Source organism: Saccostrea echinata, unplaced genomic scaffold, assembly GCF_033153115.1.
Source record: "Saccostrea echinata isolate AGI-Se365-2 ecotype Australia unplaced genomic scaffold, CSIRO_AGI_Sech_v1 ptg000033l, whole genome shotgun sequence".
Lineage (NCBI taxonomy): Eukaryota > Metazoa > Mollusca > Bivalvia > Ostreida > Ostreidae > Saccostrea > Saccostrea echinata.
Genome location: NW_026889782.1, coordinates 14,781,517 through 14,853,605, shown reverse-complemented (window position 1 = coordinate 14,853,605; position 72,089 = coordinate 14,781,517). Strand labels below are relative to the sequence as shown.

Sequence of the window (72,089 nt, the reverse complement as noted above, 5' to 3'; positions counted from 1 at the left end):
AAAATAGGAAATAACTAGTTCTTAACTAGTAATAAATGAATCTAGCACAACATTTTACATTCTTTAAAAGAATGGGCGATTCTTTTTAGGGCTTTACTATTATCGGACTAATGTAATGTGGTTGAAAACTACATGTTGGGGACGATTAAATTTCTTACCTAGACTTGTGTCATAATGTGGCAGTCACGTGATTTTAGCAAATATTAAATATTTTTATTATAGGTGTGTATATCATTGTATGCATAATTGATGGGGCAGCCGTTGCTTAAGAAATCTATGCAGGTGGCTTGCTTAGTGTTGTTTATGGACTGATTAACGGCAATGATTTTTATAAGAAAAAAAGGAAATAATAATCAGTGGATGTAAATATTATTTTGATTGCTCCACCAATTTTTTTTTATTTCCAAGAACTCAATTTCGTTATCAATGTAAAGTAAAGAATGTGTTATTTAGATTTGGTTATCTTTTTGGTGGAGGCAACAACCATGCAGTTTTGTTTAATTTTGCATGGATTTATTTCAAAAGATCCAGAGAGTATTTGTAAACAAATATTGCGATTTGCGACTGCATTGCTATTAGATTGAGATGTTTTTGGTGGGTCCACCAAACTTCTCCAGTTTACGTGTATGTAAATGTATATGAACACTATGAATTGTACATGTTTGCATTATGGTGAACCCACCAATCTACTCTCTCTTGTTCTCATATTGATGAATGGTTCGTTCAGTTTATAAAACTGGTGGAATCACCAACTATGAAACATTTTAGCATCAGGCTGTTAAAGCATTCCTCATTATTGAACATTTTTTTTAAAATTCTACCATTACTCTTTTGGTGATTTCACCAATTCTTAGAAGGATCTGTAGAATTATAAACAAACGGATTCATTTTTGTTTTATTGGTGGAACTAACAAGATCAATCTTTAATCGAATAAGAGAAATCAAATTGGAGGATTCACCAACCTTTGGACTGTTATTATGGAATACCATTAAAATGTTTGCAGTCTAAATATTTTGTGACATTGCTAGGTTTTGGGCCCACTTACAATGTAGGTGGATGATCTCCTCGATACGATAATAATTTATTGCGATTCACAACTTTCCGGAACCAAAGGGCACCCAGTTGTATCTCGATCACAAGTTCACTGTGAACCTTGACCACAACGCATGGTCCTATATAGACAGGTTGTAATATGGCACATTCACCAACTTATATGTTCTCGTTTAGTTTCCATACTATGTCACCAACTGAATAGCTATTTGTACATGTCTTAGAGTCATACAAGTTTTTCTGGCGTTCAGCTGCTCGCCCCAGATATGTGCGACACACTTCATGCGCTTTATTAAGTTGACTTCTTATTTACTCAACATAGGTACAATAGGATGAAGTTAATTCTTTTGTTGACGTTTCAGGCCTGTAAATGATCTCAGAGGGAAGGCGGACCTCCTGTCCAAAGATGAGCATGTTAGGTGTCAACCCATTAGATTCCTGAGGGCTAGAACGATAAGCAGCAGTAACACAACTAAGATAAATATCCCATTCATCATACATGATAATCTAGGCACGGATCAACTGGATAAGGGTGGATAAGGGTGCGATTGAATCTTTCAACAAGGCCATTTCCATAAGGATTTCTTGGTGTTTTGGCTTTCTTAATTTGAAGGATGTTTGTTTGTTATTGTTTAACGTCACTCTCGAGATTTTTTCAGTCACCTGGAGACGCCGCCACTTGCCGGTAGAGAGCTGCAAATTTTGACCTATACGCGGCACTCGGGGCCTTTGAGCAGTGAAGGATCTTTTTCGTGCCAGCACCTACTGCGACACGGTTAACCTCGGTTTACACGGTCTAATCCGACGGACCGGTCTCCACGTCCCGCAGTGGGATTCGAACCTGCGACATAAGGATCAACTCCTTACTCCGCGATTCTAGAGCTAACCACTGCGCCATGCGGGCGACTAATTTGAAGGAAACTACATGTACACAACTCAGATATTATATTTGATTCAAAATCTCTGTCTTGATCTGATTGATTGATTGTTGTTTTACGTCTCGTTTGAGAATGTATTTACTCATATAGAGACGTCACCATATACCGGAGAAGGGTTTCAAATTTAGACCTTTACTCGGTACTCAGGGCCATCGGTGAGGGTTCTTTATCATGCTAACGCCTGCTGTGACATGGGGTCTCGGTTTTTAAGGTCTCGTCCGAAGGACCCGCAACTTTCACTTCAAAGTGCTGAGCGCTTGGCGAAGAAACGCCTTGATCCGAGTGTAAGGCTGCTGGGCAACCAAAATAGGAAACTTTCTGTGGTAAAACATTAGCCGTAGTACGAATGGTCTGGTCAGGCACCGGAAAGCCTTCGAAGTAATCTTTGCAAACCAAAATGTAGCAGTTGCCTTGTTTTGTTACTGGTAAGGGGCCAAGAAAATCAACACCAAGTCGTTCCCATGGTGCGCCAACGGGACAGTTTCCTAACTTGGCTTTAGGAGTTTTGTTTGGTGTTTTGATGGTTGCACAGGAATCACAAGACTGGATGAAAGTTTTAACTGAGTCTCTCATTTCATACCAATATAACTTTTGTGATCCTATGTTTCGTTCTTTTAGTGCCTAAATGCCCTGATAATAAGGAACAATGACAGAGTTGTAGAATCTCTAGTTTCAGTTCTTCTGGAACCATGAACTGTGTCATTTTATGATCTATTGTGGTTGTACATTCCTTATTTAAGGCGCCATTTCTGAGACAAAGTTGCTCCCATAAACAAAAATAGTCTTGTTGCTGAAGAATATTCTACCACTTCCTCTTTAGTAGGTTTACTTCCTGCAAGTTTCCACTTAAGCACTGGACCAATATCAATATCTTCCATCTGGAGACATTTTAGACTTGATGGGTTTTATTTTGACATCCATATTGTTCCTTCAGGTAACTTTTTAGAGTTGTCACTCTTTCTCGTCGTCACCCGAATAGCACCCCCTTGATTAAGGTCTTCCTAAGTTTCCAAAGTCTCGGCTCTTTTTTTTTTTGGCATTTAATACAAGGTCCACATTTCAGGCTTTCTAAAGTGTCACCCTCTGAACATCTACAGTCAGCTGGGTTCGGACATCTTGACAGACCGTCAGAATAACCGTGTTGTGTCCCAGGTCTGTACTCTTTCAAAATTGTAAGCTGAGAGTATCTCGATCCAACGAGCCACTCTTCCTTTTGGTTCCCTCCATTTGTATTGCCAGACTAATGCTTGGTGATCAGTCCTAAGGACAAACCTTTGTCCAAACAGATACTGTTTAAAATATTCCAAAAAGTAGCTAGGAACTCCATATCAGGCATACAATAGTTCCATTCAGCACGGTTTAGAGTTCTACTCCTGTAGGTAAACACTCTCTCACGTCCATCCTGTATTTGGCTCAATACGGCTCCAATGCCTACATCACAGGCATCTGTATCGAGAACAAAATGCCTCGGTTTGGGTCAGAATATCCCATTATATCGGGCCCAGTGAATTAAAAAAAATACTTTCTCACGCAAGTCTGTCCAGCGAAAAGAATTGTCTTTCTGTGTCAGCTCAGTAAGGGGTTTAGCTATCACCGAAAACTCCATCTTTAATGACTCTATGCCCAAGGAATATAACTTCATCCTGAAAAAGGTTACATTTCTCAGGTTTCAATTTTAATCCTGCGGCTGTTATTCTCTGAACCACTTGGCTTAGGCTGGACATGTGTTCGTCAAAATTTCTTCTAAATATCACTATGTCGTCCAAATATACAAGGCAAATGTCCCATTGTAGGCCATTTAGTGCCATTTCCGCAAGTCTCCGGAATTAACCTGGTGCATTGGTCAATCTATAAGGTATTGTTTTATACTCGAAATGACCATATTTTGTTACAAAGGCGATTTTTGGTATGTCTTCAGCCTTAACTCTGACTTGGTGATATCCTTGGTTACATGTAAATCAGATGTTGAAAACATGTAACTCCAGCAACGGAGTCTAAGCAGTCTTGAATCTTAGGAAGTGGAAAAGCGTCTTTGACCGTCTAGTTGTTTACTTTACGATACACATACTCGTATCTTTCCATTTTTGTCCTGCTAAAACCAGTGGTGAAGCCCGCTGGGATGTAGAATGCTACATATAATGCCCCTCTCTTTTATGTTGATTATAGCGTCTCTTCCTTCATCAACTAATATAGAAACTTTACAAGGTGGCTGCTTTATGGCCTACTGTCTCCTATATCTTTAACATGTTCAAATAAATCTGTTTGAGCCAAATCCCATTTATCCCTAGAGAAAGTTTCTTGATATTGTCTCAAAAATGTTAGGAAGGTTTCCTTTTCGGTCTCACTTAGCAACTGCGAGGAAGCCTCGTAAAGTAGGTCTAAATGCTTCGGTATAACACAGGCCATGGAATTTTCATCACCAAGCGCGGCTTGCTGGAACACCTCCGTGGCTTTGTCAGATTGCCGACCTGCTGGACCCTTCCTACGACATCAAAGAACTCGCCCACAGTACCCATAACTGTATCTGGATAAATTATATTGGTCTCATTACATGGACTGAGGATGCGCAGGGAAACAATTGTCTTCCCTCTAATGTTCACTACAGATAGCGCCATCATCAAAGGATGCTTTCTCTATTAAATCTTCGCTAGGCTCAAATAGAAGGTTCGCCACATACATCCTCTTCGTGTGCCCTCTGTATAAAAATAGGTTTAACCTGATATCTCAGACTTGACCACACATGAAATATATGGAGATAACGAACAGTATTCAAGCTCAAAGTCCATTAGACAATACAAAATAGGAGCAGAGCAAACACGGACCTCCAAACATCAGAGGTGGGATCAGGTGCCATGGAGGAGTGAGCATCCCCTGCCGACCGGTCACACCCGCCGTGTGCTCCTTGTCATGATTGGGAAATAACGGAAAAATCCGTCGACAATTCAGTGTGTAAATAATGGCCTAACAATTAGTATGAAAAACGTCAGTCAGCATTTGACTCAATGATAAATTGTATTTGCTGACAAGGTCATTGTATCAACCATTGAACTTACGAAATGATGACTTTAAACGATACAGCTGATATTCTTGTTTCATCAACTTATTTGTCAGTAATTTACCTCGTTTTAGAAATTGTACATACGTAGAGCATGCTCTTGCGTATCGAATCAACTGAGAGATATATACCCCGTATGCAGGTGATGAAGGTATATTGCTGCATAAGTAAGGGAAGTTGACGATTGAAAAGTTAAAGTCATCACGTTTATCATAAAGCTTGGTTGTTAGATTACCATTAACGTCTTTTTCAAGTAAAATATCCAAATATGAAACAGATGTGTCAGACTCTGTGGTATCTTTTATCTCAAGTTCACCAGGATATATCGTATCGACATAAGAATGAAAATAGCCATTGTTAATTGACAATACGTCGTCGATATATCTAAATGTCGAGTTGAACGCCACAGCAAGTGTTTTCTTCTTTTCACGTACAAGATTTTGGACAAATTCTGCTTCATATGAATACAAAAAAAGGTCTGCTAATAACGGGGCGCAATTGGTACCCATAGAAATTCCAATAGATTGTTGGAAGACCTGGTCTCCAAAAATCACATAGATATTGTCAATCAGAAACTCAAGCATCTTTTTAATGTCAACTTCAGAGTACTTGTGTGTACAATCAGAATGTTTTTTAAGAAAATAATTTTGCAAATGACCAATGACAAGGTAAGTATATTTACGAATTCCATTTTTATTGAAAAAGCAGCTGTCAATGATATCAAAAAGCCTGGACTTTAATTTATCGTGGGGAATGGTTGTGTATAAAGTTGAAAAGTCGTAAGTTTTTAAGCTGTTGATTTTGGTAAAATCTTATGATTTCAAATTTTCCAAAAGTTCCTTGGAATTTTTAAGTATCCACATCTGATTTACACCACTTCTCGAATATATTGTTGCACAGTACTCTTGAAGTTTCTCCTTCACCACTGTTAATATCTTAGTGAGGAGTAAAGATAGAGGCTTGGTTGAACATTTACTGGAACCCGCTATGTATCTTTGTTTGTAAGGATTTTTATGAAGTTTCGGAATCCAATCTCACATCTGAGAGTAATACCGTCTTGTACCGTCTTGCATACCCTGCTGTATATATGGGATTTCATGACTTTGAAACAGTATCACCCTTTACTGAGCAATATATCTGCTTTTCCACTGGATAGGTTCTGTAAAATGTTAACACCAAGTAACATTTAATCTTGCATATCTGCTACCAAGAATTTTTTCTCCAACGACAGTGTTCCAAGTTGTAGGTCAAATATTCCCTTCCCGTAAACACGTATAGATGATCCTTCAGATCCTTGTAGACTTGATGTTCCTCTTAGTTTATGTCTGTTGGTCTTGGCAAGCTTAGCGAACACTCTGTATGATATAGTGTGAGACGCACCAGTATCTACCCCATTTATTTTCCCCCGAATATACACTCCATCAGCATGTGGTAAACGATTTGAAACAAAATAATAATCTTGTTGATTTGTAATTGGGTCAAAACTGTCCGTCTGTCGGTCAGTTTCCTGGGAAACCGGCTCTTGACCCTCAATGACGGCTAATCCTGGTTTAAAGGCTTAGTGGTAGGCTTCTGTAGCTCCTGAATCCTAAGAGGACACCCCTTATAAAATGGTCTCCACTTTTATAGTAGTAGCCTTTACACTGCATTTGTCCATTTCCAGCTGCTACGTGATTGCGAGTCACGCCTGTCTGGGATCTAGCATTGTTTGCAGCATAAGGCCGTAAACTTAAACGGATCCCACCGTGGATGCCAAAATTGTAACGCTCGAAACGCCTGCCTTGAGTTGAGAACAAAAACTCCGATATAAAGTTCATAATTTTATTCAGTAATACAACAGCGAAAATAAATAACAGTGTGTAAAATTGACAAGTCTTAACCCTTTGGACAAAAGACAAAAATCAGTACAACTACTGATACGAACAGATATAAACTGACACTATTTCCAGTAAATTATTAACACTGATGTATATATTCCCCCGACCAAACTAAAACAAAAACGCTCTCTTTAAATGACTTCATTTACAAATAAAGTATTCCCGGTACTAGTTCAACTACTAGCACGCAGCAGAAATATTCCCAAACTTTTAAAGAAAATAGAAATAACTAGTTCTTAACTAGTAATAATAAATAAAACTAGCACAACGACTAGTAATATTAAATTAGCCTAGCACTTTATATGTACTTCAGCCACTTAGATACTGAAATAGTACACACCTTAATCTGGACAAATACCGGCGACCGTTCTTCGGAACACAAAGGAAAGGAGAGAGCACCCGATATTCAGCGTCTGTGTATTTATAGAACTTCCAAAACCCGCAATAATTAATAACCAATCATAACTAATAATTCCATCCCGTAATTAATCATAGCCAATCATACATAATTATCATCCATTAACGAAATCTCACTCTCGTATATCATATGTAAAATTATTACAATACGTAAATAAATTTATAAAATATAAGTTTACACTTCAAAAGCAACATTCAATTAAAAAGAATTTACAATCAAATAGGGTTTATGGAAAATATGTAGGAAAGGCTCAGACAAGATTTCTTGGACTAAAAATTGCTGGACTAATCGGTGCTCATCACATAATAGGACAAATAAATACTTTGAAAGTAAATACATGTATGTTCCAGGTACTTTCATGGTACCAAATTCAAGAAATCTACTAGGAAATATAGGTGAGTGTATATACATGTATAGTATAAATGTTGATTGAACGTCGAAAAGGACGTCAGAATTTGGTATGTTTAGCATACTAGAAAGTCTTTTTCTCGAACGAGAACATCGGAATATATTATAAAGGGCTTCTTTGAGAGGACTTTTCAAAGAAAATTTGCACGTATGGCTAGATGAAGACTGAAGGAATGTTACAGTAAATCAGAAATTCCATATTTCATCCTGTGGTTTGTTAATACATGTAACCACGATTTATGAAAGATTACATGTAGTTAATCATTATTAAACGTCCATAGGGGATTGGCTGGACTTTCGGACTATTATATACATGTACATGTACTATATAGCTCTCCAGTCTCCACTGAATTACTTTATAAAACTGAAGTATGCAGTTCTCTTTACGGATCTTAAGTAACAGGACTTTGACCCGTTATAAATAAAACGTTCAAAAATGTTTCTGAAGTGTTAATCAGTAAAGGGGCTAACCTTATATTGTAGTCAAGGGCATCCTAGCTTATTATTTCTCTTTGATTAACATCAATAACCAGTAATATTGAGCAAACATTATATTTTCTCAAACAAATACGCCGTCGTAACGAAAGTCTTATTTGAAACGCGATGCAAGATGCGCATTTTTAAGCAATTGTGGTTCATAGCATGGAACAGCGCGCACAGATGTCACGATAAGACGATAGGAATGGAGATGTTAATTAAATAAAGACACCCTGTATTGATTTCTCGGCATGCACATGGATTGTCAAATTTATTTATTTGTATGTGCTTATAATATGTGAATTAGTTATTATTTCCTACAGAGCACATATTGATTTATAGCAGTTGGGACAACGTCCTCTGTATCCTATAATGACTAAATGTTAACTTGAAATGTTGCATAAATATTTCATATCTTTGCCGGTGTGTAGTATAATTTTTCATAGGCAATGTGTTCGTTTTTATATTAATTTTTATGAACATTATTTTTATGAAGTGCAGTGGCTTTCAATTTTAGATCAAAGATTTGGGGGAAAATCTTACTTCATGTTACATGCGAGATCAGAATGCAACGATTCAGCAATTTTATTATATATTTAGCTTTCTTAAGTGTTTTAATGCTCTCGTATATGTATTCTAAATTAGAGACACGAAACCAGATGTATTCCCAAATGTTGAACAAGGGAAAGAAATCTATGCTTAAGGATGTAAAAAGGATTTTCAAATTTAATACAAAATATCCCGTGACTTTACATGGAAGATATATTATTAACAATAAAAATATGTGCCGAAATCACAAGAGGATATCAGCACTTGTTATGGTACATACCGCCATCTGGCATTTTGGAACGAGAGAAGAAATGAGAGCTACCTGGCTTAATATTACCCAGTACCGACCAGAAGTTGTTCGTGTTATATTTCTAGTAGGGACAACAAAAAGAAAAAAAAGTCAAGAAAGGTTATTTGAAGAGAGTGAAAAATACAACGATATCATTCAGGGAGATTTCAAAGACACTTATAGGAACTTGACAAACAAAGGAGTCCTGGGATTGAAATGGGTTACTGAAAACTGTATGAACGCTGAAATAATCATGAAGATTGACGACGATTCATTTATTAACCTTTTCAAGTTCTTCCACAATTTTATATATTTGAGAAAACGAAAGAACTTTCTTTTCTGTAATGTTTGGCATAAAAATAGCGTGAAAATTGAACGCGATAGAAACAGCAAATGGTTTGTGAGCAATAGATTTTTCAGAGGATACAACGCCTACCCTTACACTTACTGCAGTGGATTTGCTGTTTTTATTTCTACAGATCTGATTCCAGCATTATTTAAGGCCGCAAGCACAGCTCCTTTTTTCTGGGTTGATGACGTGTATCTGTTTGGAATTCTGCCTTCCCGTGTGAACAAAGTGGTGTATAGACCAATGGCACAATATTTCACTTTTAATCACTCCAGAGCACTTGATTGTTATAGGGAGTTTAATGGAAAATGTAAATATCTTGTCATGCAGGCAAAGCGTGGTCAAATTCGCGACATGTGGAATGCTATTGTACACGACAGAATATGAATTCGATGATTTATAAAATACAATAAAAGTTGTATTATCTTGATGTTGAATATCCTAAAATCTTGTCTATCATGATGTTCACGAAAAGTCCCTTTCATTAAATCTCATTGTTTAAAATGTTCTTATCCATATTATTTTCTAATCCGGGGAATATCTGTTAAGATTAGACAAATTTCACTGTATAATCAAAATTGCATTGTTTCTGTGTTATGTTTCAATTGATGGTAAAAACAAACTATAATTACTGAAACAAAACACAAAACGAACAACACCTGCTTATATTTGAAAATTTTCTGAATCTTAAATTTTTTATTCTGTGAAAAGTATAATTTTTTTACCTATTGATTGATAAATTTAATTCAAGTCTTAATTTGATAATTCTAATTACTAACTCGGTGAATAATACATGCATATAATAAATAACTCTTCGTAGCTAAAGAAGCTTCTCCAACTCACCACAATGCATCATAACATATTATAGACATTGTCTCTATTTGATAGAAAAATCAACCCAATTCAAGCAAACATAATAGCGAAATAATACAGTCGTCATCGATTCACTATGGTTTAACGTTTGGATAATATAATACAGTTTTAAATCAGGCCCGTAGGAAGCAATTTCAGTTTGGGGGGGGGGGGGGGGCACAGCCATACATTTTCAGTTGAGGGGGCACTATCAACTACCAAAAAAAAAAATTCTTCACAAGCAAAAAAAAAGGTAATCAAACGTATTCATTGAGGGGGCACAAGCATATATTAGCTATATTTTCTATAGTAATCTTTATATATCGGCAAAATTAGGGGGGGGGGGGGCACGGCCCTCCGTACCCCCCGGTTCCTACGGCCATGCAAATGACAAAACTGTCTATACTTAATAAGGGTGTGGGAAAATCACATAACTAATTTGTACCCTCTGCCTCCTAGGACATCATCCCACTCCCGCCGAAATATGGCTGAAATATTGCCAACTCGGCGTAAAACAACAATAATCAATCAATCAACCTAGGACATCAACCATCTCTAATAGCAAACACACATATAGAGATAAAGACATACAAACTAATAACAAACACACATATAGAGATAAAGACATACAAACTCCAATTACAACAATATTGTAATCATTTTCTCTCAATTTTGTTTCGGTACAAATCACAGGACTTTGGATCGCTTAAATCCGACTTTAAAAAATTGGGTGTATAAAAAAGATAAAAGTATGGAACTCCTTACATAGGGTACCCACTTTCGCTAATAAAATACTTTTAAATCAAATGCTCTAAAGTTTTACTTTTTATTCATATCTATTTATATATAATCAATCTACATTAGAGTCCAAGTTCATTCCGAAATTCTATGCATTTCCCGAGATATGGTGAAATCAATTCCCAATCTGATTAAAATCAGCTGTTCTGATACGCTACCGCTTACGAACATCTGAATCAACTCGTTTGGAGGTCACGTCCGAACGACCTGAAAATCTAAATATTTAAAAACCAGGTCATGACCTTTTGGATCAATGAAAATGCACGTTTCTTAATCAGCGTCGGGAGAAGACAGAAAATGGCGGCGGATTCGATTAAAAAAGTGTTAAAGTTGTTTAACATCACAAACATAAAGGAAGAGCAGAAACAGATCTTAAATTTGCTTTTAAAAGGAGAGGACTGCATAGCAGTATTGCCCACAGGTTACGGTAAATCATTGCCGTACCAGATGTTGATCCCTAAAAGAAGAGAAATGAACACCGACGACAACAGTAAAGTCATCGTATGCTCTCCATTAATTGCCTTAATGCGTGAGCAGTGCGAAAGGTTAAACAGTATCCCAGGCATAACGGCTGTTTACAAAGGTTTGTTGACGGTTTTTAAACTTTAGTTAATGAGGGAACATTGAGTTATTTTCACATTACTCTTTAGTACAACAGGTCTGGTACAATCAGTACATTTAGCTACGTAGCTTGAATTACCTACATACCTGAAGTAGCTTTATTTAGCTACTAAATCAAACTTATTTCTTAAATTAGCATTTTTCCCAGAAAGTGCAGAAAATTTCACTTTGATGCAGTGATAATTTTCAACTTTGAACTCCTCTGAAAACTATTCATGAAAAAAATCACTCTTGGAGATGCGTCTTTTTCTGCGCAATTGCAATCAAAGTTCTAAAAGTTTTGGGGTTATATACAACAGTTAATTTGGGACCTAACAGTTACTTCTTCAGTGAAATAACAAAGAAAACCAGTTTTGGTTAACATGGGCACAATGTGAAGTAATCATACTTATCCACACCTCATTGCACACAAAGGTGGTGTACAGTTACTCAAACAATGGAAATATATATTTTCCTTAAAAGTGTTCAAATGCAGCAATGTTAAAACTATCTCTTCTTTAGATTGCTTTTTAAATAATACCTGGAATAAATATTAGTAGACATTTACTTGCGACTCTTTGTCTTTTTAAAATAAAAAGCAAAATTGTGAAAGGTTGCCTTAAAATAGCTAAATAAAGCTACCTGAGGTAGGTAAATAAAGCTACGGTAGGTAACTTTAGTTACGTAGCTAAATGTACTGATTGTACTGGACCTGTACATGTACATGTAGATCTATATGAGACCCCAATCCTCCCCCTAGCTCTAGGTCAAGTATGGTAATTTGTTCTGTCTGTGTTACAATCTCAAAACATAAATTATTTGATAAAACTTGCCCCCCCCCTCCCAGGTGCATAAATTTGATGAACCATACTCCTTGACTTATGACATATTTAAATGATATCTACTGGGCCATGTTTTAAAACATAAAAATTATTTAATATGAGCAAGAACACAATGAAGATCCATTTCAATTGCTCATGAAAACATAATTTTTACAAATAAAATGGAATTAAATTTTAATACAATTTAATAAATCATTTTTTTTGCTATAGGTGGCAGTCAGGATAATGACCTACAGAAATTTAATGTGTCCACTATAGTTGTGGATGAATTCCATACAATTTCAACCTGGTAAGCATAAACATTCTTATTAAGCATGTATTAAAGAAAACTGAAATTTAAATTAAAGAACACCTATTATTAGAATTTTTTAAAACCAGACAATTAATTTCAAATTCAGAGTAAGTGAACATTCTTTAGAAATTAAAAATGGTAAACAGATTAATCAGAGATCGCACAAAATACATGTAATATGTGTTTTAAATTTTAGGGGTGAAGAGGAAGGCAAACAAGCATTTCGAAAATGGTTTTCACATATTGGAGAACTGCGGTCGATTCATCCAAAGGCATCTATTCTTGCTCTAAGTGCTACATGTACGAAAAAAATTTCGAAAAGAGTGTCAAAAATCCTTGAACTGCAAGCAGACACCATTGAAATCAGAATTTCGCCAGATAAAGAAAATATCAAACTTGTAGTGAAAAAGATCCCGAACATAACTGAAATGGCTATGGTTTGGGTAATTGATGCATTGTGCGACAAAACTTTACCAAGGACCATTCTCTACTGCAGTTCCATTAAGGATGCTTCCAACCTGTATTCCTACATTATTACGAAACTTCCAAAGTGTGCCGAGGTGCAGATGTTTCATTCAGAGACACCTGAGGACATCAAAACAAAAATTTTGAATGAACTATCAGACGAAGAAAGCACAACAAAACTTGTGATAGCCACAAGTGCATTAGGCATGGGAGTAGACATACTTAAATATTCAAATGTCATCCTATATGGTGCCCCAAAAAGCATTGTTGACATTGTGCAGGAAATTGGGAGAGTGGGTCGTGATGGGATGGAAGCTGTAGCACTTTTGCTACACAATTCTTACCATCTGAGAACAGTTGATAGTGAGGTGAAGGACTTTTTCAAAACAACAGAATGTAGACGTTTATCAATGTTGGCACCATTTCTTTCAGAAGGTGAACTTTCAGAACAAAAGGAAAAGACAAGATCACATTCATGCTGTGACCTGTGTGCTGACAAATGTGACTGTGGATCTTGTGATCTGACCCCTTTGGAAAAACTTTTCAACGTTGATATTGAGGAATTAAGTGACTTTAGTGATCAGAATTCATCAGACACTGAATGCTATTATAGTTCTCGCGAGGAAGACAACCTTGACACTCATTTTTTCCGATTAAGTACAAAGAATTGCTAAGATATGTGTTATGTATTAAATCAGGCTTGTAGAAAGCAAAAGGGGGGGGGGGGGGTGTTACAATGAGTGTGAATGTACAAAGGAGAAGGCTCGGACACTTTCTTGAACTGTCTACAAGTTAAGGTGACAGTGAACACTGAACCAGAATAAAACAATAACTTTTCTACTGTTTCATTTTTGTTTTTACTTTAATATATTTTGTACACTTATGGACAAGAGAGTTACAGATAAACTTAAAAAATACATGTTTATATTAGTAAAAAAAGCTTTACCAAATAAAGGTTTATTTTTCCTTCAAAGTACCTCAATAATTTCCATTAGTGATTTTTAAAAAAGCACTGGTAAGGCCAAAAAAAATAATAGTCTTGTTTCCTGCTACCAGCCTGAAAAAAATAGGGTAGGTAGGTAGGAAAATTATTTTATTTTATATTTTTATTTTATATTTTTCCCAACAACATTTTTTGGATATGAACTAATAAAAGATAAAATTAAACATGTCACAGGTCAATATTGTCTTTCAAAATCAAATTTCATATCTTTCTATGCACAACTCAAGTGGTATTCTATGAAAGTCCATATTTAAAACAAGAATTTCATGAAATGCTTGTTTGTGTTAACACGGAAAACGATTGCGGTGACAGAACACTGAAATTTTGGAAATTCTCTATTTTTTTTTTCTTCCAAAACTTAAAAAAAAAACTTTAGGGTTGGGTGCAAAAAAAATAGGGTAGGTCGGGTAGCAGGAAACAAGACTATTATTTTTTTGGCCTAAAATAAAAAATTGGAACATTGTAAAAAACCTAAAAAAAATTGTACTATTTAGAGACAGATGATATGAACTTCATTCAAAACCAAAATTGATCTATGCATAAATTTTTTTGTGTGTAGCATATGTCCTTAATATTCACCATTTTTAATCATGCAGCTTTAGATACTAGTAATTGGAAAACCCTTTAGCTTTACAATATAGAAACAACAATCTGATAGATATCTCATCTTTATTTTACAATTTTGACTATTGTAACACAAAACTTATCCTAAACTTTTTTTTTTTAGTTATTAAGAATTGTTCAGTATAAATTCTATTTTTTAAACATTTCTAAAAGTGTTTAACATTTCTTGAATCTGTACTCGAGAACTTGCATACATAAATATTGCATACATTATGGCTTCATATGAGATTTTGTAATTGTACACATTTCTAAAATAGATCTGTACATAAAAAAAATTAATGGTTTATGGCCATAACGGATATATAAGGACCCTTTATACACCAATGAAACATATTTTTGGGACATTGAGAAATCTTTGTTGTATAAATAGTCATTTATACCAAGGAAAAAATTATCAAAAATGAAAGTATTGATTAATACAAATTTCTAATGCTTATGTAATACATGTAAAATATAATATACTTATAAAAATTACATATAAAACTTTAAAGAATTGCAATTAAGTCAGAATGAATGGATAACTCCCAAAATGTTTATGGATAACAAAATAAAGTACATAGAATATCATGTATCATTACACAAAAAACTGTTTCTCGTTTTATAGCATAGTGTGGTCACATAATCTACTGAAAGTACTGTATATAGGGAAATTTTCACCCCCGTTTTATTTTCGCCCCTTTCGCCCTAGACACAAGTGGGTAAATTTAAGAAGGGGCGAATTCAAAGAAAAAGTATAACTGTGAATGGGGAAAATTAAAATGGGGCAAAATTGTTCGCAAGTGTGAAAAGACGAAAATAACATGGGGTGAAAATATCCCAGTATACAGTAAGTTGTACCTAAACAGTTTTGTTTCTCAAACGATGGAATGCAACAACAGGTGTGTGTCTATGTACAAGAGTAGCAAACCCTTTAAAACAATCATCAAATATGTTTTTGTTTGTACACAAAGACTTGCATTTTAACTTCCTTCCATCTACAAATGAAAATGCATTAATGTCTTGTAATTCAATCAAAATTTTTTGCACATCTTGTTCGTAAGATGGAAGATTGTGAAATCCTTTTCTGGCCGCAACACTACAAAATGTATCAAAATGCTTTACAAAATTTATAATGTGAGGAAACTCTTTTGAGTGTCGCAGGATACTCTCTTTTGTTTGGTAACCAGAACAAACAATTTTACTGTCCCTGTTTAATAACTCGACATATTCATCTAGGGCAATGTTATTGTTTTTCCCGCCTTGTAAGTTTACACACCTATTGGCAATAAGCCTTTCCTTTTGTTCACCATCCAATATACCTTCTGTTAAAGAAACAAGATGGATTGATCCAAAAGCATACTTAGTTTTGTTTGTTTTAACATAGATTGGTAGCTCATATTTTGCTGACCTCACACTACGGTGTCCATCAGCCATGTCAACTGCTGAGTCTAAATTCTTGTGAAGCATAGCAAGTTTAAATAGCAGTTGACAATAACTTCTCACTTCATCTTTCACTTTTTCACTTGATTTTTTTGTCTCAGGTGTTTTTGCTCCATGAATTTTTTCTTCATGCACTTTCAGAGAACCAACATATGTGTATGATTTTGGACAGAAATGGCAATGTACTCTTCCATTTTCAAGATTGGAAAGATAATAATTTTCAGGATGAGCAATGTCTGTTATGATATCTCGAAGGTCTCTCATAATGTCTGTTTGTGACCCAAAGAAGTATTCTTGCAAAATCTCCTGACATATTCCATTAAGCCAACCAACCTTTTCATCAGATGAGAAGTTTTGAAAGTTATCTGGCATTGGAATTTCTTCATCAGCAGTCTTGTCAAACTTTTGGAAAAACAAGAGACAGCACATTGCATCCAAAATGGTATAGTAGAGAAATTTGTATGGCCGATAAGCATTTCTAACTTCTCCCTTTACATTTGTGGAATTTAATAAATTTCTAAAGTAGTAAGCAGTCCCCCTATCACCTCCTGACCCTGTGCTATAGGTGAGTTTGCAGATTGCCTGAATGAAAATGAAAACTGATTAAGTAACTTTAAAAACAACATAGAACTTTACTTGTTTCAGTGATGCAGATCTCCCAAAAATTGATTGGGACAGTCTCTGTTCATATATTTGATACTAAAAAATTGAAGGCCTACATTAAAGCAGATAGATTGTACATTTACACTTTCAATATTCAATTCTGAATGGTAGGCAATCATAAAACATAAAAGTAAGTTTTTGTAACACCTTTAAAAATTGTCCATAGATAGAAATCTACAATTTAAAAAAGTTCACTATTATTTAGTCTCAAATCTGTAAAAGGTCAGACCCACATTACCATGCTTCAATTAATGCTTGAGTCAATAAATGATCTTGTAATGTACAGTAGCAAGTACATGTACCTCCAAGAAATTCATGAGACGGTGAAAATCTTCTATTTTAGAGATAAATCCTTCAAGTCTTGATTCAGCTGTCTCCCCATTCAGAACGGATTGTTGCACACCTTGTACACGTTCATCTGTTAGTCTATCACCTTAAGAAGAAAATAGTTCATCAAATTTCCCTTAACATCACAATCTTGGTCTAGTAAAACTTTCAAATTATGCAAGTGGTTTAACAATTCAATAAAACAAAACTTCATTAATAAGATTACAGTGTTTTCCAAAAATTTTATAGGAAATATGAAAACATATGTCTTACCACCAAAAAAAACCAGATTCTAATATTTCACCATTTTGGAATGGAACATATTTAGATTGCATATCCCTAAGTAGCTGTATCATATCAGCTGTTTTTGTTTCATTGGTGTCAAATAATCCTAATGGATACTGAAAATAGAAGTTAGAACAATATACAAATTATCCATGATGATGTACATTCTTTTATAAAAAGTATCATCAAAAATAGTACCTGTTTTGTTTTTTCTCCTGCTTGTGCACTATACTGATGGGTGAGATGTACAGGATAAATTTTTTCAAATTCTACTTTCATCTGAGGAACATTCTGGATCACTGAGCTCGCAAAGAGGAAAATCAGTTCATCCATTAACATACCCTGCTCCTCGATCGACGGAATAAATTTCTCTTTATCTATTGATGTGTCTGTTTCCTGGTCTTCTCCATTTCCCATGGGTGCACAAGTAGGGATTATCCTATCTACCACCACAACTATATTGAACAGGTGAAGAGATAAAGTTTTCTGTTGCGATGTCCTGAAAATAAGACATTTTATTAAAAAAATACTGATTTAGTCTGAAAAAGCTTCACCCAATGCCTGTATTCTTTCCAGGTGTCACCTATAGTGACAAAAACTACTCAAAGGAACACCTGTTGTGGCTTTTCTGTGTAAATTTAACAAAAGTATTAATTAAAGGATACTTAAAGTTAAGAACATCTAATACCTAAAGGCTGAGATAATGTTCTTGTCCCAGTTGTCTCCAACCAACTGGTACTTCACATGCCCTCCCTCAGCCCATTCCTTCCTTAACTGAATAATTTCTTCATCCAGTTTATCAATCCAGGATGCTAATTTGTTGTGTACAGATCCAGGGCTGACACAAAGACCAATTTTGGCTAGCCTTTGGATATCCTAGAAGGAAATGACAAATATTGGTGGCATTGCATAAAAGAAATAATTTAATAGTTCATGCTTGATTCAGTTAATATCATTATTGTTACAGTAAAACATGATTATAGCAAACAACCTTATAATGAATTCAAAGCCCAGTGATTTCCATTGTTTTTAAACTTTTTGTGAACTAACCGATATAATAATTTATGTTTATAGCAAATCAAAATTGTTTGTCTCTGGTGCTTTGCTGTATTATCAAATATATTACCCTTTGGGTACATCCACCATGGACAAGCATAAATGCAATGCAGTAATGCAGCCCAGACATTTCCTGACTACGACCATGCCATCCAGTTGCAACTGTGTGTAAAATGTGCATGAATTTCTTTCCTGTTGGTGCTACTGGTACATCACATACAACTGCACTGATCACTTTCAAAACATTGGGGGCTCTAAGTTCCAATTCCTTATGAAATTTATCCCATGTGAAAGACATCAAGCTGTCATGGTCCTTTTTGTGTAAGATTGACCCTGAATTCCTTCTGCAAATTTCTTTGGACTCTGTCTGTACAACCTTAGCTGCTGCAGTCACAACATCATCTGGGTTGGAGAGGGTCAGCACTTCCAGCACAGTTTTTTCAACATTAAGTGATTTAAAAATAGCTTTGCATAATTTCTGATGAATCTCATTCACAATTAGGGCTGTCCTCTTTCCACTTGGATAGGATATTGTCATCTAATTTATCCAAGAAAAGCAGTTTACATTAAATGTGTACACAACATATATGCATGCAAAAATCAATGCATTAACAGTTGTGATTACTTACAAAATCAATCATTACTTTACTGAACATTATAATAGATCATGATAAATATTTTTATAAGTAAAATTATATTTGAAAAATAAACAAGAAATATTTGAAGCTAATGTGGCCATTCTTAATGATAAATGTCAGAAACACAAAAGGTTTTAAACAAAATTTTGAATTAAATAAGTACATGTAACTGTCAGAATATATATATCTGGTTGGGCAGTTGGCCAGTTTCCCTTATGAAACATGCCAAATATGCCTTGCATGAAGTATATGAATGTACCAACCTTGTGAGAATTATTTTACAAGATTATCCAAACTTGAATTTATAACATAATTTTTGTTGGTAATTCATTAGAACTGCTTAACTTTAGGAGAGAATGGTAGATTTTCATATATAGGACAAGCATGCTCCCAAGATCTTCAATTTGAAATGCTTTAACAACATGTAATCAGGTAAATAAATATGTATAATTATATATTAATGTAATTACCTGATCCTCTTCCAGTGTGGTCATCTGAACCAAATATTAAAAAATAAATGAACCTGAAATTTTAAAGATAACTAGTATAGCATGCAAAACAATAAATGTTACCATGATTTAACAACAGAAATTAGTAACAAAAAATATATGAAATAGTAAAAAAAATCAAGTGAAGTGTAACAGGGATGAAACTATGTCTGTCAGACTGTAACTGGGACCTTATTTTAACAAGTGAATTATCACTGATAGTTTTTATAGTATTTGTCAATTCATACTATTGCCTGTTACACTTGCACATCTTTTAAACTACTTGGAAACAGTAATAGAAAACAATTCATATAAATTGAGGAACACTGTAGAACAATACGATCAGATGTGTGACATCAATTGATATATAGGTCTAAATTTTTCACTCTGTTCATTGGACAAAACAAAATGTTACTGAAGTCCCACATCTAATGTCGCCCATCTAATGTGAATTTTAATAATCATGATCAAGATGTAACCGTATGATCATATTGTTACCTAAATTGTAAAGAAAATGATTGAATACCAAAAAAGTGTGTAACGTAAAGGATAAAAATTCAATGTACAGCATACCTCTACTTCTCCTTGTAAGGTTGTATGAGTTTCACTAGGCCTATTGGAGAAGGAAGTTCCGAGTGATCTCCGGACTGGTGGCTTTACCCCCGGTACTTGCTTGGCGACAGGTAGTCCTCTATTTGTAAGGTCAGAAAAGGGTAGAATACTAATAGGCTGAACACAAGTAATTGGTAGGAGGGAGGCCACTTTCTTGGTCGGTTGCCGAATAATAGGGCTACGTAACATTCTTTTAGTTATCACCGAACGTTTCGGTGACGGAAGAGAAAGTAAAAAATTCTCTTTTACGTTCTCTGCTGAGTATTTTAATTTACATTTCACTTCGGATACTTCTTTTTCCATTTTACTGAGCCTCTCAACGGTCCGGAAACACTTCTGACATACACCTGTTTCACCAGCAGGATCACAGACCTCAACCCCAAGCGAACTACTGATAATTTTTTTTCGTTCTTCTGTTAATTTCAGCTTTTTATCGAAAAACTTCTGTGTAATCTCTTTTCCATTTGAGTCTATAAACGTGTGAATAAAAGAAAATCCGCATATAATGCATATATTCCCCAGACTTAACGTTTTTCTGGGAGTAGCCATGCCACTCGACTGAGCAGCCATCTTTGTTATCGTAAACATTAACGCAAAGAATCATGGGAAATCTTCCATTAGACGAATCTCGCCAGCGGCAATTTGATTGGCTTGTGGAAAGGTCGTTCGGACGTGACCTCCAAACGAGTTGATTCAGATGTTCGTAAGCGGTAGCGTATCAGAACAGCTGATTTTAATCAGATTGAATCAATTCCAAAATTGACCAACTTTGTTTTACTTGACATTAGCTTGGGCCCTGGTTATTCACATGTATACAGACGGTGTTTGAACTGCAGGGAACAGCTTCATAGTATTTGCACAATCTTTCAACATCTTAAAGATAATTTTTTACTCCAGATAGCAAGATTAAGACAGTAATGATTCCTTTCGCGAAATACAATTTAGAAAACGTTTGCTTCAACAATTCCACAGCCATGTTGTTTATTAATGTAAAAAGAACTAACGAACGAAATTTTCCCGGAATGTATAATATACCTTTTGATTTTTATGCCCCGGGATCGAAAGATCCCGGGGGTATATTGTTTTTGTCCTGTCTGACTGTCTGTTGTCAACTTTAACCTAGCCAATAACTATTGCGCTGTCAAGGGTAAGGCTTTAATATTTGACATGAGTGTTTATTTTGACAAGACCTTTCCTTGGATACCACCATATATGAGCTTTTGACCTTGGAGTTTGACCCAGTTTTGCAAAATTTTACCAACCTTTAACCTTGGCCATAACTTTTGAACGGTTGGTGCTAGGGCTTTCATACATCACATGTGTAATCCTTGTGACAAGACCTTACTTTGGATACCAACAACTTTAACCCTTTGACCTTGGAGTTTGACCTACTTTTGGAAAACTTTAACCTTTGTGATAACCCTTGAATAGTTGGTGCTAGGGCTTTCATATTTCACATGTGTAATCCTTGTGACAAGACCTTCCTTTGGATACCAACAACTTTGATCCTTGGACCTTGGAGTTTGACCTACTTTTGGAAAACTTAAACCTTGGCCATAACTTTTGAACGGTTGGTGCTAGGGCTTTCGTACTTCACAAATGTAATCCGTGTGACAAGACCTTTCTTTGGATACCAACAGCTTTGACCCTTTAACCTTGGAGTTTGACCTACTTTTGGAAAACTTTAACCTTGGCCATAACTTTTGAACGAATGGTGTATCGGCTTTCATATTTCACCTGTGTATTTCTTGGGAGAAGGCCTTTCCTTTGGCACCATTAATTTTGACCATTTGACCTTGATGTTTGACATACTTTTGTAAAAAAAAAAAAAAAAAAAAAAAAACTTTAACCTTTTCCATATCTATTCAATGGTTGCTGCTAGGCTTTTCATATTTCACAGGTTTATTCCTCGAGACAAGACCTTACTTTGGGTATCAACATATTTGATTTGCATTTCAGAAAGTTTAACATTTGCTATAAGTTGCCATACGGGGGCATCAGTGTTTCACAAACACATCTTGATTAAAAATTATACCGTTAAAATGTTGTTGGTAACTTAGTTAGACCATATGATAAAATCAGATTAAAGTTTGTGGAGACTGAGTGCTAAAAAACAAATATTCAGAGAGTATAGAATAAATTCCAGGAAGGATTCGTCCCGTCGTTCCAATTAGTGCAACTATTCAGAGGCCCAAGCTAATGTCGAGTAGAAAAATAAGATCAATTTTGGAATATTTCAGCATATCTCGGGAAGTATACGGAATTTTGGAGAGAACTTTGGTAGTAACGTAGATTGTTTGTATGTAAATAGTTATGAATAGAAAGTAAAGTTTTAGATCATTTGATTCAAAAGTATTGTATTGGCGAATGTGGGTACCCTATGAAAGGAGTTCCATACTTTTATTTTTTTTAACACCTTAATTTTTTTAAAGCGATCTAAGGGCCTGTGGTACAAATTAAGTAAAGCTGTATACATTCATCAAAGTTCACACATGAAATAAATTTAAAGATTTAAAATAAGGCTAATATAACAATATTGTTGATACATTCTCATACATCACAAAATAATAATCAGTAAAGACATTTAATGGCGACATCTTTATCGAGTCATGCCAACTAGAAATATACAAATTACATCTGTATCCATAGCAACAAAAGCAACATCTATATCTATAATTTTACCTACTTACGTTTAACCACAGCGGATTTCTTAGTAGGGGGCGATGGTGACCAGGACATGGTGTACAGTATCTTGTTTCTCTTTCCCCCTATTGTTCGTGGTTGGCAGTGGTTTGCGGGACTGCAAAACAACACTAAGGCGGAGCCATTCCTCGGCAAACGGTCCGTGTCTTCTAAAAGATCGAACCTTTTTGAAGGGAATTCACGGTCGGTCCTGTGGCTGAGATGACGGGTCAAGTTTTTGTTCATTGCTATAAAAATAATCACTTAATGTTTTGTCAGATCTCGACTATCTTTGGTCTGCTATCAGATGTCCTCTGTCTGGTTTTCTCCTTGACGACTGATCTCCTTTATGTCTTTTACTACCCAAGTAAATACACTTTTATCCAGTCCTCTCGCCTCTCCACAAACTGTTTCATACTCGTTTCATAGAAACTGGCGAAGAATACCTTCCTCCATTGAGGACGGAACTTTCTCCTCTCTTACAAGTTTTGCTGCCTGCTCCACCAACTAAGCCACATTATCGACTGACACTATGTTGCTAAATTGAACACGGACAGATCAGGGTTGAGGGTATCTGCTCCCACTTCTTGGTTATTAGGTCTTCCTGCCAGTGGAAAAATTTCACAGCCATAACTGTTTAAGAATCCCATCCTTATGGGGGCCGTACTACTTAACGACTCTGTATTTCAGATTAAAGGGACATGGACACAGATTTGAAGTTAATATTTTCTCAATTTTTCTGTATTATATCATGGCTTATTTGTTGCTATAGCATTTCTCACGGAAATATAATAAAATCTTATTTTATCCATTATTTATTACAGGTGAAAAAAATCTAAAATTAGAAATTGTACGATTCCTTTTCAAACACGTTTTTCTATCTTTACCAGAGTGAGTAGGAATACCTGTGTTACTGGTTTTGTAATGATAACAAAGGTAAGGTGTTCTTTGTTGTTTATTTTTTTTTATTTATTTATTTTTTTGTCTTTTGAGCTCAAGACTGCGTAAATTTCAGCCCCCCCCCCCCCCTTGTAATCTTAAATTTTGTGTTGTTGTAATATTAATTTTTGTAAATGTTACAAAAGCACTTTATTAAATGTTGAGCAATGTCGTCAATTAAATACACATTCAAATTTTCTGGTAATGAGGTCGTAATGAGGTTTGACATTCTGACAGTCGCCCCGGCCTGATATATCTATATAAATAAAATATAGAGCTCAAAATAGCTATTTATCGACATTTTCAAGAATTTGTAACAAATGTCCGTATTCTTGTGTTTAAATAAATAAGAACTAGTGTTTTCTCTTGTTTAGAACATCATGTCATAGAAATAATTCGCTTTTTATTGTGTCGTTTGATTGCACTCGGTTTCAGCCAAGCGCTTGGACTCCGTGACACTGAATGTTGTTTACTTAAAAGACGTGGCGACAGCAGCTGAGATCTGCGGTGGAAAATATACAGCAAACAGGTGATCTTTTAAAGAGAACAGTAATAAAATTAGAAATTCATTGCGAGCAATGAGAGGTCTTCCGTCCGATTATAAAAATAAAAACAAAAATTCAAGCTGAAAAGTGATAAAAGAAATTCAAACACTCTGGAGATTTAACCCTGGTCGTCAGTGTAAAAATCCAACGTGCTAACCATTAACTTTTTTGCATCACTTCCTGTCACGACCGGAAGTAACGGCGATACAAGATTTTCTCACCATTCAAATAAACTGATGACTGACTATCAGTCCTGAAAGTTTTAGACTTCAGTCGTTTGCTGTTTTCAGGACAGGTTTTGTTTGTTTATTGTTTAACGTCCCTCTCGAGAATTTTTCACTCATGGAGCCGCGATCACTTGCCGATGGAGAGCTACAAATTTTGACCTATACTCGGCACTCAGGGCCATTGAGCATTGAGGGATCTTTTTCGTGCCAGCACCTACTGCGACACGGGACCTCGCTATATACGGTCTCATCCGAAGGACCGATCTCCACGTCCCACAGTGGGATTCGAGCCCGCGACGTAAGGATCAACTCCTTACTCCACGACTTTAGAGCGAACGCTCTAACCACTGCGCCACGAGGGCGATTTGAGGACAGGTAAACACGCGACCGGAAGTGAATTTAAAAAAAATCTCTTAACTTTTCTCTAGACATTTGCAGTATCTACAACATACATAAAATTATTTCAAGTACTATCGATAAGCAATCTTAATGAGAAAGTTAAATATAAAAATAACGTAGTTTATCTCCTAAAACCGGAAGTTGACGTTTTTGTTTCCGGTGGAATCAAATATATCTCAAAACAGCGAAAGAGATGCAATAAAGTGATGCAAGTTTTAATTTAGGAAACGTTAAAATTTCTGATGTCTTTGATCACTTCCTGTGACAAGCGAGAGTGAAGACTGACGCGTTTAACCCAAATGGTTTTTATTATTCCTCTAGGTCTACATATGTATTACTCATAAAAGTTTGGTGTTTTAATCTTTTACCTGTTTTTGAGATCTCGCTCAGACTTTTCCATTTTGAGGACAGGAAAACACGCGACCGAAGAGAATTTTTGAAAGATATTTAAAGTTACATTAGACATTTGTACTCTGAATAACATCTTTAAAATTCATTTCAAATACTTTATCTATAAAGAATATTTTGGAAAGTAAAATACTCAAATAATTAAGTACCTCTCTTATAACCGGAAGTTGTCGTTTTTGATTTCGGTGGGACTAACATCTTTTGAATCTGCAGAAAAGATGCAATAAAGTGATGCAATTTTTAATTATAAAAAGAAAAGTTGAAATTTCGGTTTCTTTGATCACTTCCTGTGACGACCGGAAGTGACGGCTGACGCTGTAAACCTAAATAGTTTTGCCTTCATCTTAAGGTCTGTTGCTCATATAAGATTGATGTATTAATCTTCTACCGTTTCCAAGATCTTGCTCAGACTTCTCATTTTTAGGACAGAAAAAACACGCGACCGGAAGTGTATTTTACAAAGATTTTTGACTTACTTTAGACATTTGCAGTCTGAATATATATTTAAAATTCATTTAAAATACTTTATCTACAAAAGATATTAATGGGAAAGAAAAATACTCAAATTATGTAGTTTTTCTATTATAACCGGAATTTGACGTTTTTGTTTCCGGTGGGACCAACAAATTTCGAAACTACAAAGAAGATGCAATAATGTGATGTAAGAATCGATTTCAAAAGGAAAATTGAAATTTTACGATTTCTTTGATCACTTCCGTAAGCGACCGGAAGTGCCGACGACGAACGAAAAGTAGCGACTTTAAACTAAAAGAAATTTGATATAATGATCATTGAAAATATATGTGTTTAATAAATGTTGTCATATCGGACGATATTTAGTAACCGGTTACTCGTGTACTTACAAAAACATAAGTTTACTTTTTTTCAATTTGTATTTATTTAATATAAAGCTTGTTTAGATGCCGTTGTTTCACTGTTTTCAACATTTTTTTTACACTTCCTATTATTGTAATTCAATAGTTTAACAATTAAATGAACAATTTTCGGAATTTAAAGTTATGTACCAAAAACCGGTATTTTAGTCTCACGATACATGTACGTATTACGTATCACGCAATAAAAAAAAATCGTTATATACCGGTATACCGATAAAATCGGGCATCCCTAGGAACAAACGAGCGATCAGATCATAGGGGAAAAACGTTTAAAATTCTAACTTGCTTCTTCCTGGCAAGTGTGCTCAGGTAAGCGATGTGTCCCATGGGCCTGTTGGTGCTATTTGCTAGACAATAATAGATTGGAAAAAAAAAAACACAAGGAGGAATATTATTTATCCAGGTCCAAAGATTGATGAAAAATCTGAAACAATTTGAAAAAAAAAATTTTTTTCTGCAATTTGTGCTTGTTTCAAGACTTTTAAACACACCTACATTTCATCCAATTATTTATTACTTTGTTTGAATTAAAACTACTTATAAAATATCAAAATCCTGACTTTTATTTTGCTCTTAAATATTAAGCATCTTTCGAGACGACCCCGTACTGAATGCGTTTAAATTATATAGGTTATGCTGAATATAGAAATACGAATATCGGAAACCTCAATTTTCTTTTGTACACGGAAAAAAATTCATTTGAATGAAATAATAAAAAAAGATTAACAGTGATAAAGTGTTTTTGTGAAGAAAATAGCCGACCTCTTTGAATTTTTGTTAGGTGTTTTTTAAAAGTTAAATTAAACAGAACAACAATAGAAGTGAAAAAAAGATCCCATATTTAAAGAATAGATAAAGCATGCAAGGCGATTTAGAACAGTGTCGCATTACCCATTTTAAGTTGACCTAGTCAGGTACGGGTCACCGCCCCTTGAGATGCACGACACCAGTAAGATTAGTTGAGATCATATTTTCAGATCTCTGCTATGCATGCATGCATGCAAAATGGTTTACATTTCGCAATGTCTTGAACGTTTTGACACAGATAATCAGTAGTCTCTACATTTATATAAACAAGAGGCCCAAGGGCCTTAACGGTCACCTGAGTATAATACAACAATTTAGAAGTTAAATACACTGATAGTTGAAGCTTTGTTGCCCTAAAGCAAGAGAAGTAGGAAGATCAGGATCAACAAAATAATTTGTCTAGTATTCAGTATCAACTCATAAACTAAGTTCTAATCTGTCCCCCACTTAACACTATGCAGACTATTAACAAAGTATTAGTGCTTCTGTAATATTTATAAACCCATATTAAGACCTCTAGCATTGACCTCTCTTATGGTCTTTGAAGAACGTTTAATAAGATAAGTTATTTTTGTCTCATTTTTATTTATCTATTACTTACAGGTCTACCTGTTTATTAAAACTAAGAAAGTACTTTTTTAATTATACGATAAACATTCTTGCATAATTATCTTATTCTATTAACCTTTCAAATACATTATTTACAGTGATTAATTATCAAAGGTGAATGGAAAAGGGGAATAACTTCTCTCAGTAGAATACAAATTAATAGAGCCCTGCCCAGGACCAGAATGCTTAGACCAATGGTCCAGATGTTTAAAAATCTGGTAGAAATACGCTTCCTCATATCATTTAAACTTTTACACAGTTTGCTTCCAATATGCCCAGAAGCAGAGAAGAATTTCACAGGTACAATGCATTTTCACTACAGATTCAACAATGCCTTACCCTAACACCAGAACCCAAGACCAAGGGTCAAGAAATTTACAAATTTGGAAGAGTTACCCTCATCATCATAACTATGGACTTCAAAGAATTAACACTTTTCCACTATATTATCAAAAGCCCCCCCCCCCCCCTCGTTATGCCAGAACCCCTGACCCTAGGACCACAAGATTTAAAAATTCTGTTCGAAGCTCCCATTTTCATCTTAGCTAAGCAATTTATTTATCAGCTCAACACTAAGGAGCAGACAGGTTTAATTAATGATTAATAGAATTAATGCTTTTTCACTATATAATCAATAGAGCCCCACCCCCTCCTCAAGAACCCCAAAAACTGGGGCCATATATTTAAAAATTTTGGAAGAGGCATCTTTGTCTATCATAATCATGCACTTTTGTTTATATAATCTCCAGTAGCAGAGAAGAAGATTTTCAAAGAATCAATGCATTTTCACTATATAATCTATAGAGCCCCGCCCTAACACCAGAACCCCTGACCCTGGGGCCATGAAATTCACAATTTTTGAAAAGGCATCCTTATGCCTCATAACCATGCACTGAGTTTGTTTAAATAATCTCCAGTGGCAGAGAAGAAGATTTTCAAAGAATCAATGCATTTTCACTATATAATCAATAGAGCCCCGCCCTAACACCAGAACCCCTGACCCTGGGGCCAAGAAATTCACATTTTTTTTAAAAAGCATCCTTATGCATCATAACCATGTACTTAGTTTGTTTAAATAATACCCAGGAGCAGAGAAGAAGATTTTCAAAGAATTAAAGCATTTCACTATATAATCAATAGAGCCCCGCCCTAACACCAGAACCCCTGTCCCAGGGGCCATGGTTTTCACAATCCTGGAAGAGGCCCACCTCCTCATCATAACTATGTAGTTAGTTTATCACCTTAATGCCCAGGAGCAGAGGAGAAGATTTTCAAAGAATTAATGCATTTTCACCATATAGTCGACTGAGCCCCGCCCTAACACCAGAACCCCTGACCCTGGGGCCATGAAATTCACATTTCTGAAAGAGGTACACTTGCTCATCATAACTATGTACTTAGTTACTTTATTTAATATCCAGAAGCAGAGAAGAAGATTTTCAAAGAATTAATGCATTTTCACTATATAATCTATGGAGCCCCGCCCTAACACCAGAACCCCTGACCCTGGGGTCATGAAATTCTCCATGCTTATTACAATGATGCCAACAGTTTGACTGCTTGATGTCCAAGAGTAAAGAAGAAGATTTTTAAAGATTGCATTATTTTTGGTGGTTTTAGCCCCACCCCTCAGGCCCCAGGGGGGGCAGGGACCATGAAATTCACAATTTTTGTTTCCCTTTACCCATAGATGCTATGTACCAAATTTGGCTGAAATTGGTTGAGCGGTTCCAGAGAAGAAGCTAAAAATGTTCAAAAGTTTACGACCGACGAACGACGTACAACGACGGACAAAAAAGGATAGCAATAGGTCACCTGAGTTTACTTAGGTGACCTAATAAGGGCATCCGACTGACTGACTGACTGACTGGATATTTCCTTCTCGTGCCCTTTAAATAAATCAGACACATAAGAATAAACACTGTTGTTGATTTTTTATAATTTTGATGAATATTTAAAGATCAAAAAATTCTCCCTTGAACTTTTTGCTACGAATATTGTTCTTTCCCTTCGTTATGACTTTTCACTTATTTTACGGCTTATTCGGACAATTTCAAGCCTATTTTCCCCAAATGACTTATGTCGATTTCGAGAAATAACTGTTCCTCTACAGCCACATTTTCTGTCTTTTTACCATTAAAAACACCCTCGAGTCTTCTGTTATTCAAAATGTACACAGACTAATAACTAGAAACTCATTGCGAGCAATGAGAGGTCTTCCGTCCGATTTTTAAAATAAAACGTAAATTCAAGCTGAAAAAATGAAAAAAAAAAAAAAAAAAATCAGACACTCTGGAGATTTAACCCTGGTCGTCGGTGTAAAATCCAACGCGCTAACCATTACGCCATTTCAACTCCCTCTTCAAAATGAAAATGACGAATATCAAGAGTTTGGATTTATCAATTCGAAAAAAAATTATATATGTAGTATTTTGAAAAGAGGCTCTCTTACCCCTACAAATATTACAGAAAAATATTGAAGTTGAAACAATAGATTTTTTAAATTTGCTTCCGGTAGCGACCGGAACTAACGACGACGCTTGAAAAGGTCACTTAGCCAATCTAGAAATTATGTTCTATCATCTCTAAACAAAAAAAAAACAAAAAAAAAACACTCACCATCATTTATAAAGATGAAAACGTAAATTTAAGCAAACAAATTCGGGATTAAACCCCGATCGCCTTCGTGAAAATTCCATATGGAAACCACTACACCAGCGCATTTTACCAGCCATCATCGATGTTTACTTTCTATCATTGCCTGAAGTAACGAGCGTCAGGGAGGTTAAAAGTTTTTTTTAATATAGTGCGGAATTATATAGAGCTAGCTAGACAAATTTTGTGCAAGCAGATTCACATCGGAATTCGTTACTTGAGTTTAAACAATAACAAATAATCTATTACTGATGAACTGGTGATACTGTTTACTTCCTTTATTCTTTGTGTATTCAACTTTTTATTCCATGCAATTCCATATACCTGTATTTCATACAAACGTGTCCGTGTAATCTTTTTCTGCACTTCTGCATCAGACCATGTTTCTACTATGAAAGAAGAGTCACGATACATTATTTTGCACCAAAAGTCACGAGTAAATCTTCGCGCCTTTTCTTTGAAATGCATGTTCTATTGAATGTATGGTCTCCATTCTCATATATATTATTGTATGTGCCGTACAAATTACTCATTTTATTGCATTTGGAGGTCAGAGTATTTATGTTTTCAAAGACAGATTATCCATTTCATAATCTGCCAGATCCAAAAATTCCTTCATATTTCATTGATCTTTATGGTAGTTTCCTTCAACAAGACACTCGGCTGTCTCCGTAAACTCCGACCTGCCAATCGGTTTTTCAAAGATTTTTCCAAAAATCTCTCGGATAAAATAATTTCAGATTACAGCAGGACCACAGATTACAGCACATTGGTCCTGCAAATCTCATTAAAATCCATCCAGTAGTCTTTGAGAAATCGCGTGCACAAAATCAGATGGTCAGAAAAATAATAATTATAATAAGAAACAGTAGAATCACTATAAGGTCTTCCGTGAAGACGGACCTTAATGATTATAATATTTTAACTTGATGATAAAAATGATAGCCAAGTCATGAAGTACATTAGTTTAATATTAAAATGTTGAACTACATTTGTATATAGCTAAAAAACATTTCATTTTATTGCTTACTCATTAAAAATATATAAGTATACGGACCAATGTTTGTTATTAGGACGTCCATAATTATTGCAATCTAAATCTCAACTTTGAAGGTTTATCAAAACAGAGCAACCAGCCGAGGTGAAATAAATCCCCTTAAAGTTAAACTTCGAAGCCAAGACAAATAGAAGTCATTATTTCTGTAAGAAAATAATTAACTTTTGAAAAGATGTCCCAATAAATCATTTTTAACACCTAAATATATATTTATGAAATAATGAATAAATAAATAAAAATAATAAATTTTAAATTGCTAGTATTTTTATGGTGTAAAAATTGTTGAGGTTCGGATTTGAGGTGTTCTTAGTACCTACAAAACAAATTATTTTAGGGCTTTTGGTTTTATTTTCTTTTTCAGCTACTTCTCAAATTTAATGTTATATACATATACGTTCCGTGTGGAGAAAATGCACTCATTTTCAAAGTCGCCGCCCGTGTGGAGTAGTGGATAGAACATCTGCTGTAGAGTCGCGGAGTAAAGAGCTGATCTTATGTCGTGGTTTCCACTGCGGGACCATACATGGAGACCGGTCCTTCGGATAAAACGAGGTCCAGTGTCGCATTAGGTGCTAGGACGAAAAAGATCTCTCATTGCTCAATTGCCTTGAGAGCCAAGTATAGGTATAAATTTGCAGCCCTCCACCGGTAATTAGTGGTGTCTCCATATGAGTGAAAAATTCTTGAGAGGGACGTTAAACAACAAATAAACAAAGAAAACATATTCAAAGCCCGGTAATTCATTTTAGGGTTTTTATGTGGTGGTTTTTTTTAATACCGCGTTAACTACTAATAAGATACACAGTACCTAAATTATTGCTACGCTTAATTATGATATTGTCTAGAAGCTGAGCATACACCTGAATAGTGTTCTGTATTCATACACTTGTAAGAATTGCAGAGATCTGTAAAAATTAATGTGTATGAAAATATAATGAAATTTTTTTTTTCAGATAACCAGTGCTATATTAATCATATCGATATTAAGAATTCCTCTAAAGTTTGGATTCTTGATTGGTCATGACCATATGGAGTAACGAAGATACAAACAGTATGAGGTCAAAATTTTCATCGAAAAATAGAAGGAAAATATCATAAAGAAATCTTGTGAAGAACAGCATGGTCATGATGACTCGGATAATTGTTATGACCCTTGTAAATCTTTGGGGTTTTTTTTTGTTAAAATTGTTAAAGTTGGGATAAATGAAGCTTGAAGCGGTACGTCAAAAGGCCAGCCCCCTATAAACCAGTTACCTGCAGTCCGACTTTCCATAACCCCTTTGTCTGCTGTAAAGATGAAGTTGTTATTCGTGTCTTTGATCTGTATGAGTTTTATACAATTCTCCGTAGGAGTAAAGGTCTAAATTAAAAGCCCTTCACCGGTATATGGTTATGTCACAATATGAGTGAAATATTCTCGGGTAAAACAATATTCAATCAATAATTCAACATTACAAATGCGTTTTCTTTCCAACAAGAATTGTTTTTTTTTTAATTGTGACATTTTAAAGTTACGTAATTTTATCGTAAAATTTAGCCTAAAAAATGTACGTTACCTTATTCATTACTTTCAGCTGCTTTAAACAAAATATAAGATTATTAATATCAAAGTATATAAAGGTATAATAAGAACACAGGGTGTATGCATCTAACAACTATGGAATAATTTGATGAGATTTATTATCCTCCGCTTCGAAGAAGGGAGGGAATATTGCTTTGCTGCTGTCTGTCAGTTTTCCGTTCATTTTCTTCGCAGAGGTTGCACGCACTGAAATGAAACTTAGTATACAGGTTTTTAATAAGAATATCTAGGTCAAGTTAAGTTTTGGGTACGATCGAGCAATTTTTGACAGAGTTATGCCCCTTGGACCTAGAAAAATTCCAGTTATTTGCAGTTTCCGTTCATTTTCATCGCAGGGGTTGCACATACTGAAATGAAATTTGGTATACTGATTTATCATAAAAAATATCTAGGCCAAGTTCTGTTTTGGGTACGATTGAGTAAACCATAATAATGTATGTTCAAGGGAGGGGGATAAGTGTTTACAAACATCTTTTTTTTGCTAATGATTTACACTATAAGTAAGTTTTAGTATTTTGACTTCTTCCCTTTTTTAGTCATGCAAATTTCTACATGCTTAACACTCTATAAGTAATATGTATATGTTAAACTAAAAGAAATTTGATATAATAATCATTGAAAATATATGTGTTTAATAAATGTTGTCATATCGGACGATTTTTAGTAACCGGTTACTCGTGTACTTATAAAAACATAACTTTACTTTTTTTAAAGTTTGTGTTTGTTTAATATAAAGCATGTTTAGATGCCGTTGTTTCACTGTTTTCAACATTTTTTTTTACACTTCCTGTAATTGTCATTCAATAGTTTAAAGAATTAAATGAACAATTTTCGGAATTTAAAGTTATGTACCAAAAACCGGTATTTTAGTCTCACGATACATGTACGTATTACGTATCACGCAATAAAAAAAAAACGTTATGTACCGGTATACCGATAAAATCAGGCATCCGTAGGAACAAACGAGCGATCAGATCATAGGGGAAAAATGTTTAACATTGATCCAATTATTTATTACTTTGTTTAAATTAAAACAACATGTAGAATATCAAAATCCTGATTTTATTGTGCTCTTAAATATTAAACATCTTTCGACCCCGTACTGAATGCGTTTTAAATAATGTAGGGTATGCTGAATATAGAAATACGAATATCGGAAACCTCAATTTTCTTCTGTACACGAAAAAAAAAATTCATTTGGATGAAATAATAAAAAAGATAACAAACAGTGATAAAGTGTTTTTGTGAAGAAAATAGCCGACCTCCTTTTGAATTTTTGTGTAGGTGTTTTGTAAAAGTTAAATTAAACAGAACAAAAATAGAAGTGAAAAAAAGATCCCATATTTAAAGAATAAATAAAGCCTGCAAGGCGATTTAGATCAGTGTTGCATTACCCATTTTAAGTTGACCTAGTCAAGCACGGGTCACCGCCCCTTGAGAACTACGACACCAGTAAGATTAGTTCAGATAATATTTTTAGATCTCGGCTATGCATGCATGCATGCAAAATAGTTTACATTTCGCAATGTCTTGAACGTTTTGACACAGATAATCAGTAGTCTCTACATTTATATAACTAAGGGCATCCGACTGACTGACTGGATATTTCCTTCTCGTGCCCTTTAAATAAATCAGACACATAAGAATTAACACTGTTGTTGTTTATTTTTTCATTTTAATCAATATTTGAAGATCAAAAAATTCTCCCTTGAACTTTTTTCTACGAATATTGTTCTTTCCCTTCGTTATGAATTTTCACTTATTTACGGCTTATTCGGACAATTTCAAGCCTATTTTCCCCAAATGACTTATGTCGATTTCGAGAAAGAACTGTTCCTCTTTAGTCACATTTTCTGTCTTTTTACCATTAAAAACACCCTCAAGTCTTCTGTTATTCAAAGTGTTCACAGACTAATAAATGATTATAATATTTTAACTTGATGATAAAAATGATAGCCAAGTCATGAAGTACAATTAGAATTTTATTTTAGTTTAATATTAAAATGTTGAACTACATTTGTATATAGCTAAAAAACATTTCATTTTTATTGCTTACTCATTAAAAATATATAAGTATACGCACCAATGTTTGTTATTAGGACTTCCATAATCATTGCCCTCCAAATCTCAACTTTGAAGGTTTATCAAAACAGAGCAACCAGCCGAGGTGAAATAAATCCCCTTAATGTTAAACTTCGAAGACAAGACAAATAGAAGTCATTATTTCTGTAAGAAAATACTAGTTTACTTTTGAAAAGATGTCCCAATAAATAATTTTTAACACCTAAATATATATTTATGAAACAATGAATAAATAAAAAAAAAAAAACTTTAAATTGCTAGTATTTTTATGGTTTAAAAATTGTTGAGTTCGGATTTGAGGTGTTCTTACCTACAAATCAAATAATTTTAGGGCTTTTAGTTTTTTTCCTTTTCAGCTACTTCTCAAATTTAATGTTGTGTATATACGTTCCGTGTGGAGAAAATGCACTCATATTCAAAGTCTCCGCCCTTGTGGAGTACTGGTTAGAGCATCTGCTGTAGAGTCGCGGAGTAAAGAGCTGATCTTATTTCGTGGTTTCCACTGCGGAACCATACGTGGAGACCGGTCCTTCGGATAAAACGAGGACGAAAAAGATCCCTCAATGTTCAATGGCCTTGAGAGCCAAGTATAGCCTTCCACCGGTAATTAGTGGTGTCTCCATATGAGTGAAAAATTCTTGAGAGGGACGTTAAACAACAAATAAAGAAAACATTTCAAAGCCCGGTAATTCATTTTAGGGTTTTTTTGGTGGTGTTTTTTTAAATACCGCGTTAAACTACTAAAAAGATACACAGTACCTAAATTATTGCTTAATTATGATATTGTCTAGAAGCTGAGCATACACCTGAATAGTGTTCTGTATTCATACACTTGTAAGAATTGTAGAGATCTGTAAAAATTAATGTGTATGAAAATATAATGAAATAAAAAAACTTTTTCAGATAACCAGTGCTATATTAATCATATCGATATTAAGAATTCCTCTAAAGTTTGGATTCTTGATTGGTCATGACCATATGGAGTAACGAAGATACAAACAGTATGAGATCAAAAATTTTCATCGAAAAATAGAAGGAAAATATCATAAAGGAATCTTCTGAAGAACAGCATGGTCATGATGACTCGGATAATTGTTATGACCCTTGTAAATCTTTGAGGTTTTTTTTGTTAAAATTGTTAAAGTTGGGATAAATGAAGCTTGAAGCGGTACGTCAAAAGGCCAGCCCCCTATAAACCAGTTACCTGCAGTCCGACTTTCCATAACCCCTTTGTCTGCTGTAAAGATGAAGTTGTTAATCGTGTCTTTGATCTGTGTGAGTTTTATACAATTCTCCGTAGGACGAGCTTTCTCGAAGAACCGTAAGTACAATTTTATATAACAAAATGTTTATAGCCTAGCTGAGAATTTATATTATTAATATTGAGCTATGGTATGAGAGGTTATTTTTTTTTTGAAGGGAATCGATTTTGCTCTTGCTAAGTTTCACTTAAAATTTTTTTTTTCTTCTGATTGATTAACCTTTTAAAAAATTGAGAAATATACATAAATAAATATATCATAACCTAAAATAGGATAAAAAGTATCCGAAATATATGTTAAGATTTAATGTAATCATGATCAAAAGAATAACTCTCTTCTTATTATTTTCCCTCCATTTTCTCTTAATTGAAGACACTCATACAATGACTGGCGCAGTAACAACAATTAGTTTGTATTTGTTAAGTAGGAAAACAATTTGTTCACCTATCGTGTTGTAAATTTTGAGTTTACTAGGTGGAGGATAATGCAAAATTGTAAATTTTGCATTTACCTCCCCCTAGTAAATTCCAAAAGTTACATATGATACACCAACGGAAAAAGGATGTATATCTACCCTGCTCTATACTTCGTCATTGTCGTTCTATATTCAGTTTGGCTAAATATTTGCCCCTTTTTTTCTACGGCCATGGCATTTACTTCAATTAAATAATTTCCTTTTAAAATCTAGGAATTAGGAATTTAAACAAATGCAACCGCTAGGGGGATTTAAATGGGTTTTTTTTTTAATTTAATGCAATTAAGCTATAAATATATGTATATATTAGCATGTCCTTGACACCGTGTCAGGGTACCTTCGGGTTTATATTTCCAAATTATTAGGAAGAGACGGTTAATGTACGGGGATTTATTAACCATGCATTATACTTTTTATTTTTAATGTTCAGTGTAATGGGTCAGTATAACTTTGTCACGTGTTACCTCGAATAAATGATTTTGTTTTTCGTACTAAACATATGTGGACGAGCCCTCCTTAAAATATTCATTAAATATGCACCCGACGTGTTTTCCTCATTTGACCTTGAGAATCTACAGCAAAGGAGAGTTCAAATTTCTCAAAGCTATATAAACTGTACGAGTTATATCTGCATTGCATATAAGTACTCTTGACTAATTCACACGTGTATCATTTAAATGATTTTATAAGCTGTGTATTTGAGATTTGATTTAGCTTGATGCAATAAAACCTCGTAAAAATACTGGAGAATGCAAATAATATACATGTACATATATTCCTTCTGCAAACATGCCGGTTTTTGAGTTCACCGCATGACAAGCAGTATCAATGAATCGCAGAAAAAAACAAATAAAACGTTTTCTGAAAGGAAGGAAATATATTCTTATTGCATATTTTGTTTTCAATAAAACGCATACGTTCAAGTTCGTCTTGAAAATAACAAATACCAGACAAGAAAAATAACTCAACATGTTAACTAGTTATATTCTGGGTTTCAATTAATAAGCGATGAATTCAAGAAATGGGGAACATTTAATAGGCGAAAATCATAGATTTTTATTGAAGATTTCTTTCATACATGTATATGAATATATTCCATTTGATATGGTTAGAAAAACAAGCTAATTTATAAGAATTTTATAAGGTACATGTACGTGTACACAATAGTGAAATTAATAGAGACGAATGTGATTTTCTTTCTTTCTTATACTAAATATAAACAGGTAATTGTATTTTACTGAACTACCTCAAAATCTTTTCCCATGATTACTTATACATGTAGTACCAAAAATCGGCTTTTTTGCCTGAATTAAGAATTTAGAAAATACAAGCACAAACTTTTTAAATACAACAAAAAGTCCCCTTGCTTTCAAATAAAAGTCATGAAGGTATAAAACAACCTCTCACTTCGCAAATTTAACAACTGTACAAAGGTGTTGGACAGGTCTGACGGGTTTCAGTGTATAATGGAGATAAGGTTAGGTGTAGGGCGTATATAGAGCATGAATTCATTTCCAATTTAAAGTAGTATAGTAATCCTGTGAAATAATTTAAACTCGTTTAAAAAAAGTTAAGCATCAAAGTTTTAAAACGATGAATTTTGGGAAATTTTGATCTATACCTGTGGTGTACTGTCTTAAATGGTCAGTACTCATAGTTAAAACCACCTGTCAACCTGTGTAAATGAAAGATCCCTATTTAAGAGAATAGGAGACCTGCTTTTCAAATTCACATGTAAAATGCTATTTTTTCTCTCTCTTAATTCCATTTTCGATTGGACCCTGAAAATCAACAGAGGAAGGAAATTCCTTCCCGTTGTCTGAAACGGTATTCTATTATTGATTGTTGAATTTTTAGAAAATCACGAATCCATCATAAATAAATGTCATATTATGTTATAAATCTTTTTAGATTTGGTTAGATTAGATTACATGAGGTTTATCTATTTGGTTTTCATGTGTTTTTTGTTAACGAGGCATAGTTAAAATTGTTTATAATTAATTGATATACTTTATATTCCTTTACAGAGCTACGAAATGCGCTTAAAGAGTTTTTCAAAGACTACAGAGAGAGGAACGCAAAGGTTATTCGTTAATTAGTTAATTAGTAAAGGAGGAGAGGGGTTGCGTTCGAGACGGTAACATCATGCACCGATCCAGGATTTTTTTCCAGGGAGGGGATTTCCACTCCATCTCAGAATATATCAGGGCGTTGAATTTTTTCAAAAAGCAGAAGAAAAAAAAAACCCTGAACAACTTTTCCAATCCTTGGTGGGGAGAAGAGGGGGGGGGGGGTAGCTTTCCTTAGACGATTTCTAGTATGGCTATCCCCATCATTCTTGGTCATGATTGGTCCTGGTTTTGCTAGTGGGAGGGCGTATCTTCAGGGTCATGTTTTGGTTTCTTTACTATAACTTAAGTTTTAAGCTTCCAAGGATGGGGGTAGGCTGATCCTGACCCTCATGACACAATCTCTATGTATCCATGCATGAACAAGAAAATTTAACGGACTGATTATACTGTGTGGGATTTGTTTCACCAGATGCGTGTTTTTAATAAGTGTATCATGTGTATGGTACAGGATGAAATACGACAATGTGCATATATTGTAAATAATCATTTACTGCCATTGATGCGAGGATAAAGACGCATATATTGTAAATAATCATTTACTGCCATTGATGCGAGGATAAAGACAAAGTACTGTCAAACCTGGTTATCTCGAACTCGACGGGACCGATTGTTGATTGATTGTATGTTGTTTTACGTCCCATTCGAGAATTTTTCACTCATATAGAGAGGTCACCATACACCTGTGAAGGGCTTCAAATTTTGACCTTTACTCGGCACCCAAAGCCATTGAGCAGAGAGGGATCTCTATCGTATCGTATCGTTGTGTGACGGGACCGAAATTAAGCATCGAGATATCCGAGAGTTCGAAGTAACAGGGTTAAAATCATAAAAAAGTCGTTAGGACTGCCAATTAACTTTGACATATTTATCATATATATAGTTCTTATTATGTGATAATAGCATTAATTTTATGCAAAACTATATATTACAGGATGATGAAGACATCACACCATTTGTCCGTGGTAAGTGGATGATATGCATACTGTATATCGGAGTTATGTCCAAGAGACGATGCAGTTACGATATCGACAGATTACCTTTCTATAGTTTGCTACGTCATTTCTTTATACATATATATTAAAATGCTTTCTATTTACGAAGTTTTCCTTTCTGTCACGATATCGTATCATGATTTGTCACCCCCCCCCAAAAAAAATTACTCTGGCCTTTGAACATGTGAGTTACTTGTATACTATCACTTTATGAAATTGTAATTATCGTGTCGATATCGAGCTCTATCTTTTCAGATTCTGAAGACATTTTTTTCCAGATGACCTTAAATGTAATTTACTACCTTGGATAAAATTTATTTTTCGTTGTAGAGGAAACTGAAGATGACTCTTTGAACGTATCGGTGAGATGTTATAAAAGTTTATTAACACTTATCAGGATAAGTAGTCTTTTAAGTAACACCAACCTTACTGTACAAATAAATTAGACAAATATTGAGTGGGAATCTGCCCTAACCCCTTTCCTTTGCACTAAATTACTGATTTGGAATTAAGGTAATTTTTTTTTTGTCAGATATAATATTTGTTTAACAGCCATCAACATTAACTTGTGATTTAGTCTTTTTTTTTCTTATTCAGTCAGATGACAAAATGAATTTATGGTCACACATATTTTTGGATTCTCTAAAAAAAAAACAAAACCTTTTGACATGTAAATAAGCGTACACTACTTGCATAAGAGATATCTCCTGTTTTAAATTTATCTGTAAAAATAAAATAGCAGAAAAGCCTGCTTTAAGGTATATATTTGAAAATAAACTAAAAGTTTCGGATGTAAAAGGTGAAGATAACGAACTTTTATCAATCTCATGAGACGAATAAACAAAACAAATCGTGAACAGAGGAAACACACGGACCCCTGGAAACATGAAAGGTGGGATCAGGTACCTAAGACAAGCAAGCAACACCCACCGTCAGCCCCATGTATTGATGAGGCAGACAAGTAATCCATAGTCCTATTTAGTACAGAAGCAATGACTTAATAATTGATTAACGAGGAAAATTACAAGTTTTCAACAAAAATTCTCTTTTCTCCCTTCAGGAACTTAATTCTGATGACGAAGACGAAGCCGAAAGTCAAAAAGTAGATCTACCAGGTGGAGTAAAGAAGGTAAGGAAGTACCTCGATTTGATTACTACGGGAGATAACAGCATTTCCCCCACATCACGAATTCAAAAAAAGTTGGAAAAATTATGTTATAGCAAACTTTAACGCCCGCAGTTATGAATCAATCATTATTATTATTAGATTTTTAGGTCACCTGAGTCACTCAGGTGACCTATTGCTATCTCTTTTTGCCCGGCGTCGTCCGTCGTTCGTAAACTTTTGAACATTTTCAGTTTCTTCTCTGGAACCAGCAAACCAATTTCAACCAATTTTGGCATATAGCATTTATGGGTGAAGGGGAACACAAGTTGTGAAATTCGTGGCCCCTGCGCCCCCCCCCCCCCCGGGCCTGAGGGGTGGGGACAAAACCATCAAAATTAATGCAATCTTTAAAAATCTTCTTCTTTACTCCTGGACATCAAGCAGTCAAACTGTTGGCATCATTGTAATAAGCATGGAGCCCTCTACCAAAATTGTGAAATTCATGACCCCAGGGTCAGGGGTTCTGGTGCTAGGGTGGGACTATATAGATCATATAGTGAAAGTGCATTATTTCTTAAAAAATCTTTTTCTCTACTCCTGGGTATTACTGAAACAAATTGAATACATAGTTATGATAAGCAAGGGTGACTCTACCAAAATTATGAAATTCATGACCCCAGGGTCAGGGGTTCTGGTGCTAGGGTGGGACTATATAGATCATATAGTGAAAGTGCATTATTTCTTAAAAAATCTTTTTCTCTTCTCCTGGGTATTACTGAAACAAATTGAATACATAGTTATGATAAGCAAGAGTGACTCTACCGAAATTGTGAAATTCATAGCCCCAGGGTCAGGGGTTCTGATGCTAGGGCGGGGCTATATAGATCATATAGTGAAAGTGTATTATTTCTTTGAAAATCTTCTTCTCTACTCCTGGGTATCATTTAAACAAATTAAATACATAGTTATGATAAGCAAGGGTGACTCTACCAAAATTGTGAAATTCATAGCCCCAGGGTCAGGGGTTCTGGTGCTAGGGCGGGGCAATATAGATCATATAGTGAAAGTGCATTATTTCTTTGAAAATCTTTTTCTCTTCTCCTGGGTATTATTTAAACAAATACATGGTTATGATAAGCAAGGATGCCTCTTCCAAAATTGTGAATTTCATGACCCCTGGATCAGAGGTTCTGATATTAGGGTGGGGCTCTATTTATTATACAGTGAAAATGCATTAATGCTTTAAAAATATTCTCTGCACCTGGGCATATCAGAGGCAAAAAGAGTAAAAGTTTTAATAACTAAAGGAAGGGTATTTTTACCAGATTTTTGAACATTAGAACCTTTTGATCAAGTGTTCTGGTCCAGGCCAGAGCTCTATTAATTTGTACTCTACTGAAAGGAGTTATTTCCCTTTGCCATTTACTGGTGATAATAAATCACTGTAAATAATGTACTTGAAATGTTAATAGAATAAGAGAATTATGCAAGAATTTTTATTGTATAATACAAAAAGTTTTTTCATAGTTTTAATGATCAGGTAGACTTGTAAGTAACAGATAAATAAAAAATGAGACACAAATAACTTGTCTTATTAAATGTTCATCAAAGACCAAGAGAGGCCAAGAGATTTCAACAAGGAATTAAAAAGTACAGAAGCACTGATTATAAGTTTGTTTATATACTGTCTGGTGAGAGTGATAAATGGGGAACAGATTAGAACCTAATTTATGTACTGTTAATGAACACTAGACTAATTATTTTGTTGATCCTGATCATCCTATTTTATCTTGCTTTTGGGCAACAAAGCTTCACCTTATACTCTATGGATCCTCTAAATTGTTGTGTTATACTCAGGTGACCGTTAAGGCCCTTGGGCCTCTTGTTTACATTATCTTTGGACAGCATTCAAAAGAATCATTGAAAAACGATTGAAGAACCACGCACGCTAACTCTCGATTCCCGCATACATTTTACACCAATTTAATTTTCTATAAATGGCAGTTTGGACATTAAAACTTGATTGAATGCAAAGATGAGTTCATTATTAATTGATTAATAATTTTAAAACCAGTGTAAAAAACTTGATTGCTTTTATTTACTACTCTTTTCAAAAAGAGGGGTTGAAAATTTTATTCATTGATTGATTAATTGTATTTTGTTTAACGTCCCTCTCGAGAATTTTTCACTCATATGGAGACGCCACCACTTGCCGGTGGAGAGCTGCAAATTTTGTCCTATACTCGGCACTTACGGCCATTGAGCAGTGAGGGATCTTTTTCGTGCCAGCACCTACTGCGACACGGGACCTCGGTTTATACGGTCTCATCCGAAGGACCGGTCTCCACGTCCCACAGTGGGATTCGTACCCGCGACGTAAGGATCAACTCCTTACTTCGCGACTCTAGAGCAGACGCTCTAACCACTGCGCCACGCGGGCGACTTTATTCATTGAAATCAAGCTTTAAAAATCGCTATATTTTCAAAAACGTACGGATATGGATAAATGACCCTTAAAACTTTCCATATGTTTAAATTATGTAAAATTCAACATAAAAGATTGATAAAAGACCATATTTTATTTGTAGTCTCATTTTAAATCGGTAATAAAATGATCATTTTTGCAGTTTTTTGTCTGTTAACATATGTCCCTCCCCCGTGAAACAACAAAAGCTTTGGTATGAATTTGTGAAAAAAAAAAAACGATACATAAAACCCATAAAAAGGAAATTTTGTTTCACGGGGGGGGGGGGGATGTTTCAAAAATATTTTCCCGTTTTCCGTTGATTTCTATAGGAAAAACGCAATTTTTACCAAAATTTAAGAGTTATCTCTCTTTGTTTTCTTAGATAAGTTATGTTTTATGAAAATGCACATAAATATCTATATAAATTTGAATAATCATTCAAATATGTTAAGTTTTGAAATTTTCTCGGAGGTAGGCGGCAGAACAATACTATCGTTCGCAGTTCTGAACAAATTTCATAGTAAATGAAATAAAATTGAAAACTGTCAAACTGTATAGAAAATTTATTATTATTATTGTTTTTATTTATTTATATTTTACTGCAAGACAAATATGTATGAAAAGACGAGGCATATACTTTTTTAAATGAGTCATGAAGTTCCTAATGAAAACTCTATTAAGCAATACTTCTCAAAATCAGCTGAAGTAACCTAGAGCTCAGAGAGTATGAGATAGACAGTTGTTTATTGTCTTTCTAATTGTTAGTTTGAAGTTGTTAATGCTTCCTATTTTAAATAATTATAATTTTTAAATCAAATGTGCATTTTAATTGGGCCATTTCACAATATAATAAACCATTCGTTTTTTATGGTAAGTATTTTTTTAAGATGAAGATGAATAAATAACGGAAATGAAAGTGTATCTATAAAAATTAAAAACTGTATGGTTCGATCTTTTTCTCTCAGATTTTTTTTTTCATTTATCATCCTTATTCATTTATAATGTAAAAGTTTCTCACTTTCAGTTTAAAACCTACGACTTTTCAACTTTATACACAACCATTCCCCACGATAAGTTAAAGTCCAGGCTTTTCTATATCATTGACAGCTGCTTTTTTAATAAAAATGGAACTCGTAAATTTACTTACCTTGTCATTGGTAATTTGCAAAATTATTTTGTTAAAAAACATTCTGATTGTAAACACAAGTACTCTGAAGTTGACATTAAAAATATGCTTGAGTTTCTGATTGACAATATCTATGTGGTTTTTGGAGACCAGGTCTTCCAACAATCTGTTGGAATTCCCATGGGTACCAATTGCGCCCCCGTTATTAACAGATATTTTTTTGTATTCTTATGAAGTAGAATTTGTCCAAAATCTTGTACGTGAAAAGAAAAAACACTTGCTGTGGCCTTCAACTCGACATTTAGATATATCGACGACATATTGTCAATTAACAATGGCTATTTCCATTCTTATGTCGATACGATATATCCTGGTGAGTTTGAGATAAAAGATACACTGCAGAGTCTGACACATCTGTTTCATATTTGGATATTTTATTTGAAAAAGACCTTAATGTATTCTTACAACCAAGTTTTATGATAAACTTGATAACTTTAACTTTTCAATCTTCAACTTCCCTTACTTATGCAGCAATATACATTCATCACCTGAATACGGGGTATATATCTCTCAGTTGATTCGATACGCAAGAGCATGCTCTACGTATGTACAATTTTAAAACGAGGTAAATTATTGACAAACAAGTTGATGTAACAAGAATATCAGCTGTCTTGTTTAAAGTCATCATTTCGTAAGTTCTATGGTCGATACAATGACCTTGTCAGCAATTACAATTTATTATTGAGTCAAATGCTGATTGACGTTTTTCATACTAATTGTTAGGCCATTATTTACACACTGAACGTCGACAGATTTTTCCGTTATTTCCCGATCATGACAAGGAGCACACGGCGGGTGTGACCGGTCGGCAGGGGATGCTCACTCCTCCATGGCACCTGATCCCACCTCTGATGTTTGGAGGTCCGTGTTTGCTCTCCTCCTATTTTGTATTGTTTAATAGGCTTTTGAGCTTGAATACTCTTCGTTATCTCCATATATTTCATTCAAAAGATTGTACTCTCAAGTCTGCATGTGTTGAAGAAGAAAAAAAAAACAATCATTGGGGTCTCACAGTGCACATGCTCACTAAGTAACTTCGCTTCAATTATAAACATGAGATTTTGTAGTTCACAGTCACTCACTAAGATACTCATTAAGTAACTTCGCTTCAATTATAAACATGAGATTTTGCAGTTGTATATTAAGAGTTGTTGAAAACCAGTTAAAACACAAGACGAGGAATGCAGCGGACCTTACAGCTTTAAGGATTATCAATCATTAATAAATTAGTTATTCCTTTACCATTTACGTTTAGCCAACTAACACCCATGCTCACAACAAGGAGGAACAGAAGGAAGACAATCTAGATAGACACCCTCCCAATCAAAAGACAAAAGGAGGATTATTTCAGGTATGTCCTAGTATGAGCAATCCCAATCCAAAAACAAAAGAATGATTATTTAAGGCATGTCTAAACAGACTCCCTCCCAACCAAAGCCAAAAAGAGGATTGTTTAAGGTATGTCCTAGACTGAGTAGATTCTACATGGACTCCCTCCCAACCAAAAGAACAAAAGTTAAAGATTGTCGTAAAATGAGTGGATTCTAGAAAGACTCCCGTCCAACCCAAAAACTAATGGAATTACGGAATTATGGTGCCATGAACACGGATAATGTTTTGCTCCCTCCTTCAAAAAAATTGTTTTATAATTACAAAAAATTTACTTCTTCGGCTCACGTGAAAATACTTATTTCCATACGTGTTAAAGAAAGAAAAGTACAATTAATTTTTTACAGCTAATATATTTTTAGATTTAATATATTTGCATATTGATAACAAAAGCCCACCAACTATCGAAGAATTTATTGTCCAGATAAAAAAAGGAAGAAAGCTAGGGGAAAGTGAACTATTTTAAATCGATCCACTTCTGTCGTCGAAATTTGAAAATTAATACGATTTAATAGGATTCTCATAAATAGGGGTGTCTGTTCCAGACCTGGGGTATTAGTAATGTGTAATGGTAATGCATTGTAATCATTACATTTTTCAAAGTAATTTGGTGTAATGTGTAATGGATCCATTTTCAATTACAAGTAATCATAATGTGATGCATTACTTTCAAATTAATGTCTGTAATGACCATTACTTATTAACTACATTTCAATCATATTTGGTATTTTAATCTGTTTTTCTTAATGTATCTGAAACAAGTCAAGGTCACTGAAAGGTTATTCTTTTTATTTTTAATGTTACATGTACAGTCTTAAAATTAAAATTTTATATCTTACCATTTTTTAAAAAAAAAATGTTTATTTAATGATGAGAAATAGACATATTAAATAATTGTTTTAATAGGAAACTTCTTGACAAGACAGTTATAAATTTGATTGAAAAGAGCAGAAAAAAATATTAAAAGCAATCATAAGGTTTCAATGAAAGCCACATAAAAAGTGACAATACATGTATACTGTGACTACCAATTATGATACAAATTATATTTTTCAACTTAATTCTTTTTTTTCACAAAGTTCATTCAGGTGAAATGGACTTGGTAAGCAAGATACAAGATCAGTATGATCTACTTCAAAACTCAAAAGGAAACAAAGGCCAAATGTAAATACCGATATTGTCCATCATTCATTTTTGGTAGCTTGAGAGTCACTTCTAACTTCAAACCGTGTATCTTTGATTGTGTTTAATTTATATCTTAATTGATTAATTATGCCTGCCCAGCTAATTACAGGTGCTAATTCATTGAATTTTTAATACATACTCATTTTACATTTAAAGCATTATCAGTTAATTAAATATCACTCGATATTAAGACATATAGTATGAAATGATTATCATTTATTTAAAAAAAACAACAACAGAAGAACTAGCATGAGAGACTGAACAAAACTACAACATTGAAAGTGTTCCTATCCACCTTTGTTAACTGTAGATAAATGGTAAACTACACGAACATGATAAATGAATCCCAAAATACCAATCCTATGAGGGAAAGCATATTGACCGAACACAGAGTGTTGTTAATTTATAGATAAATTGTGTGGACATAAAATTTGTGTTTTTCTCTTATAAAATGTAATGTGTAATATAATTCATTACTTTAACAAAGTAATTGTAATTTAATTAAATAATTACTTTTCTGAATGAAAGTAATAGTAATGGTAATTGTAATGGTAAAAATTCCAAAGTAATTGTAATTCAATGCATTACATTTCGAAGTAATTGACCCCAGGTCTGGTCTCTTCCGATACACTTGAAGGTAAGAATGTGGTTAATTAACTGAAAAAAAAAACGAATGTTTTGAGACCTGTCAAAGTATATTTTTATTAAAAAAAAAAGGCGTTGTATCTTTTTCGGGTAGAAGTAAAATTAAATATAAAGGTGTACAAATTTCTGTTCTGTTTCATCTTGAATTATTCAAAAACAAATCAGAGTAAGGATTTCTTCAACGGCAGTAATCAAAGCATAGGGAAAGCATATTTTAATGGGTGTTATGCTTTTAATCTTTATTTTATTACATCACTTAATAGTTCTTGCATTTTCATGATTTTCGCAAAAATTTGGCTATGTAATATAATTAAGCTAAATTTAGGAAATAATATTGATAATATGCATACATATAAAACAAGAAGACATATATCCTCAATTAGTTAGTGATAATTAAAATTTATTACTTTTACCAAATAAATACTAACCATCATCTTCATCATATTATAATAATATTATTATTATCACCATCATCAATATGTGTTGTATGCTATTTTTAGAAAGCCAAAAGAACGTCAAAAAGAATATTTGAGGACACATCCACCGTCTGGGCAAACGGCAAAGTCCCTTATGTCATTGACGAATCTACTTTTGCCGGAAGTTAGTGTTGCATAATGTATTCATTTTGTTTAGTATAGTGGCAACTCCATCTTAAACATAACTGTAAATATGTATTTACTTTTTTAGATGAATTCATTTGAACTAACAACTCATTGTATACTTAAATAAATATTTTTATGTTCATGGTTAATTTTGTACTTTTCTAAATTAAGGGTAGTTAAAAAAGATCGTTGGTCATTAAAAATATCTAGAATGTTTACATTTTCAAAGTAACAATCTTCTTTAGGATATTAATATCGGAAATAGTTTATTTTGGGGGGTAAAATGCAGCTTTATAGGAGAATATTTTCATTATTTTTAAGGCGAAAATTATCTCAGCTTACTGAAAGACATACTTAGAGAGGCTATACGGCAGCTCAAAGAGAACACGTGTGTAGAATGGGTGCCAAGGACATCAGAAGACGATTACGTCAAGATTATAAATGACAAAGGGTGTGTTCTAGGGAATCGCCACTGTTGGGGGGGGGATGTTCGTGGGTCACCATTTTGTGGGTCACCATCGCCCACGAATTTATATGTCAGAAAACCGTAACTTTGTCAACGTATATGTTTATTGAATCTTCTGTAAATACGGGTTGTCCACGAAATATTATATCCGCAAGCCAGTAAAATTTTTATTGCCCACGAACACCGAACCCCCTACCCCACCCCGAATTAAATTGATTTTAAAGTATTTATTTTGTAATCCTCTCTTTCCACATTTTAAGCTTGAATATATTCTTTCTATACCACTTAATTCATAAATTCATAAAAAAAACGTGTTTTGTAGTAGTAGTAGTATGTATTATTAAATCTCCTACATATTCCTTTTCTCTATAATTAACTATTAATGAAAAGAAAATTACTTTTCTAATGAAATATTTACATTCTTCATCATTGTGTATGAGAAAGCTTCGGATAATGTTTGAAAATATAAGTAAATATAAGTAATATAAGATTTTAAAACATATATTTCTACAGCTGTTACTCCTATGTTGGAAAGATTGGAGGTGCCCAACCATTATCCATCCAGGCTGACGGTTGCACCACGGTATGTCCACCTTCTGAAAACACTGCATTTGTATTATAACTGTGCATTATACAAATCTTCTTGTAAATACCTAAGGGAACTCTTAATACTACACTTATACACCGAAGAGTTCAAGTTCCATGGTAGTCTTATCAAATTTAGATAAGCTTCATTTTTTTTTTTCAAGTTATGGTTTTAATTTTATTGATAAAGAAATAATTATCTCTTTTGATATTACAGATTCACACGGTTTTACATGAAATGTTGCATGCAATGGGAGCGGCTCATCAACAGTCCCGCAGCGACAGAGCAGGAATGACGTCAATGAAATGGAAAATGATCGAGTCTGGATATTTGAATAATTTTGAGATGGAAAATACAAAAAATGCGCAACCGTACGACTACAAATCACTGATGCAGTATGAACTTGATGTACGTATACTGTGATAGATATTGCACAAACACTTTTTCCTATATAATAATTTATTGTAATGGTAGTTCAATTACTTATAATATATAAAATTGATCTCAATACGAAGTTTATTTCATCTCTCATAGAAACACGCATACATTAAATATATGATTCTTTATCTATTAAATGCAAGATTGATGCAAATGTTATTTACGAATAAAGTGGTAGGTTACTGAAACCAATGTATAATTTTGAAGGGGAATATGATAGAAAATATCAACAAATGTTTTACACGTTTTTATTTTTTTAATTCTAAAGGAACCAAATTGAAGTTACCTGATTTGTGTCAAAAGATATAAAGATATTTTCTCTTAGGCAGATTACTATTATTATTTACTGGGGCTACAGTAGGTGATCCGCTTTATATGTGAATATATAAAGGGGGGGGGGATCTTTTCAAGAACAGCTAAGCCGTAAGTACATGATTGTATTGAATTTCATAATTATATGGATTCATTCTCAGTTAATGTAGATTCAAGTCTGTTCTATTCACGATCCCTTAGGGTAGAGTGTGGCTAAGATTGGATATAAAATTATTACATAAAAATACATAGAAAAAATCTGAAATATCTCCACAAGAACAGTAAAGCCATGATTGGTCATATTTATGTGGAAGCATCCTCAGGTAGTGTAAATTCAGGTTTGCTAAAATCATGACCCCTTGGGATAGGTGTGGGCCATAATAGACAAAAATTGTTACAAAGAAAATATCTTCGGAAATGTAAAGAACAACAAGGCCATTCTTGTCATATTTATATGGAAGCATTCTCAGGTAGTGTAAATTCTAGTTTGTGTACAATACCTCCAGGGGTAAGGTCGGGCTACAGTATGAGATCCAAATATGAATAAAGTATACAGGAAAAATCTTTAAAATATTTCTTCTCTAATGAACAGTAAAGCCATGATAAGGCAGACGAATATGCAAGCATCCTCAAGTAGTTTAGATTTAAGTTATTTCAGATGAAGGTTTTGGAGATTAGGTGGGACCAGAGGGCGTACATAGTACAAAATTTAAAAAAAAAGAGTTGCAAGATCACACTTTAACTTTTTAATAAGCAAATTAAACATAACTAACATGTGTAGAGTAGATTGTTTTTATATTTTTTATGCCCCCGGATCGAAAAATCCCGGGGGTATATTGTTTTTGTACTGTCTGTCTGTTTGTCTGTTGTCAACTTTAACCTTGCCCATAACTTTTGATTGGTTGGAGATGTGACTTTCATATTTCACATGTGTATTCCTTGTGACAAGACCTTTTTTTGGGTACTATCATATTTGACCTTTTGACCTTGAAGTTTGACCCAATTTTGCAAAATCTTATGAGACTTACCTTGGCCATAACTTCTGAACAGTTGGTGCTTGGGGTTTCAAACTTCACGTGTATTCTTTGTGACAGGGCCTTTTTTGGATACCAACAACTTTGACCTTGACCTTGGAGTTTGACCTACATTTGAAAAACTTTAACCTTGGCCATAACTTTTGAACAGTAGGAGCTTGGGGTTTCAGACTTCACATGTATATTCCTTGTGACAAGACCTTCCTCTGGATATCAACCTCTTTTACCCTTTGACCTTTACCGAGGAGTTTGACCTACTTTTGAAAAACTTAATCCTTGGCCATAACTTTTGAACAGGTGGAGCTAAGGCTTTCATACTTCACATATGTAATCCTTTTGACAAGACCTTCCTTTGGATACCAACCACGTTGACCTTTTAACCTTGACCTAGGAGTTTGGCCTACTTTTGAAAAACTTTAACCTTTGCCATAACTTTTGAATGGTTGGCGCTAGGACTCTCAAACTTAACATATGTAATCCTTGTGACAAGACATTACTTCGGATACCTACCACTTTGACCTTGACATAGGAGTTTGACCTACTTTCGAAAAACTTTAACCTTGGCCATAACTTTTGAATGGTTGGTGCTAGGGCTTTCATACTTCACATATGTAATCCCTGTGACAAGACCTTCCTTTGGATACCAAAATTTTTGACCTTGACATTTTACTTACTTTTGAAAAACTTTAACCTTCGCCATAACTTTTGAACAGTTGCAGCTAGGGCCTTCAAATTTCACAGGTATATTCCTCAAGACAAGATCTTTCTTTGGGTACCAACATTTTTTTTATCTTTTGGCCTGGATTTTGACTTGCATTCGAGAAATTTTAACCTTCGCCATAAGCTGCCATATGGGGGCATCAGTGTTTCACAAACACATCTTGTTTATTATATTTTTGAGCCCTGGAGGGTAGAGTTCAACCAAAATCAGAGATCCAAATTTCTATATGCATGTGTACAGCATCTTTTTTTCTCCAAAACAGCAGTAAAGTTATCAAAAAATTCCATCGACCGACTCATTCAAAATTCTGATACAGACTGACGACATGACGTGTCAAATAAATGTAAAATGAACACCCAGTCTTTTCAGTAGAATTAATCAATGTTTAACAATAAAATTAACAGTCATTTGGAAAGAATGGAGCGAATTCGATGTCCATCCCAGATATGAGTTTGGAGTACCTTATCACCAATACGAAAAGTTCTCTAACAATATACGACATTGGGGAAATCAATAGTGCCTATCAATGCACTGGTAAGCCAGGTCACATGACAGCTATTATACTTTTTTCAATATGAGGAATGTGCTTATACATGTATCATTGAAAAGCTGAAATTTGTCACATGACCATAAATTAATTCAAAGTCGTATAGTGAACTGGTTTAAGAGTACGATAATTATATTGAAAATACTGTATCCAAAAAATACAATTGCAGTACATAATACATGTAAGTTCTTCTGTATCGAATTGGTTTATTTTTTTTTTATAAAGCAAGCTGTACCAACAAATGTGAAAATGGAGGTGTTGTGATAAAAGGAGACGGAAATTGTGGGTGTAAATGTCCGCCTGGTCTGAAAGGCGCTGATTGTTCCGAATTGGACACCACTGACGGTATACAATTATCACTAGAATGCAAAATGTGAAGATGACGAACAGCGATCAATATTATAAATCCAGCAAGAAAAAAAATATCATGAACAGGACAAAAACAGAGATTTTTTGAAACACCAGAGATAGGGTTCTTAGGTGGATTAAGCATCCCCTGTCGACCGGTCACACCTGTTGTGTGCCCTATGCATTTATAAGGTATTCTGAGTACTTCTTAGTCAATTTTAGTAGAAAAACGATGACCTAACAAATGGTATGAAACATGTCAGACAAAATACGACCCACAAGTAAGCTGTATTTGCAAATAAGGTCATTATGACTATCGTTTGTTCTTTGTTTAAGGTCTCTCTCGAAAATTCTTCACTGGAGATGCCACCACTTGCCGGTGGAGGGTTGCAAATTAATACCTTTAAACGGCACTAAGGGCTATTGATCAGTGAGTGATCTTTTTCGTGGCAGTACCTACTGCGACCTCGGTTTATACGGTCTCATTCGAAGGACCGGTCTCCACGTGGGATTCGAACCAGCGACGTAAGGATCAACTCCTTACCCCTTGAGTCTAGAGCCAAAGCTCTAACCAATGCGCCATTCAGGCGACTCTAAATATCGTAGAATCTGCGAAAAGCTGAATTTAAGCGGGGGTGTTGAAATTCTTTTAATATCACCTTATTTGTCAGTAGCTTGCCTCGGTTTAAAAATTATGGTATTTAACTATGCTCTTGTGTACCGAGTCAGTCTGAAGACGTAAACACCATATGCAAGTAAGGCTGGAATATTACTATATAAATAATGGAAGTTGACGATAGAAAAGGATAAAGTCACCTTGTGTATCATACAGTTTAGTTATAAGTAGACCTTCATTGTCTTCAGTCATTAGAAATATTCGAATATTTAACAGATATGGCAGACTCTGTTGTGTCATTAATTTCGAGTGCATTGCGATATATCAAGTCGACTCATGAATGGAAGTAACTACGAGTACATGTTATTTATCTAACATCGTCCATACATCTTAACGTCGAACTTAAAGGTCACAGCAAACGTTTTATTATACTCATATAGATTTGTTTGTTTGTTGTTTAACCTCTCGAGAATTTTTCACTCATATGAAGACGCCACAAATTGCCGATGGGGAGCTGCAAATTTTGACCTATACTCGGCGCTCAGGGCCATTGAGCACTGAGGGATCTTTTTCGTTCCAGCGCCTACTGCGACACGGGACTTCGGCTTATACGGTCTCATCTGAAGTCCCGCAGTGGGATTCGAAGCCACGACGTTAGGATCAACTCCTTACTCCGCGACTCTAGAGAAGACACTCTAACCACTACGCCACGCGGTCGACTACTCATGTAGAAGTTTTTGAATAAATTTTGCTTCATAGGAATATAAAAACAGTACGGCTAATAAAGAATACTCGGAATTCAAACAGATCGTTTGAAGACCTGATCTCCAACGACTACATAGATATTGTCAATGGGGAAATTCAACATCTTTTTATTATCAATTTAGAGTACTTCTTTGTATGATCAGACCGATTTTTAACAAAGTGATTTTGTATATGACCAGTTACAAGATATGAAAATTTGCGAGTTCCTTATTGTTTTATGAACAGTTTCTATGATTTTAAAAAATCTGCTCTTAAGTTTATCGTTGCATAGAACCTAGAAAAGTCATTTGTTTTGATACTTGAAAAGTTTGAGATTTTACATTTCCAAGAAGTCTTTTTTAGAAAACCACTTATTGAATATGTAGTTGCGCAATACGTCTGAGGTTTCTCCTCATATCAGTTAATACGAGTAGTTTGGTGAGGATAAGGATAGGGGCTTGGTTGAACATTTAATGGATCATGAAACAAATCTGCTGCAAGGATTTTTATGAAGTTTTTAAATCCAGTGTAGGCACGGTTAACCAAACTCACTTCTATTGACTGGAATGTTTAAAATATTTAAAACTGAAAGGTTTTTTTTTTCCGAAAAATTCAGCTTTTGAAAGGGAACTCTGAATATAGGTGTGGAATGAAAACTGAGCTCTTCTAAAATGCTGTTGAAATAATGAGCCTTACAAACACAGACTATATTTTAAAAGCTTTGTTCGCAGAAACCAAAATATATTTTCAATTAAATTCTCTTTCTTATTTTTTCTTCATCATTAACAGTCAGAAAACGGAAGTAAAGATAGTTCGCATTTGCCCTCAAAATTATCTATTGCGATTCTTTTATGTATATCGATTCCGACAGTATCAAGGTGTTCTAATATTTTGCACATTGTCTAGCATACTCCTTGACAGAATTCATAAGAGAAAAACTTCTGTCACCAATTTAGGCTATTGTTGTTTTCAAACATTATGTAGATATTTGGAAATATGATTGAAAATGAAATTTTGTGATTGATAGGATGTGGGGGTTTCCTAACACTCAGTAGTGATGCAGAAAAGAAAACAATCGCTATGGACTCTTACAAGACTGATCAATTGTGCACTTGGATTGTCAAGGTAAATTTTATAAGATTGTAAGTTGATCATGGCTTTCGTTATGCGGGTGTTGAAATATATAATTTTTGCATTGAGTGTAATATAAGAAATTCTCTAGCTCCTCACAAAGATAATATTGAGCACGATGGTTAAAATTAAATTTTGTGTCATCCTAGCACAATTTTAAGGAAGTTTACTGTTGCTTACCTATGAAATATGGTACACTATTATATACAGATGAACTTTCAATTCTACAATACTTTTTCGTTGACCGTGACAATTTTATTTACAAAGAATTTTTTATAAAAATATATTTAGTTTTCATAGACAAATTATTTTCCAATTTCTTATTGTCAGGGACCATCTGGCACGCGTATAAAGGCCACAATAGAGTCAATGAATATCCCATATAGCGAATATAACGATTGCTATCATTGGCTAGAGTTTAGGGACTACCTAATTGGCGATAGAGGCAAAGAGTAAGGAATACATTTTACATACAGTATCTAAAAATAAACTGAAATTTATTAGTAATTTAATATATTGTCGTAAGGTAGGTTTTGCTATGTGGCTTAACAGATTTAAATCCTTTTTTGCTTAGATATGGAATGGTATGTTTTTCTATGCAGCTTAACAATATTCAATTTTATGCAGGAGATGCGGGACCACGGGAGGAGAAATCTTTACAAAGATGATAATTGGTGATCCAACAAGAATGATGATCCGCTTCAATAGCAAGAAACACAAGGACCATGCACCAGGGAAGGGGTTTTCCGTCTCAGTTCAAGCTGTCAAGTCGGGTAATACAAAAATGTCAGAGATATATTAATCAAAGAGAAGGTTATATATTTACCTTGTTTGTATCCTCGATTACTTCACAACCACGTAATAAAATAATAAGGGAAATATTGCTTGTTATTTAAAAAAGAAAAAAAGTAAGGAATAATGTACAAGAAAAATAAAACTGATGCGCAGGGGAATGCTATGTACATGTAGTATATTATCATTAAAGGATGTGTCAGCTCACCCTGTAAAAATGGAGCTAAGTGTACTGATATTTCTGGAGGCGGATTCACATGTGAATGTTTGAATGGGTTTTCTGGAAACGACTGCAACACTTTGGCGGGTACGATTTAAAATTTATTCAGGTTGATGTTGTTATTTTCTTCCTCTAAATCTTTAGCAAATTTTATATTTTCAACTACTTTCAAACTATAATTATGGATTTAAAAATACCTTAAGGAGTATTTTTCTATAAATTCATGTTGAATGGAGCTGTAGGCGAAGCGTCTGTACCCCCAGTGGTTTGTTCAGCCGCAAAATCTAATTAACTTTCTGACTTTAGCCATTGCTAGGAGTTTAGGACATAACGAACTGCTTGGATTCGGATTTTATCCCCTGAACAGAAACTTGCAAGCATTAGATTTAGAGGTTCGACGTGTTCTACGGACCATGTAATTGTCAGCTCATCCAGTAGATTCAATGCATTTATATATAAAAAATATTTGTTCCTCTTTCTTGTTGAAACCTCTCTAGGAATGCTGTTTTTATCAAATTTAAAAATATAATCTTTGGACAACACTGACAACAAATATTGAATGTTTAATCAAACAAAATTTAATGGGATTGTAATTCTAGTGGGATTTTTTATAAGAATACACGATTTAAAAACAAAGATTGCACAAGATACATGTATGTCTAATTTTTAAGATCAAACAAAATCTACAACTTAACCTTAAATGCATTTAAAGTGAAAAAAGAAAACACACATTACATTAATAGTTTAAAAAATAGGAAAATAATCCGAAATATCACTTATTAGATAAATGATAAAAATAATAAACAATTCTTTATGTATTATTTTTACAGCTGACGCCAAAACAAAGTGTGATTTCCAAAATGACTTCCGTGCATGTGTTTTTCATCCAGACACTCAAATGTCGACGTTTGAGTTTATACTCAGCAGCGTATGTATGCATAGTACTTAAATAGAATTTACAACCAAAAAAAGATTTTAATATTGATATATTAGTCTTTACAATCAAACTTTTTTTTGTAAAGTTCTCATTTCGTCCCCCACCATTTCCCCCTGAGATCTCATTTATTTTCACAAACATGTACAATAAAGACAATTTCAGTGGCTAAATAAAGTCCTTCTCAAAAAATACGACATTACAAAATAAGACAGACAGTATAATAGGATCTTGTGGAAGTTTTTTTTTTTATCATTTGTACTCCTTTATACAGTTGGAGCTCATGGGATATATTTTTATATCCACGGTATATAACAGCGTAAAACATGAAATAGCTTTATATAGAATATATGAAACCTGATAAAAAGAATCTCTCGTGGTTTGTGGTTGGATACGATTTTTTATCCAACTCGTGTGTTTTTATCACACAACTATCATATCCAACCAGAATTCATAGGAGATCCTATCTATGCCTCCCATCATTAAATTACTTACCTTGTTTGTAACCTTGTTTTAAGGCTGTAGATCCTAACTTTCCTGGAAATGAAAATGGCTTCCAGTATCTTGTCATCAGGAATTCACAATCCTATTTCCCTGACGGAAAGGCTTATTTGGTAACATCTGTCAATTTTGAGGGTAAGATTATTTTAATTATCCCTTTGCAACGAAATTGGATATATTGGATATGGGTGAATGCGTAACGGAAGTTACACAAGCAATGATTTTTATCGGGATTGATGTGCTCTTTTTGCGAGGGGATGCTCTGCTTTGCGCTGCCCTTGTTTCATCTGAGGCACTCCGATGAAATATTGCTATCTGTTCTAGCTGCACGTATTCTGATATATATGGTATACCTAAGTTTTTACCAAATCTTAAAAATGGTATCACACAAATCATTGACAAGAGTTCCCATCGCAGGTGGCAATGAATTGAATTGATCCTAACATAAAGGTATAATTGAAAATAGTTTATCATAAATAACTGAATACTTTGATTTTAATTACTTTTCTCATGACTTTTTTTCTATAGTAAATATCATTTATAATTTAGAAATGGAATTTAATTCCAGGACATCTCATTGATATACCATAATACTTCTGCTATAGTAGAATTAAATTTACTTATAAGTAATTGTTTAAGGTATAGCCACTTAATCCCTTTCTTTCTAGTGTTTACTTTTTTGTGCGTTGCTATATACATTCACCGTATGATACAAAATTTGGATTTCTAGCTTGAAATTTAAATCAGTTTTTTTTTACTCTCAAAGTGTCTTCTTCTTTATACAAAAACATACGTGATACCAGTAAAGTATAATATTTACGTTAGGAAACAGCTCATAAGCCGAAGGCCTTATTATTTTAGAATCTGAAAGATGTTTAAGCATGAAATATGGATACACTGAGGAATACTATGGCCTTGGGACAGACACTCAGGTTCTGGTTCACTACAAGGGAGATAACCAGGAACAGACGACAATACTTACCCTGGGTACCTCTGACATCATCGTCGGATCTTGGAATAGGACAGAAGTAACGATCCCCTCTGTAAAGGGTCTTAAAGTAAGCTGATATAATATGTTAATTTAATCCAAATTAATCTCATATTAAGCGATTGAGGGGCTGTATGAAAACTATTAATCCTTCTGTCTTTAATAATTCAGAAGTGAAAAAGGAATTAGAATACACGATCAGTATGTACTGATACCAGCAGACAAAGCTGGTAACAACATAGTCTTTGTTTGTAAGGCTCATTATTTGAATTGTTTTTAGAGTAACTAGGATTTAATTCTGCAGGTGGAAATCCAACTTACAACCATAGCTCCCTTTCTAGGGAGGAAATTCTTTAAAATCATATGTCCGTTTTAGATATTAATTTTCCCAACAATCAAAATGAATTTGAATTACCATACCCTTATTGGATTCCTAAACTTCATAAAAATTCTGACAAACAAAGATACATAATGGGTTCCAGTAAATGTTCTACCAAGCCTCGTGCTTTACTCCTCACTAAAATGTATACTGTAATGAAGGAGAAACTTCAGGAGTACTGTACAACAGTATATTCGAGAAGTGGTGTAAATAAGATGTGGATACTTATAAACTCCAAAGATCTTATAGAAAATTTGAAATCACAAAATTTTACTAAAATCAATAACATCAATACGTATGACTTTTCAACACTATATACAATCATCCCACACGATAAATTGACTTTTTGTCTTTTTGACATCATAGACAGGTGCTTTTTCAACAAGCATTCTGAGAGTTTTGCATTAGCAATACTAGTCCCCTACCGGCAAGCGTAATCTGGTTCCCATGAAAAATTGAAACTGCCATAATTCCGTCAAAAGTCAATGAAGCGGAACGAAATGCAACCTTGATCTATAACTGATCAAGATTGAGTCACATACCGTAAATCAGTTCAATATCTGCAAGCGTTTAGAAAAAAAATTGCGGAAAACCCTGAAAAATTGAAAAGGTCGCAATTCCGTCAAAAATCATTGAAGCGAAACAAAATGCAAACTTGATCTGTACCTCATCAAGATACACTCACATACAAAAAATCAGCTCAATTTCTGCAAGCGTTTAGAAAAAGAAGTGCGGAAAACCAAGTGGGACAGACTGACAGAGGGACAGACAGACGGACGGACAGACTCGGAGGAAACCTATAGTCCCCTCCGGTTTCACCAGTAGGGGACTAATAAAAATGGAACTCGTTAATATACTAACCTTTTTTTTTTGGTCATTTGCAAAATTATTTTGTTAAAAAGCATTCTGATTATACACACAAGTACATGTACTCTGAAGTTGATATTAAAAAGATGCTTGAGTTCCTGATTGACAATATCCATGTAGTTTTTGGAGATTAGGTCTTCCAACAATTTCTTGCAATACCGGGGCTTTTTTCGATCATGACAACGCAGCACAGTTAAGGCTACAATAAGGATGCGGGGCCTAATTTATACGGGAAATGCTTACTATGACATCACACGAAAATATAAGTTCTTAAAATTACCACAAAATGAAATGATTTGCTATTTTAAACTGTTGGATACCTTTAAACTGCATCAATACTTACTAATACATGTATCTTTGTCGTTGGTTAAATCCCACACAGCAATATATAGGGCTGGGACGAGAGAACTTTTTCTATATCGATACGTATTACGATATTTGAGCCAAGATACGATACTTATCACGATATGTTGAATCGGTTATAAAATCTATTTTTTGTCTTGAAATGAACAAAACATATATTCACAGATAAGAATAATTTATTGAAAGAAGTTGTATATCTATTTTAAAACAAAATTATTTTACACAAGGCCATCATTAAAAATATCTTTGTTTCCCCTAACCCGACCCAAAAGTCTCAAGTTGGGTCTGTAGGTAGGTAAATCATTTTTTTTTCTGACAGCAGTTTTGGAAATACGTTCTGAAAAATTGAATAATATCTTATGAATAAGAAAGAACAAAAGAAACCATTTTTTTAAACCGAATATTAAGCAAATGAAATGACATGTATGGTAATGTAATTCACAAATATTCTTCATTTGAACTTGTGAAATATCTCAGGCCAGCGTAAATTTATTGAAATCGAATATTTACAAAAACACAAGATTCGCATATACTCAATATCCGAGTACATTTTTCAAACCTACCATCATCTTCGATTACTTACACAGACAAAATGTCAAAGGCCTCGCGTGGCGCAGTTATTTTAGTTTTGTTTTGGAGTCACGACGTAATTCAGAAGCTTATTCTAAGTCACAGGTCCCGACGTGGGACGTGGAGACTGTTCAGTCAAATGAGACCGTAAACAACGCAGGTCCAGTGTCGCAGTATACATGTAGATGGCACGAAAAGATCCCTTACTGATGCTTAATGATCAGTGGCCAGTGCCGAGTAAAAGTCTAAATTAGGAGTCCTCTACTGGCCCAACAATTTTTAAAGGTATTTTAAGACAAAGAAACAACCTGTTTTCAAGGGCATAACTAAAGAAAAATAAACTGGACGTCTCAGGAAGCCGTATCATAAGCAAATTTTAAAGATTTCAACACTATTTGGAAAGAGTGTACATGTATAAACAATATATAATTCAACCAAACCATATCTAGCATGATTAAAGTTTCGTATATCTTATGTTATAGTCACGGAGTAAATACCTCATAGATAAAAGGAATAAAGAAACGCCATCTGAATTATATTTATCAAAATGAAATAATCATACAAAGACATATTTACAACTCCTGTAGTTCTATATAGTAAAAATAGGATCATACAAAAACTGTTTATTAGATGGAAACGAATCAAATGCAGTGAAATTTATTGATATGTATTCACAAGGTGGACCCCTCATCTGCTCATGAGGCAAGCTTTGTATTCTATAAAGTTGATAAACAAATAAATAAAAATATTTAAATTACCCTATCATAAAAACTTTTCAGTCGGCACGATTTAAGTGGGTCGGTCGCGCTAGGGGAAACAAAGGTATTTTTATTTTGGCCCAAGTGGTAATAATTATTATGTATTTCATATTTATATTCATATTTAGTATATTTATTTTATATATTAAACCCAAAATGTTAAGTAAACGAAGAAAAACAAAAGTCAGAAATTCTTTTGCGATATTTCGATATTTTTTCATATGTATCGATATGCGTATCGTCTTCACACAGAATCGATATTATCGTTATCTCAATATATCGTCCCAGCCCTAGGCCAATATATAAAGAATTCATTGATCGCAATGCACTTGTCAATGTGACGTCATATCGTAAAATTTGACCCAGTTTGTATGCAGTGAGAGGCGGAACAAGTTATGCTTTATACAATGAAAAATATATTTTGTAATATTTGCAGATATATAAAAGGTCATTAGCTTGCATGCGATGTCTGTTTTATGATTTTATTCATATACTTCCCGTACATCCCCTAGACAAGCGATACTGCCGTATATTTGTATAAAGATTCATTGAGGGGTAATAGAAGGGTCGTAATAAATCGATATATTGCAAGGGCATACCCTCAATGAATTATGCCAAGCTTGTACACACAAACGCAGTCGCCCGCGTGGCGCAGTGGTTAGAACGTCTGCTCTAGAGTCGCGGAGTAAGGAGTTGATCCTTACGTCGCGGGTTCGAATCCCACTGTGGGACGTTGAGACCGGTCTTTCGGATGAGACCGTATAAACCTAGGTCCCGTGTCGCAGTAGGTGTTGGTACGAAAAAGATTCCTCACTGCTTAATGGCCGTAAGTGCCGAGTATAGGACAAAATTTGCAGCTCTCCACCGGCAAGTGGAAAAATTCTCGAGAGTGACGTTAAACAACATACAAACACATAAACTCAATAAGTGTGAAGATATTTGAAAAGTGCTGCGAACCTGATGAAATCTTGCAAATAAATTATGTCTATATTTTATGTACTTGACCAGCAAAGTATTTTCTATGCGGTCTAAGAAATGTAATTTTAGCAATTAGATAGTAGAATCTATGTAGGTTCGCAGCACTTTTCACAAACTACAAAGAGTGTTGAAAATAATTATTAATTTAACTTAGATTTTTAACTTGGTTATGCCCTTGCAATATTGGAATTTATAGATGACCTCAATACTGCAGATATATATGCTGAAATCACGTGACAAGTCTAAATAAGAAATCTAATCGTCTTCAAAATGTTTTTTTCAATCACATTACATTTGTCCGGTAATAGTTAAGTCCTCAAAAGAATCGGCCATCCTTTTAAAGAATGTATTTTCTATCTAAAAAATTCGCCGATATTTTCATTTGGCACGTTACATGTAAATGTACTGCAAAGGAACACACGGTGGGTGTGACCGGTCGACAGGGGATGCTCACACCTCCATAGCATCTGATCTCACCTCTGATGTGTTTGAAGGTTCAGGTTTCCTCTGCTCCCAATTTGTATTATTTAAATGGACTTTTGAGATTGAATACTGTTCGTTATCTTTATATTTCATTTGAAAGGAATATTGTCTAAAGAAAATATGAACATTTTTATTGCCTAAAACAAAATGTACTTTCATAGGTTTTATGATCAGGTAGACCTGTAAATAAAAGATAAATAATAAATGAGACAAAAATAACATTTAATTTTCTTCAAAGACCAAGAGAGGCCAATGCGATAGAGTATAATATGAGGTTTAAAAAAATACAAAAGCACTAATTTGTTGTTAGTTAGTTAGCATGGTGACAGTGATAAATGGGGGGAGGGGCAGATTAGAATTTAATGCATGAGTTGTTACTGAATATTAGACTAATTATTTCGTTGATCCTGATCATCCTATTCCTCTTTCTTTTTGGGCAACAAAGCTTCATTTAACAGTTAATTTTATACTATATATATCCCCTATACCCAGGTGACCGTTAAGACCTTAAGGCCTCTTTACAAATTTCTAAAAATGTAGTATATTGATTCTTTTATTACACAGATTACAATAGAAGCAATAGAAGGATACCAGGGGATGGGATTAGATGACATTGAACTTAAACCAGGAGCCTGTGGTGAGATAAAAAGTCAATTGCATCATACAGATGTTTAATATTTCTGCAGGACTGAACTGCAACACAAAGAACGAAGTTGTAATTCTAAAGCTACATATAAGCAATTTAAGCAAACCTCTGTCATGTTTTCAGCTATAAATCCATCAGATTTCATCTTGTTTCAAATTTGATAATATATTGATAATTTAGAACGCATGTTACAGACTAACCTTAAAGTTTTTACCCCAGCAACAGTATCGAAGTTGGGCCACAATAGGCGATTACATGTAAAATGCGATCATAAGATTTTTTTTGAAAAATATCATCTATTTTTTTCTCTGAAGAACCAGTGGGCCAGAAGACTTGAAATCTAAATATACAGGGAACAATCTTAACATTCTTCTTGACTTCTGTAGAACCACTTGGCCAGAAGAGTTGAAATTTAAGTGAAATCTTCATTACATAATGCACATTCATGTTTGTTCAAATCATGACCCTCGGGATTCGGATGGGGCCAAAATTAGCAGTGAAAGATAACATAGGAATATAGAGGGAAAAATCTTTTAAAATCGTTTTCTAAAGTCATATAAATATAGAAGCATTCTCAGATTAATTCTGAATTCTAAATTCATGTTTGTTCATATCAAGACTCGAGGAGGAATGTGAGGCCACAATAGGCAAATCAAGTTTCACATATGAATATATTGGGAAAGCTTAAAAACATTTCAAGAGCCACCTGGCTTGAAGACTTGAAACCAATATGAAAGTCATTACATGGAGAAGGTTCAAGTTGTTCAAATCATGACCCCAGGGGGAAGGGTGTGGCCACAATAGGCGGACAAAGTTTTACATAGAAATAAACTGGGGAAAAAAATCTTTAAAAAATCTTCTTATGGATCCGGGCCAGAAGAGTTGAAACTTAATTGATAGGTTCATTAAAAAAATGAAAATGCAAGTTAATCCAAATTATGACTCCTGAGGTAGGGTTGGGCCACAAATTTACATAGGAACATATAAAAAAAAAATCTTCTTTCGAAGAACAGCAAGACATCAATGGTCATATTTATATGAAATCATCTTCAAGAAGTATATTTTTCAGTTTGTTCAAATCATGACCCCCGGGAATAGAACGGGACCACAACGTGCATTCAAAGATTTTCATAGGAATAGAAATTTAAAAAAAAAATCTTTACAAATCTTATTACGAATGACAGAAGCATGCATATGATTAGTCATATTTATTTAAAAGCATCCTCGGGTAGTGTAGATTCAAATTTGTTCAAATCATAACCCCCGGGGTTAAGGTGGGCCAACAATTAAAGTTTTACATAACAGGGAAAACTGCTGATGAAGAACGATAGGGCGATATTGACTCAGGTGAGAATTGTGTCCAATGGGCTCTTGTTTTGAATCATTTAGTAAATTATTTTGAAAAACTTGTCAAGAAAAATATGAGTTGTTCAAAACCTACATTGTAGTCATACACATAATTCCTTGAGACATGTACATGTATGCCACAGCTTCTTTTAAAAGTTCAAACCTTAACATTACAGAGAATGGTTCTTAACACCTTTATTTTTCTCTTTTTGTTAGCAAGAAAAACTGATGATGATGATAGCTGCGATCAACACGACAAAGCTTCTTGGAAATACTATTTCTGTCTTTTGTTTAGTTAGCAAGTACATTTTAAAACGATTTATCTTTATCAGTGAATAATGTATCCTGCATAATAAGCTTTGATAATAATGTATAATACATGTAGTTTCTCATTGATTTTATGATTAGAAACAATCTTTAAGATGCAAAAATAAGATATAGGTAATTATGCAATTTCATGAACATTTTCTATTAACAAATGATAACTAACATTGTAGTACTTAGTTGCTCCCTTTTATGCACGAATAACATCCTTAAAGCAAAAAGGCATACAATGAACTAAGTTGTCCAAGAGCTTTGTTCTGGAAATAGCCACCGTTTAACTAGAGTGTCTTCTACATGTATATGTCTTTTAATTGATAGTTGTCAGCATGTACTGAAAAAGATATTGTCGGCTTTATTCGGGAAACAACCCCGAGTGAAGCCAAATTTCAATTATTTAAATTGAAATTTACGCTTGAATACACCTCAGCGCGAATGGTTCTCTATTAAAAATGTGTACTGTGGAAACCTAGTTCATAGGAAACCTACTGACTTTAAAGCAGCTATTTTGGAAAAGGGAGCAACTTAGTAATTTTAAAAATATTTATATATGATGAATATAACAAAATTGCAAAAACCATTATATACTTTGCTTGCGACATTGTAATATATACAGATATATCCAAAATGTAAATTTAATTGTTCACAAAAGCATGGAGGTCTAAATGTTTTTAACTATACTTAAATGCCTTTAATGTTTAAACTATCACCATTCCCTCTCACTGAATTACATCATAAAATTTATATTTTCTATACATATGTGATGTTTTTTGTTTCTTCTTTTCTTTTTAAACCTTTTTCTTTAGAATCGGGTCAGTAGATCGGTACAAAAACACAAAGGAGCCATGACCGTAAGCTTAAAGCTTCTTATAATATATCAGTGGTTCAAAATGTCAAATTGTGTGTGATAATGATACTTATCAAAATTAATTCAAAAAGACAATGTTAAACAGGATTTGGGTTTCCATATTGACCTGTGTTATTATGTGTACAATGGATCAAAACTGCTAAATTGCATTTTTCTATAACAAACGGGATGACTCCAATTTTTCAATCGTTAGCTTCCCTTACTCATATTGGGTTTTTGTTTCCCAGTTGATTCGATATGCAAGAGCATTCTCTAAACAATTTCTAAAACTAAGCAAGCTTTTGATAAACAAGTTGATGAGACAAGGACATCAACAGTCTCGTCTGAAGTCATCATTTTGCAATTTTTATGGTCGATACAATAACCTTGTCAGCAACTACAATCTATCATTAAGTCAAATGCTAACTGACGTTTTTCATAATAATTGTTATACGCCATTATAAACACACTGATTTGTCCGTTTTACCCAATTATGACAAGGAGCACACGGCGGGTGTGACCGGTTGGCAGGGGATGATCAGTCCTCCATGGCACCTGATCCCACCTATGTTTTTAAAGGTCCGCGTTTGCTCTGCTCCCCATTTGTATTGTTTGAAAGGACAATGAGCTTGAATACTGTTCGTTTTCTCCATATTTCTTCTTCTTTCTTAAGCTTGCTTTCTCAATCGGAAGAGGCACATTTGCTAGTCATACTACAAGTATGCATTTAGTTTGATTGTTTGCTCAATACCTAGGAGCGGAGAAGAAGATTATCAATGAATTTATAGTTTCACTATATGATCATTAGACCACCGCCCTAACTTCAGAAACCCCCGACCCTGAGGCCACAAATTTCACAATTGCTTATAATAACCAGGCACATAGTGTATCTTATAAACATATTGGGTAAAAGAAAACGATTGGGAAAGAATTAAGACATTTTCACCATATGATCATTAAAGGCCCGCCAGAACCCTGACCCTGGGGCCTCATATTTCACAATTTTGGAAGCACCTCAGCTCATCATTATCAGGCACCTAGTTTATCTTCTAAATACATGTATACAGGGTAACAGAACATTACTTTAAAAGCTTTTATGCATTTTCACTGTACGATCATTAGAGCCCGACCATAGCCCTGACGCCACAAATTTCACAATTTTGGAAAAGGCATCCCTGCTCATCATAACCATGCACCTAGGTTATGCTCTAAATAAACAGGAGGAGAGGATAAGATTTTTTTTTTGTTTTTTTAGAATTTATGCCTTTTCACTTATGATCATAAGAGCTTTCCCCCTAACGCCAGAACTCCTGATCCTAGGGCCACAAATTTCACTTTTTTTTTTTCAAGAAACACCCATGGTCATCATAACCAGGCACCTACATGTAGTTTATCTTTTAAAATCTTTAAAATAAATTTATGACCGATGCATAATAGAGGTTAGTTTTTCATTCCCACATATTAATTGATTTAATAAAATAAAATCGTGTCTTCAAGGCATTTTTAATAATTTTTTTAGATGTAGTTTGGTTCCATTTATACGAAAGTCTATTAGGATCAAACTACGGTAAAAAAAAATCTAGAAGGCGTTATAATGCCTTTTCAAAAGGCGTAATAACGCCTTTTGCAAAGGCGTTATAACGCGGAAAAAGGCATAATAACGTAAATAAAGGCGTAATTACGCCTTTTCAAAACGCGTTATAACTCGAAAAAAGGCGTAATTACGCCTATCCAAAAGGCGTTATCACGCCTTTCCAAAAGGCGTTATTATTACGCCTTTCTAAAAGGCGTTATTACGCCTTTTGAAAAGGCGTTATTACGCCTTTCCAAAAGGCTTTATTATGCCTTTTGAAGAGCCAGTATTATGTCTTTGACAGATCCGTGCTTTTGAAGGGGGGGCCTACCATAAAAATTGGTATCTTAAAAAAAAAGAAGAAACAACCCCACCCCCCGAAAAAATAAACTGCCTAAACTTGAGGGGAATCATTTTCGAACTTTTCGGTAAAACTTTTTTAAATTGCCCGAGTTTAACCATACTGCAACAAAATGTTAAGGGACCAAGCAATCAATAAATCATTTTTTATATTTAAACTATAGCAAGACTATTCTTCTAAAAAGTGGGTAGGAGGACCCCCCCCCCCCCTTACCCCCCACTCGCATTCGTACTACCGGCCTGTTTGAAAAGGAGTTATATCCAAAAATGGAAAGGCGTTATTTTAAAATAATAAATAAGCGAAAGATTGAACCAAAGCCATCTTTATTTATGCAATATTTAGATTATAGTTTTAATATTATAAATTATATTATAATTTATAGTATTTTCTATATTCCTGCACATTTCGCAGATAGCTGTTTACATGCGTATTAAGAGAAGTCAACAATCTACTTTTGAAAATCCAGGATATAGGCAGAGCCAGCTTTGGGCTTTGCTAGCCATGTATTAAAAATTCATGTCAAATTTGAAATATTTTTCTCTCCTCTTGGAAAAAAAACAGACAAACTATTTGCATAGGTATAATGAGCAATTAGCTTCAACCAAATTTCTGAAATTCATACACCTTGGTAGAGGTGTCTGGCATCAGAGAAGGACTTAGTTGGTTTAAAACTGAAAATATTTTACACATTTAAAAAATTTTTCCCTGGAAATCTAATTCTCGTATAATCAGTCCCCAGGGTTTGCTAAGTAAACCATGTATTGAAAAATAAGAGGCGTAATAACGCCTTTTGGAGAGGCGTAATAATCCCTTTTTAAAAGGCGTAATAACGCCTTTTTAAAAGGCGTAATAACGCCTTTTGGAAAGGCGTAATAACGCCTTTTGGAAAAGCATAATAACGCCTTTTGGAAAGGCGTAATAATGCCTTTTTAAAAGGTGTAATAACGCCTTTAAGAAAGGCGTTATTACACCTTTGTTTAAGTCCTTTTTAAAAGGCGTAATAACGCCTTTTAGACAGGCGTAATAACGCCTTTTGGAAAGGCGTACTTAACCCATTTTTTTGGCGTTATAACGCCTTTTGGAAAGGAGTAATTACGCCTTTATTTGCGTTATTATGCCTTTTTCCGCGTTATAACGCCTTTTCAAAAGTCGTTATTACGCCTTTTTTCGCGTAATAACACCTTTTGAAAAGACTTCATAACGCCTTTAATTTTTTTTTACCATAGTTTGATCCTAATAGGCTTTCGTACATGTAATATTGTGTATAAAATATGGAGATAACGAATAGTATTCAAGCTCAAAAGTCCATTGAAACAATACAATTCGGGAGCAGAGCAAACACGGACCTCTAAAAATACCAGAGCTAGGATCAGGTGCCATGGAGGAGTAAGCATCCCCTGTCATCGGTCTCACCCGCCGTGTGCTCATTGTCATTGTAATGATGAAATTCGATGTGTAAACAATGACCTATCAAATAGTATGAAAAAAGTCATTGGACTGAATGGTAGAAGTTTTTTGCTAATAAGGTCATTGTATCGACCATAGAACTCGCGAAATGATGTCTTCAAACGAGACTGTTGCCTCAATTTAGAAATTGCTCGTACATAGAGCATTCTCTTGCGTATCGAATCAACTGGGAGACATAAACCCTATATGCAGGTGATAAAGGTATATTGCTACATAATTAAGGGAAATTGACAATAGAAAAGTTGAAGTCATCAAGTTTATTATAAAGTAAAGTTGTTAGGTTACCATTAATTCTTTTTCTAGTAAAATATCCCAATATGAAACCTTGCAAATAATTTGACATCTTTAGAATTGATTCATGGTACAGCTTTCTGATGTATTAGTGTGCGGCCTTTAATAAGGCCATTTAAATCTGGCATCCAAGAATCGTAAATTCCTAACGCTATCAATTGCCGACGGAGGGCTGGAATTTTGTGCTAGAGGGGCAGAAATTTTTTTTCTAAAATTTTCGATATAATATTATGTCTAATATGTCGCTAGAATGTTTCACACCGAAATGTAATAGATCGGTGTTTAGAAACTTTGTCTGGAAATTTAAAAATTACGAATTTCGGCACGCGTTTGATTGACACATATACTTGCACTTTCACGAAGTAAACGTTATCTTTAATACTTAAGAAATGTATAAATTAAGTTATGTATAAATGAAAAATATTAAAACTCTGATCCAGAAAATCCAGAGTAGAAATGTGAGAAAGCAAAACCAACTCACCAGTATTGTCAGTCCAGGCTCAGTGATGTATACAGAGTAAACAAATTGAATACACCCGGTAAAACGTGCCCTGCTAAAGGATATCCGATCCGATCCTCAGCCAGGAAGGATAACTCTTAAATATTTTATTTTATTTAAAAGTTACTCTGTGAAATCTGTGACATTTTTGTGAGCATTGTCAATTACTTAAAGGATGATTTTCAGAACCTGAGGATCGGACTACCTTAAAAACAGAGATGCTTGACGTGATGTTATGAAGAATGTCGTTATTCTTTGAATTAATTATAAGAATATTCATGTAAGTTTTATTCATTAAACTGAAACTATTTTTTTAAAATAAAATAGAAATTTAAAATTGTAAACAATGCCCCAGGATTTAAAATTAAGTGGAAATACTCGCTAAATACTACCATAACATACATTTTAGCGAGTGTGTCAAATTAAACACTAGTAGAATTTATCGAAAAAGAAGTTTTGGGTTTTTACCTGTCCAAATTAAAAGTGTTTGAATGACTGATTGTCATGATTTTTAGGGACCGATCTTTGGCCGTGATTTGACATTAGTCCCGAATGAATTTACCTGTATTTTTCCAAAATGTATTGGACGTTTTCCCATGAAGAAATCTTAATAAATTTGTTTTCTCAATCACTTTGTTTATTTCATGTTTCTCAATAAACTCAAGCAGAAATATTTTGTTGGTCAAACATTTTTGATTTCTTCATTAGATAATCGATACCAGTATTGTTCTTGATGTAAGTTATACACTGTAATATTTCAAACTTGAAATATTCTTGAGTTGTTTGTCAAAGTATTACAAATATTTGAAATTACGTCTCATATGACAGGGATTTTCTTGAAATCCCATTAAGTCTAATTGACACTGAAATTCTCAATCTTTGCCCCCCCCCCCCCCCCCCAAATCTCTGACTTACTTTTACAACGTAAACTGCATTCGAGCTTGAATGTACCATTATTGAATAATTTCTGAAAATTTCTAGTGAAATTTCAATTTTTCTAGTAAATGCTTTTGGCGCTAGCTAAAGTTTGCTCATGGTAATAAAAGTTAAATTTGAACCGTGGGCCCCTTTAAACTTATTCACCCAAATTCAAACGTCGGTCTATATGGGGCACAGCATTAATAACATATGTACATGTATATTTCTATACAAACTGGCTGCAAATTAGCAAAAACTGGCTATTGAGCAGTGACAGGACTGTTTTCGTTACAGCAACCACTGCAACACTTGACTTAACTTTGCTCGGTTTTAACGT

At 34.2% G+C, this 72,089-nt stretch overlaps 3 protein-coding genes and 1 pseudogene across 3 annotated transcripts; 3 read left to right on the top strand and 1 right to left on the bottom strand.

The window, feature by feature from the left end:
* The first annotated feature begins 8,853 nt into the window (after positions 1-8,853).
* LOC133198176 (beta-1,3-galactosyltransferase 5-like) lies at positions 8,854-9,798 on the top strand. Its single transcript, XM_061334309.1, has one exon. It carries the CDS (start codon positions 8,854-8,856, stop codon positions 9,796-9,798), a length of 945 nt encoding a protein of 314 aa, XP_061190293.1.
* A 1,392-nt stretch (positions 9,799-11,190) lies between these two features.
* On the top strand, positions 11,191-13,934 carry LOC133198175 (probable ATP-dependent DNA helicase RecS). Its single transcript, XM_061334308.1, has 3 exons — positions 11,191-11,644; positions 12,714-12,792; positions 12,992-13,934. The coding sequence occupies exons 1-3, from the start codon at positions 11,299-11,301 to the stop codon at positions 13,932-13,934; spliced, it is 1,368 nt and encodes a 455-aa protein (XP_061190292.1). The 5' UTR covers positions 11,191-11,298.
* Positions 13,935-15,718: 1,784 nt separating this feature from the next.
* LOC133199003 (uncharacterized) lies at positions 15,719-19,781 on the bottom strand (annotated as a pseudogene).
* Positions 19,782-36,508: 16,727 nt separating this feature from the next.
* On the top strand, positions 36,509-65,774 carry LOC133198174 (blastula protease 10-like). The gene is made up of 21 exons (XM_061334307.1): positions 36,509-36,584; positions 39,028-39,083; positions 40,064-40,094; positions 40,455-40,486; positions 41,185-41,253; positions 46,141-46,236; positions 48,605-48,704; positions 49,028-49,157; positions 49,686-49,755; positions 49,975-50,166; positions 52,668-52,797; positions 53,036-53,155; positions 55,546-55,643; positions 55,980-56,101; positions 56,277-56,422; positions 56,635-56,748; positions 57,492-57,589; positions 58,114-58,231; positions 58,958-59,154; positions 64,047-64,119; positions 65,692-65,774. Exons 1-21 carry the CDS (start codon positions 36,509-36,511, stop codon positions 65,772-65,774), a joined length of 2,151 nt encoding a protein of 716 aa, XP_061190291.1.
* Positions 65,775-72,089: the final 6,315 nt, after the last annotated feature.

Excerpts from the sequence above, each read along its gene's own strand:
- LOC133198176 (XM_061334309.1), top strand. The coding sequence starts at position 8,854 with ATGTATTCTAAATTAGAGACACGAAACCAGATGTATTCCCAAATGTTG.
- LOC133198175 (XM_061334308.1), top strand. The coding sequence starts at position 11,299 with ATGACCTTTTGGATCAATGAAAATGCACGTTTCTTAATCAGCGTCGGG. Across the intron at positions 11,645-12,713 it reads CATAACGGCTGTTTACAAAG|GTGGCAGTCAGGATAATGAC; the intron begins GTTTGTTGACGG and ends TTTTTGCTATAG. Across the intron at positions 12,793-12,991 it reads TTCCATACAATTTCAACCTG|GGGTGAAGAGGAAGGCAAAC; the intron begins GTAAGCATAAAC and ends TTTAAATTTTAG.
- LOC133198174 (XM_061334307.1), top strand. The coding sequence starts at position 36,509 with ATGAAGTTGTTAATCGTGTCTTTGATCTGTGTGAGTTTTATACAATTC. Across the intron at positions 56,749-57,491 it reads CGACTGCAACACTTTGGCGG|CTGACGCCAAAACAAAGTGT; the intron begins GTACGATTTAAA and ends TTATTTTTACAG. Across the intron at positions 58,232-58,957 it reads AACATCTGTCAATTTTGAGG|AATCTGAAAGATGTTTAAGC; the intron begins GTAAGATTATTT and ends TTATTATTTTAG.